At 42.0% G+C, this 69,983-nt stretch overlaps 1 protein-coding gene across 1 annotated transcript; it reads left to right on the top strand.

Annotated features, from left to right (window-relative positions):
- The first annotated feature begins 30,276 nt into the window (after positions 1-30,276).
- LOC120991576 (coiled-coil domain-containing protein 17-like) lies at positions 30,277-68,418 on the top strand. The gene is made up of 13 exons (XM_040420359.1): positions 30,277-30,585; positions 33,055-33,174; positions 35,396-35,528; positions 37,471-37,624; positions 40,875-40,994; positions 41,711-41,850; positions 46,223-46,360; positions 57,368-57,549; positions 57,652-57,737; positions 61,228-61,437; positions 66,018-66,240; positions 66,886-66,996; positions 68,176-68,418. The coding sequence occupies exons 1-13, from the start codon at positions 30,451-30,453 to the stop codon at positions 68,314-68,316; spliced, it is 1,893 nt and encodes a 630-aa protein (XP_040276293.1). The 5' UTR covers positions 30,277-30,450; the 3' UTR covers positions 68,317-68,418.
- The last annotated feature ends 1,565 nt before the right edge of the window (positions 68,419-69,983 follow it).

Here is a 69,983-nt window from a genome sequence, read left to right as displayed (position 1 = left end):
TTTATGTACCTCACTACCAAACTATTCATGAAACCTTGTTGCTACTCTGTAAAGCATTTCTAGAGATTGGTGAATAGGTTAAGTATAGTGATCGTCTTATGGTTGCTTAAGACTTCTCCTAACGCTGTTGTCTGCTTCCACAGCTTTATGTCCAAACTGATTTTTGTTATTGGTTAATGGCTTGTTGATTGTTAAGGGTATTAAGATTTAGGGTAAGGTGCCCGGAGCAGCAGTCGGGTGGCAGAGAACCATGAGAACATATGTTTAAATGGCTGTGTAGTTTTTCAAGATCACGTATTGTTAATGAACGCACTGATTTTTGGGTAAGGGTTCAGCTACATGGCAATACTTTTCACAGCCAGGATCACAGGGGCATCATAGTGTGGCGGTGATCCAATAGAAAAGAATGGGGTAGCACGTGTGCCGCTACTGCGACCCCTGAATTCCCCGTTCAGGGGTTGCAGTCACGGCACACATGCAACTCGCACTGCAACCTTGTTAATTTCTGTGGGATCACTGCTGCACTGTGATGTCCCTGCGAGCCTGGCTGCGACCTGTGTCGTCGTGTAGCCTTACCCTAAAAAAGCCATTTTGCTGCAAAACCGTGCCACCACTTAATTGGAAATCTGTGCTGTGTTGTCCTGCCCTAAAAGCTTATGATCTCTCATGATGCACCTGAATGTAATTTATAGAGGAGTTTGTCCATATAGCGTAAACCGCAATGACGTTTACAGGTACATTTTGGAAACTATCTATTCAGATGCAATATCAGAAGTGTATCGCAAAAATAATCTGCAAGATACATCTTGTAATGGTACTTTCACACTAGTGGCAGGACGGATCCGACAGGCTGTTCACCCTGTCGGATCCGTCCTGCCGCTATTTTGCCGTGCCGCCGGACTGCCGCTCCGTCCCCATTGACTATTATGGGGAAGGGGGTGGAGCTCCGGCACAGCACGGCAGTGTGCGGTGAGAGGCCGCCGGACTAAAAAGTCGGACATGTAGTACTTTTAGTCCAGCGGCCTCTCGCTGTGCACTGCCGGAGCTCCTCCCCCGTCCCCATTATAGCCAATGAGGACAGAGCTGCACGGCAAAATAGCAGCAGGACGGATCCGACGGTGAACAGCCTGTCTGATCCGTCCTGCCGCTAGTGTGAAAGTAGCCTAAGTTTCCAGTGTATATTTAGAAGATTATACAAATTGAGAAATAATCTGCAGTGTAGCCTGCAAAACTGCACTTTGTCTTCGTTGGTGACCATTTTTTTTCACCACTTCTTTTTTTTTTTTCTTTTTAAAGTTGTATTTCTGATATCTGTATCAAGAGTGAAGACATTAACTTTTTGATATAGGTGAATTTAAAGATAGAATTGTCCTGTTTTTGTACTACAACTTACATTAAAGTTACAAAAATAAACACAAACCATTGTCTGGTGTTTATTTAGGAGATTGCATTCCTAGCCCAAAAAATGTGTGGGTGGCATGGTTACCGTATTTTGTGCTTTATAATATGCACCTAGGTATTACAGGAGGAAACCTCACATCAGCTCCCAATCTGTATCAGACCTCAGATCAGACTCTCCAATCTTTATTAGACCTCAGATCAGACTCCCCAATCTTTATCAGACCTCAGATCAAACCCCCCTATCTTCATCAGAGCTCACATCAGGTCCCAATCTGTATCAGACCCTCAATCCACATCAGACTCCCAGTCCTGTCAGACTTCAGATCAAACCCCCAATCCTTATCAGACCTCAGATCAAGCCCCCAATCTTTATTAGACCTCAGATCAGAATCCTCAATCTGTATCAGACCTCAGATGAGACCCCATTCGTTATCAGACATACAATAAATGAACTTACCTCTCCTGCTCCAGACTGCGCGCTCTTCCTGCACTCACCGCTCCCTGGTCTTCCAGGCCCCACACTGCACTGTGACCTGACAACGTACAACTTCAGGTCATAGTGCACATCTACATGCACTACATTCCAACGTTGTAAGTAGTCAGGACTCAGTGCAGCACGCCACCTGGAAGAAGACCAGGGAGTGGTGAGTACAGCCAGTACTAGCAGCGCTTCACTTCCCGCACCTCCTACATAATAATGAGCTCTTCCATAATGGAAGCATTCACTAGTATTTGCTTTATAAGATACACTGGTATTTTCCCCCAAAAAAAGCGAAAAATTTCCTATAAAGCGAAAAATACGGTTAATGTTTTCTATTTGTGTTCGGGAAATATTTTACTAGCTGTCCATTGTACTTTAATGCCTAAACATTGAACTTGTGATTGTGTTTTTCTTTCAGTAATAATGGAAAAAAAAAAAAGTATAAAACATGTTGCAAAACAGTTTGCATGATCCGATCTAGCTTGTATGGTAGGTGCACTTTGACTAAAGCCTCATTCATTTCGTGGGGTTCCGTTCCATGCTTCCGTTGCGCAAAAAGATAGAACTTGTCGTATCTTTTTGTGGAACAGACGGATCGCAGACCCGATTCAAGTGAATGGGGTCGCGATCTGCATGCAGCTGGCCCACGGTCGGTGCCTGTTTGTTTGAAAGAGGCCTAAGGGAAAGATCTGCACCTCTTCTGTGTTTAGAGCCGCACCTGGATTTGGCTCACAATAAGCGCTCATGCACACAAACTTTTCTTTCTGTGTCCGTTCCGGTTTTTTTTTGTTCCGCATACGGTCCGCAAAAGAGAAAAAAAAACAAGTTATTCCGTCTGCATTCCGTTTCCGTAAGTCCGTATTTCCGTTCTGAAAAAAAATACATGTCCTATTATTGTCCGCATTACGGACAAGGATAGGACTGTTCTATTAGAGGCCAGCTGTTCCCTTCTGCAAAATATGGAATGCAAACAGACGTCATCCGTATTTTTTGCGGACCTCAAAATACATACGGTCATGTGCATGAGCCCTAACTGATGGAAAACACTGACTGAACACTGTTTGAATAAGGCTAGATGCACATGACCGTATGCGTTTTGCATCCGTATGGCTTCCTTTTTTATTTTTATTTTTTGTTGTGGATCCATTGTAACAATGCATATCCTTGTCCGCAAAACAGACAAGAATAGAACATGTCCTATGTTTATAGTAAATCTCTTCCATGCGTTGCAGAATTTTTATTTTTATTTTTTGTTGTGGATCCATTGTAACAATGCATATCCTTGTCCGCAAAACAGACAAGAATAGAACATGTCCTATGTTTATAGTAAATCTCTTCCATGCGTTGCAGAATTTTTCCATACACAGAAACCGACCTGTGGTGCAGATTTTAACATCCACAGCTTGTTACAGATTTTCACCTCTTTTTTTTCACCAGATTTTCACCGCCGATGACGTCAGCCTAAACCCAGAAAAGAGCATTGCTTCTTTTCTGGGTGTAGGCTGACGTCATCGGCGCAGGCACACTAAGGAAGGAGTGGGCAAGCGAGCGTCCTTCTCTCGGAGCGCCTGCGCCAAATGAGGACCGGTACGGCGCAGGCGCAGGATTTTATGGGCAGAGAGGGCCAGCGAGAGGAGGAGAACGCTCGCTGGCCCTGTCGATCTAGTGGAGGAGGGGGCGTGTTTATAGTCCTAGGATGCGGCGGCTACCGGCAAGTAACCGCCCAACTTGCTGGTAGTGAAGTAATTTGCATATTATAAAGCACAGAGACAGGTAACGGTGATATATATGGACTCATCTGACATTAGCAAATGGCTAATGTCCGATAATGAAAATTGCTAAATGGGGGGTGACAGAGAAGCCCTTTAATGCACGGCAAGTGAAAATGAAAGAGGTGAAAATCTGTAACAAGCTGTGGATGTTAAAATCTGCACCACAGGTCGGTTTCTGTGTATGGAAAAATTCTGCAACGCATGGAAGAGATTTACTCAGATCTCCTCCATATGGCTGGTTCTGTAATCCACTGTGGACATTTCATGTACAAATCTGCATGGAAAGCAACCTGATTGGCTCTTCTGCTTTTCACTTGCAAGATTTTTAATACCTTCCCTCCATTGTGCAAATTACCATTCAGAAATGCAGCTATAAATCTACCTAGAACAAACAGTCTTTAGAAAATGAGTGACGATACATGCAGTTAGGCTCTGTTCACACCATGCTTCTTGCAATTTCTGGAAAATTACCTGACCCAGATGTGAGTGGGAATGCCCTTGTAGTGGAAAGTCTATTCTGTTTCTCTTTGCAATACCATAAAAAGAAAAAAAAGTTTGCTGATGGGTACGTTTTCGAAGTAAAACCGAATATTTTCTGTGGATGCAGTGTCAACCTGAGGCCACCATCATACTGACGACCCTGAAGGAGGTACAGACTCCTCTAGCTATAATCAGAAATTCTGGGAGGTCTAGTGAGATGCTGTTTTACCAAACCCAGCCAAATTGTAAAGGCTAAAGGGACACAGACCTCAGTTTGCAACAAAATCCTGGTTTAGGCCTACTTCTAACTTTAGTGATTGTGAGGCAAAACCAGGTTCTGGTCCACAACACAGAGCAGATGCACATCATTTCATTATACATCATTATTGTTTAGGCACCACTTCTGGCTTTAGCTCAAAATGAGTGTTGAGCGAACTTGTGGTTTCAAGTTCGGCGTACAAGGTTCAGGTTCGGGATATCTAAGAATTCCGTTATGGATTCCGCTACCACGGACCATAGGTTTTTATGGTCCGTGGTAGCGGAATCCATAACGGAATTCTTAGATAACCCGAACCTTGTACGCCGAACTTGAAACCACAAGTTCGCTCAACACTACACACAATCACTGATGGAAATCACAGACCAAATCACTGAAGTGTGAACAAGGCCTTATTCACTCCGTGTCCATGTGACACTTCTGCTCAACAAAGAACCTTCTCTAAGCTTCACAAAGGCCCAGCGTTGAGCTGAAACATTGTGTGAACACTTGGTAAATAATAATATATTTTTTTTGTGCAAACTGAAGTCTGTGTGCTGTCGCCTTTACTTCTTTGCTTTAATGAGATTCATCCTGGTCAGTAACATCCATGATATTCTAAGTATAGGCTTGGTGGGGCTGTATTTTTGGGAAATTCATTATTCTCCCTACTCCTGTTTTAACGTACAAAAGTCACAATTCCACATGATTTACACAATTTACTAAAAGGCAGACTGCTAGAAGAGCCATCAAGACCAGCTTAGCAGAGGCTGGTCTTGATAAATCAGAGCCCATATGCCAAAACATGCTATGCCTCATGATTATTGTGAGGCATGCAAATCTTGATTTCTGTATCAATTAACGTAAGTCACGTAAGATGCCTGGAAACAAGCAGACGGTGATGCAAATTGCTAGCTTTTCTTGGTTACATGGATTCAGCCTAGCTCAAGTGGCAAGGAAATGTATGACTCACCGGAGATGTGAGGACATCTATGCGTTGTCACCAACTTTGAAGTTGGATATATGATAATATATAAATAATAAAATTCACAGTGTATGGAAAGCTACCTGATAACTTATGTGACCTGTCAAGCAGTCCAAGGATATTATGTGTACAAAGGAAAGAACAATAAGAGTATCTGTAAGGTAAGGAGATAGAAAATGTCAAGTTTATGGCATATTGCACATTTATATGCCCCAAGAAGGAGTTCTTGGAATGGAATGAAACTTTCTGTGTGTGAATGCAATGATATATGTAAGTGATTACAGTATTAGAGCAAAAGGATAAGTTTATCGGTGAAAAACTGTACAATTGACAGGAGGCTCTAGGACCCTGTTGGACCACCTCTAGCCTGGATACAAAATGAGATAAAAATGTGGGCATGGAGGCACACAGGGCCATATTGTATCCTGTGGCATATTTTCCCACAGATGTTTCAGCTAAGAACTCATGCACAGAAACGTATTTTCTTTTCTGTGTCCGTTCCATTTTGTTTGCGAACCATATGCGGAACCATTTGTTTCAATTGGTCCACAAAAAAAATGGAAGTTACTCCGTGTGCATTCCGTTTCCGTATGTCTGTACTGCCAAAAAATAGAACATGTCCTATTATTGTCCGCATTATGGACAAGGATAGGACTGTTCTATTAGGGGCCAGCTGTTCTGTTCCGCAAAATACGGAATGCATATGGATGTCATATGTATGTTTTGCAGACCGCAAAGTACATACGGTCGTGTGCATGAGCCCTAAGGCTGTAGATCCTACACATTTGTAGGTTGTCAAAGCTGGCGTCCCAGCTGCAGAACCAAATTCCACAGTGCAGCATAATATACTGCATCAGCAGAACCAGATACCATAGTGCAGCACAATATACTGCATCAGCAGAACCAGATACCATAGTGCAGCACAATATACTGCATCAGCAGAACCAGATACCACAGTGCAGCACAATATACTGCATCAGCAGAACCAGATACCATAGTGCAGCACAATATACTGCATCAGCAGAACCAGATACCACAGTGCAGCACAATATACTGCATCAGCAGAACCAGATACCACAGTGCAGCACAATATACTGCATCAGCAGAACCAGATACCACATTGCAGCACAATATACTGCATCAGCAGAACCAGATACCACATTGCAGCACAATATACTGCATCAGCAGAACCAGATACCACAGTGCAGCACAATATACTGCATCAGCAGAACCAGATACCACAGTGCAGCACAATATACTGCATCAGCAGAACCAGATACCACAGTGCAGCACAATATACTGCATCAGCAGAACCAGATACCACAGTGCAGCACAATATACTGCATCAGCAGAACCAGATACCACAGTGCAGCACAATATACTGCATCAGCAGAACCAAATACCACAGTGCAGCACAATATACTGCATCAGCAGAACCAGATACCACAGTGCAGCACAATATACTGCATCAGCAGAACCAGATACCACAGTGCAGCACAATATACTGCATCAGCAGAACCAGATACCACAGTGCAGCACCAAATACGGCTGTTCGCGCCACAGCATGAAACTGTATAATCGTCCTGAGGATGGCAATATAGTTGAATTCAGGAGGGCACGTGCAGCCACTGGCCAGGTGCATAAGTGCCTAATGCTCCTACATTTAATAATGCCGAGAGCATCAGATCTATATGTACCCAGCTGGCGGCCCTCTGTGCATCGGCCCATTGGGAAATTGGGCTATGGCCAGTCCACACATTCACAGCTGGTCCCATAAATGCTCAACTGGAGATAAATCTTGTGAATGGGCAGGTCAAGGAAGCCTCGCAAGCTGCCGGAGACATTCCTGGGAAACCTTGCTGTATGTGGATGAGCATTACCCTTCTGAAACATGCCAGTTGGGAGCCCTGCCATGTGAGGCAACACTTGTATCAGCAGGGTGTCCTGCACATATCGCTGAGCTGTTAGTGTCCCTCATATCACTACAAGGTTGACTATCGTATGAGATGGCTCCCCAGATCATCACACCAGCAGTTGGGGCAGTGTGTCAATACACAGAAAAGGAAGGACTGTAGTGCTCACCACAAGGCCTCCATATTTAAACCATACTATTGTCTGATTCCAAACAAAACCTGGATTTGTCACTACAGACAATACTGTTCCAGTCTGTAGCAGTCCAGGTTATTTCTTCATGACACCACTGCAAACAAAGGCTTTTAAAGGAAGCACAAGTAATGTGCACTGTGACACCAAATTTCCATCTACTAAGCTCCTGGAAATTGTATGGGCAGTGACATGGGTGTGTAATGAAGATGCCACCTATGTCTGGATGGTGAACAACAAAACTGTGGAAGCTGCTCGGGCTTGTCAGCAGATGAAACAGCCCTCTCTACTGGTGGTCTGTCTGAGCCATCAGGTCAGAACGGACTAGATATAGTTGAAACAACCATACTGCTTCTCGCAGTACAATGATGTGCCCCCTCCTAAAGTCTGTCAACCGGTAAAATGTCTTTGAGTGTGTCGTAGAGGAATGTCTAGCATTCAATGATCTCTCATCAGCAGGTACACTATCCAAAAGTAGCCTCCAGGAACATTTTTTTGGCAGCAGGGGTAGCACTTTTATGCCCTTTTGTGGCAAAACCCAATGTCTAATCGTTTACATGCCTGCTTGAGGCATAACTGTATGCCAAGTTTTCAAGCAATCTGACATTTCTATCTAGGTGCATTATTATTTTTTGGTCAATGGATATATTTACAGGGTGAAGCAAAAGTCTGGACACATCCTTTTAACTGGTACAATTTCTAGAAAATTGACTTTCAATGTGTGATTATTAATTGCATTATTTGGTGGTGGAAACGTTTTTTCGGACAACATTTTGAAATCTGCTGTATTGAATTCAGCTCAGCTTTTTCCATTGGGAAGGGGGTCATGTGATATATCAGTCTTGACTAGAATTGACTAACTAGAAATACACTGGAAGTGTCAGTTTTGACCTATCTGTACCTGTTTAGAAGTTAAGCAAGGTCAAAGTTTCCTAAACTTTACATGACGTGTTCGAAGTGTCCGCCATTCCACCTGATGGACATGTTTAAACCTTTAATCCAGTCTTCGAGAACATGCTGAACCACAGGTGATACTTTTTCAAAGCACTGTAGGATTTGCAATTTCAGGTGAGCCATATTGCGTATTGCCATCTTTTTCAGACTTCCCGTATAGTCCTTCCCTTGAGTACCACAAGATTCTATTGTTTCCCCCCAAGATAACGGCTACCAGAAGTGTGAGAATGTAATGTACCTGCAAGACAGTATGCATATTAATAAGCAGATTTACTATTAACAATTGCACATTACATTATAATATAAAAATAAATAAAATGCTATATTACGCTTTAGAAAAAGTCACTTTAAAAAAATGTTGAATCCCCACCTAGAGTTTACTGAATCTTTATTGCTATATGGACAGTGTGTATAAGTGGATATCAGAAACCTCCGCTACTGCTTATCTCCTGAGGAACGAAGGATGGGACATTTAAAGCTACTTTTACACTGGCGTTTGGTGCGGATCCGTCATGGATCTGATAATACAACCGTCTACATCCGTTCTGAACGGATCCGTTTGTATTATCTTTAACATAGCCAAGACGGATCCATCTTGAACACCATTAAAAGTCAATGGAGGACGGATCCGTTTTTTATTGTGCCGGATCCGTCCCTATTGACTTACATTGTGTGTCAGAACGGATCCGTTTGGCTCAGTTTCGTCAGACGGACATATCCGCCTCCAAAGCGGAATGGAGACTGATCGGAGTCAAACTGATGCATTCTGAGCGGATCCTTTTCCATTCAGAATGTATTAGGGCAAAACTGATCCGTTTTGGACCGCTTGTGAGAGCCCTGAACGGATCTCACAAAACGGAAAGCCAAAACGTCAGTGTAAAAGTAGCCTTAGATGGACATGTTTTACTCCCCATGTTGGGGGACAGTTGCACAGTTTATATTTACAAGGGGGCTTTAAGGTCCTAGTTTCACATAAAAGCTTATTTCCTCCTAAATAAACATGGTGTTCCAATTAAAATGAAAGACACCATGAGAGATTCCCCAATGGACCGTATTACAAGTCAATGGAGTTCATCGTGAGATGGATCCGGCACTTCATCGTGGTTTACGTCTTTAACAGAAGTAATGACACAGATGTGAACAGAGCCTTATACAGTTACACATAACATTTATAAATGCACTATTTTGTATAAAACCTAAAAATGTAGAATTACTATAATTTTTGAAAGGTGAAACCCTAGCATTAATTCTATGTAATACTATGATTATGTAATGTTTATAGGAAAATAAAGACAAGATGTAAGTAGGGTGCATGTGTGTGTACACCTTAAAGGATATGTGCAGGGTGAGGTCAGTGCCTACCACTTACTTATGCTGATCTTTAGCGCTATAGCGCTTTGTAGGTTCTTTCGCAGTCTATTCCCGCTTTTTTTGCCTCTCTTGCTGCATGCAACATGGGGGATCCAGAATCTCCAAAGGGCAGTGATGTTTCTGGCCACAGCACTCAACTCTCTCCAGTGCCTGTCTCGCCTCCACAAGAACCTCAGATTCAGGTGCAAACTTTTCAGAAGCATCAGATGGATGTTCTTGGAGGAATTAGCCTTAGCAGTTACCAAACTCTCTCTGCAGATTCAAGGGCTAAGCCAATGGGTGGCTGTTGTTGAATCTAAAACTAAGGGCTGTTTCACACGAGAGGTTCTCGTGCGTGTCATCCGCAGTGTGAATGAGTGACAAGCCGCTAATGCTCTGTGCCTCTATGTGATCTTTTTACTACAAAACCACAGTGACAATTTTATCTCACTGTGATTTTGTAGTAAAAAGATCACAGAGAGGCACAGAGCATTATCAATCATGTTAATGCTCCGTGTCTCTGCTGTCTATTGCGCGGCTTGGCACTCATTCACAGTGCGGATGACACGCACGGGATCCGCTCGTGTGAAACAGCCCTAAGAGTATATGTAGTGCCCTGGAGTAGGGAGTACTTTGATATTTGGACATTTTTGTACATTTGCCTATTTCCCCTATGCAAAGTTAAAACTTACGTTATTTCAAAGGGTTAACTTGCACTGTTTAATACTGTGTAACTGCATTTTATATACGGTATATATGTTGTGATATATATCCTGTTCATTATCACTGTATTTACATGGCTCTGTGGAAAAGGTTAATGAATACTGAGAGACTGTTAGGGCTTTGATTGAGAAGCTGGTAATTTTCCACAGCTGCCATAGGGTTTAAAGAAGACCATGTTTTGGAGGGAAAAACCCAGACTTATATACCACCATGTTTTGAAGGGAAAAACCCAGACTTGTTTACCACCAAAACAAGCCTGACCTTTTAAATGTCTAGTTTTAGCTATGTTGTTATGTCTGGAAACCTGTTTATGTCTGGAAAGCCTGCTGTGTCATTGCCATTGAGTAACATTGAAGCTTTAATGTAAGTCTATACCAGACGGGAGCTGAAACAATGTATCTGTTTGTGCTGAGTTTCTCCACTCCACCCCTCCCACTTGAAGGTTCTAATCTAGCAAAAACTGTATATAAGGAGAGCAGTCAGAGCCCCTAGTGTGCTGCAGTTATGGAACTAACGTGTGAACTCAGCCTGTCTTTACACAGTCAGGTATTCTGCATGGCATTGATGTGTTTGCTGTTTCATATTTTTCACAGTGACCAAAAGTCATCCCAGCTTAGGAAACATATGTTATATTATCTTTGGGGGCGTGAAGGGGTGGTTAAGGAATATATTGAGAGTGGGGGAACTGAGAGGGTTTCTATACTTTCATGTGCTTTATTACCAAATTAATATATTTCAGTATTCACTATGTGTGAGATAATCTCACATAATGTGAGGGATTTCCATTTCCCTCAAAACCCAGAAAAATATTCATTAATTATGTGAAACATGTCCCTGATATGCTCCTGATGAGGGTCCTATATCTTTTTTTCCATACTTTTGCTGCTATCAGTGACCCTTTGGTGTATCCACATCTGTTGGGGGTGCTGTGACTTTAATTTTGTGGTAAATACCACTCTAGACATATCTGATTGCTGTGCTGCAAATCATACTAATGAACAGAAAAGATTAATTGCTGGTACCAGGGATGAGCGAATTTCATATTTTGAAGTTCGTGTGCGGGTTCGTGTTGTGGTATTTACTGAATTGCGTTATGGATTCCGTTACCACGGACCATAACGCAATTCCATGATGGAATGCATAATGGAATGCCTTTGGAGGCGTTCCGTTATTCATTCCGTCATAATAGTCGGTGGCCTGTGTGGTGATGTGAACAGTAAAATGCATGGGGCAGTCCCGGAAGGGGGTATATCTCTCCCAGGTTCTTCAACTGGCTAAGGTGGGTGAAATACAAAATGGTGCTGTCTTCAGTAAATATAGTTGCTGGAGCTATTTTCTTAACTTATTCAGGGATGGATATTATTTGGATTGGGATGGTAGGTTTGGTAGTGGGACCTCCCAATCCACCCCCATTCCAGGGCAGGTTTTTCCCTAGCAGCAAGGGATCTCCTAGTGAAGCCTGCTCTAATCAGGCTGGGATAAAACACCTCCTAGAATATCTGTCAGGGAGAGAGCGTCATCCTAGAGCAGAGATCTGTGGAGGATCTGAGTGGTCTCAGCCGGGTAGGCTGAGAGGCCACAGGGCTGTGTGATAGCCTGAAGTTTGGGGGGACACAGCGACGCCTGCTGTAGCGAGGGTTGCACGGCCAGAGTCGGGAGGACTACTGGGCCACACTCCTCTATAAAGGTACTGGGCTTGTTACAGCCTGGAGGCTGCGGGACTGTTAGGCTGAGAAAGCCACATGTGATTACCGCGTGTGAACGGTGCTTTAGGTAAGTCAGGGATATGATTCTGTTTAGGTAGAGCCCAGACGGGCAAGGTGTTTATTTTGGATTTGTTTGTTTGTTTTGCTAACGTGCCACAATAAAGCACAGTTTGGCCCCTAAATCCTGGTGTCCTTAAGAAGTATGTGGTTGCGACCCCCTGAAAGAAAGGCGATCCCTTACACCTGCAAAATGGATCCGTCCAGTTTACGTTATGCTGGAGTCCTATCTGGTACCTTTCAGCTACTGTCTGTGGCAGATACTTGGCATATTCACATCTGCAGTGGAGGCTCCATTTGGGGTTTCTGTTACAGAGTTCATCAAAAATAGCAGAGAGAAAAGTTCTGCATGCAGGATTTTTTATCCACTTGAAAAACATTCTCCCAAACAAAAACTGAATGGATCCCATTATAGTCAATAGAATTTGTTAGGTTCCGTTCCTGCCAGTTATATGTCGAGTCCAGCACTTCCGTTACTTTTATTCTTCTGCTCGGAAGTAATAAGCAAATAATGATAAATAATAATAATAATAATAACCACTGAATGAAAGTATCCTTACAAGAGATAAACCTTTATTTCTTCTCAAAATCACCACCACAACAGAATTCATATGATCCTTTCCTCTGATTCCTCCTTACCTCAACTGTTACCTTAACTGTTATTCTCTAGACATATAGGCACAGATTTACTAATCCTAAATGACGTAAATTTAGACAGGCTGTCTGGAGCTAAACCAGATTTATTGCAGTGGCTGGATGATAAATCTGCATGGTGCAGGGATAGATACTTGTCTAAGGCCCCTTTCACAAGGGCGAGTGAGTTTAACGCATTGCACCCGCACTGAATCCGGACCTATTCATTTCTATGGGTCTGTGCACATAAGCAGTGATTTTCATGCATCACTTGTGCGTTGCGTGAAAATCGCAGCAAGCTCTATTTTGTGCGTTTTTCACGCAACGCAGGCCCCATAGAAGTGAATAGGGCTGCGTGAAAATCGCAAGCATCCGCAAGCAAGTGCGGATGCGGTGCGATTTTCACGCACGGTTGCTAGGAGACGATCGGGATGGGGACCCGATCATTATTATTTTCCCTTATAACATGGTTATAAGGGAAAATAGTAGCATTCTTAATACAGAATGCATAGTACAATAGGGCTGGAGGGGTTAAAAATTTTTTTTTTAACTCACCTTAGTCCACTTGTTCGCGCACCCGGCATCTCTTCTGTCTTCATCTGTGAGGAAAAGGACCTTTGATGACGTCACTGTGATCATCACATGGTCCGTCACATGATCAATCACCATGGTAAAAGATCATGTGATGGACCTTGTGATGAGCGCAGTGACATCATCAAAGGTCCTTTTCCTCACAGATAAAGACAGAAGAGATGGCGGCTGTGCGAACAAGTGGATTAAGGTGAGTTAAAAAAAAAAATTTTAACCACCTCAGCCCCCATAGCTTAAACACCCTTAATGACCAGGCCACTTTTACACTTCTGCACTACACTAATTTCACCGTTTATTGCTCGGTCATGCAACTTACCACCCAAATGAATTTTACCTCCTTTTCTTCTCACTAATAGAGCTTTCATTTGGTGGTATTTCATTGCTGCTGACATTTTAACTTTTTTTGTTATTAATCGAAATTTAACGATTTTTTTGCAAAAAAATGACATTTTTCACTTTCAGTTGTAAAATTTTGCAAAAAAAACGACATCCATATATAAATTTTTCTCTAAATTTATTGTTCTACATGTCTTTGATAAAAAAAAATGTTTGGGTAAAAAAAAATGGTTTGGGTAAAAGTTAGAGCGTTTACAAACTATGGTACAAAAATGTGAATTTCCGCTTTTTGAAGCAGCTCTGACTTTCTGAGCACCTGTTATGTTTCCTGAGGTTCTACAATGGCCAGACAGTACAAACACCCCACAAATGACCCCATCACGAAATACCTTAGGGTGTCTTCTTTCCAAAATGGGGTCACTTGTGGGGTAGTTATACTGCCCTGGCATTTTAGGGGCCCAAATGCGTGCGAAGTAGTTTGAAATCAAAATCTGTAAAAAATGGCCGGTGAAATCCGAAAGGTGCTCTTTGGAATGTGGGCCCCTTTGCCCACCTAGGCTGCAAAAAAGTGTCACACATCTGGTATTGCCGTACTCAGGAGAAGTTGGGCAATGTGTTTTGGGGTGTCATTTTACATATACCCATGCTGGGTGAGAGAAATATCTCGGCAAATGACTACTTTTCCCATTTTTTTATACAAAGTTGGCATTTGACCAAGATATTTCTCTCACCCAGCATGGGTATATGTAAAATGACACCCCAAAACACATTCCCCAACTTCTCCTGAGTACGGCGATACCACATGTGTGACACTTTTTTGCAGCCTAGGTGGGCAAAGGGGCGCACATTCTAAAGAGCACCTTTAGGATTTCACCGGCCATTTTTTACAGATTCTGATTTCAAACTACTTACCACACATTAGGGCCCCTAGAATGCCAGGGCAGTATAACTACCCCACAAGTGACCCCATTTTGGAAAGAAGACACCCCAAGGTATTTTGTGAGGGGCATGGCGAGTTCCTAGAATTTTTAATTTTTTGTCACAAGTTAGCGGAAAATTATTATTTTTTTTTTTTTCTTACAAAGTCTCATATTCCACTAACTTGTGACAAAAAATTAAAACTTCCATGAACTCACTATGCCCATCACGAAATACCTTGGGATGTCTTCTTTCCAAAATGGGGTCATTTGTGGGGTAGTTATACTGCCCTGGCATTCTAGGGGCCCTAATGCGTGGTAAGTAGTTTGAAATCAGAATCTGTAAAAAATGGCCTGTGAAATCCTAAAGGTGCTCTTTGGAATGTGGGCCCCTTTGCCCACCTAGGCTGCAAAAAAGTGTCACACATGTGGTATCGCTGTACTCAGAAGAAGTTGGGAAATGTGTTTTGGGGTGTCATTTTACATATACTCATGCTGGGTGAGAGAAATATCTTGGCAAAAGACAACTTTTCCCATTTTTTTATACAAAGTTGGCATTTGACCAAAATATTTCTCTCACCCAGCATGGGTATATGTAAAATGACACCCCAAAACACATTCCCCAACTTCTCCTGAGTACGGCGATACCACATGTGTGACACTTTTTTGCAGCCTAGATGCGCAAAGGTGCCCAAATTCCTTTTAGGAGGGCATTTTTAGACATTTGGATCCCAGACTTCTTCTCACGCTTTAGGGCCCCTAAAAAGCCAGGACAGTATAAATACCCCACATGTGACCCCATTTTGGAAAGAAGACACCCCAAGGTATTCAATGAGGGGCATGGCGAGTTCATAGAAAAAAAATTTTGAACTTGAGACAAAAATTTCAATCTTTCATGGACTCAATATGCCCCTCAGCGAATACCTTGGGGTGTCTTCTTTCCAAAATGGTGTTATTTGTGGGGTGTTTGTACTGCCCTGGCATTTGAGGGTCTCCGCAATCATTACATGTATGGCCAGCATTAGGAGTTTCTGCTATTCTCCTTATATTGAGCATACAGGTAATGTGATTTTTTTTTTTTTCGTTCAGCCTCTGGGCTGAAAGAAAAAATGAATGGCACAGATTTCTTCATTCGCATCGATCAATGTGGATGAAAAAATCTCTGCCAAAAAAGGGGAAAGGCGTCTGCCAGGACATAGGAGCTCCGCCCAACATCCATACCCACTTAGACGTATGCCCTGGCAAACCAGATTTCTCCATTCACATCAATCGATGTGGATGAATAAATCATTGCCGGGATTTTTTTATTTATTTTTTATATATACAAAGTGTTTGCCAAAGCATATGAACACCGCCGCCTCCTCAGCTCATATGCCTCGGCAAACGTATCTTTTACTGCAGAGGAGAAATCTCGTCTTGCAGCGCCGCATACACCGACTTGTGTGTAATCTGACAGCAGCGCAATGCTTCTGTCAGAATGCACATCAGTGCTGCAGCTAGTCGATCGGTTGGTCCACCTGGAAGGTAAAAAAAAAAAAAGAAAAAAACAGGCCGCAATGCAATAAATTTTATTAACTTTATAATAACTTTTGAACAGAACAAATAAACTTTTTTTTTAACTTTTTTAACTGAAAGTTAACTTTTTTGCTCACTGGTGTTTTTTTTTTTTTTTTTTTACCTTTTATAGGACAAACCTCTCCTTCCCCATGGGACAATGTGCAAAGCGCAAATCGCCCAAAGATGTGGTGAAGTACATTGTGCACTTTATCCCAGGTGAAAGGAGAGGTTTGCAGCAGCTGTGAGAGAAAGGGCCCTAATAGCCCTGTGTGCCTGTCCTGTGAGATGCAATCCCTATGCTAAGTGTACCTGTGTGTGGTACTTCCGGAAACACTCTCCAAAGCATAGGGCAGGGTGGTCAGGGCAGTCAGGACAGAAATAGCGGGTGTCACGCCTTATTCCACTCCTGCTACAGACACGACATCTTTTTCGGGGTGACGGTTGGGTTGAGGTATCGGCAACGACACTGGGGAAATGTCGCTCGTGTAGACGGCTAACTACACTGGTGGATGGGGCCACGGAACCTTCTGGATACAGGAGGTTCTCGATGATCTCTTCCTGAAATTTGAGGAAGGATCGTGTTCTCCCAGCCTTACTGTAGAGAACAAAACTATTATATGCAGCCAATTGAATTAAATATACAGACACCTTCTTATACCAGCGTCTGGTGCGTCGGGAAACTAAATACGGAGACAACATCTGGTCATTGAAGTCCACCCCTCCCATGAGCAAATTATAGTCGTGGACACAGAGGGGCTTTTCAATGACACGGGTTGCTCGCTCAATTTGTATTGTCGTGTCTGCGTGAATGGAGGAGAGCATGTAAACGTCACACTTGTCTCTCCATTTCACCGCGAGCAGTTCTTCGTTACACAAGGCAGCCCTCTCCCCCCTTGCAAGACGGGTGGTAACGAGCTGTTGGGGGAAGCCCACGCGACTAGTTCGCGCTGTGCCACAGCAGCCAATCTGTTCTAGGAACAAATGCCTGAAGAGGGGCACACTTGTGTAGAAATTGTCCACATAAAGATGGTACCCCTTGCCAAATAAGGGTGACACCAAGTCCCAGACTGTCTTCCCACTGCTCCCCAGGTAGTCAGGGCAACCGACCGGCTCCAGGGTCTGATCTTTTCCCTCATAGATCCGAAATTTGTGGGTATAGCCTGTGGCCCTTTCACAGAGCTTATACAATTTGACCCCATACCGCGCTTGCTTGGAATGTATTGTTTGAAGCCAAGGCGCCCGGTAAAATGTATTAGGGACTCGTCTACGCAGATGTTTTGCTCTGGGGTATACAAATCTGCAAATTTCTGGTTGAAGTGGTCTATGAGGGGCCGAATTTTGTGGAGCCGGTCAAAAGCTGGGTGGCCTCTGGGACAGGAGGTGGTGTTGTCGCTAAAGTGCAGGAAACGCAGGATGGCCTCAAATCGTGCCCTGGACATAGCAGCAGAGAACATTGGCATGTGATGAATCGGGTTCGTGGACCAATATGACCGCAATTCATGCTTTTTGGTTAGACCCATGTTGTGGAGAAGGCCCAGAAAAATTTTAATTTCGGAAACTTGGACTGGTTTCCACCGGAAAGGCTGGGCATAAAAGCTTCCCGGGTTGGCGGATATAAATTGAGTGGCATACCGATTTGTTTCTGCCACGACTAAGTCCAAGAGCTCCACAGTCAAGAACAGCTCAAAAAATCCCAGGGCCGAACCAATCTGAGCTGTCTCAACCCAAACTCCAGACTGGGCGGTGAAAGGGGGAACTAATGGTGCGGCTGAAGTTGGTGACTGCCAATCAGGATTTGCCAGCACCTCAGGGACTCTAGGGGGTCTACGGGCCTGTCTGTGCGGTGGCTGCGACGGGGTTACTACTGCACGTGCCACCGTACCAGCTTCAACTGCCCTTCTGGTGCTCGCCACTTCACCATGTTGTACGGCAGTGCTGGTACTAGGTCCAGGGAGGGCTGCACTGCTGGTGTATGCCTCACCACGTGATCCGACAGCGCCAGCCCCACTCTGCTGCTCTTGAAGCGGATCCTGCGCAACCTGTGGTCTAGCGACACGGGGCCGGGTACGCCTGGTGCTATCAGGGACCTCAACCTCCTCGTCTGAACTTTGGGTCAGACTGCCACTGCTTTCTACAGGTTCATATTCTGACCCGCTAGATTCATCAGATGAGGGTTCCCATTCCTCATCCGACTGGGTCAGAATCCTGTAGGCCTCTTCAGAAGAATACCCCCTGTTTGACATTTGGACTACTAAATTTAGGGGTATTCCCTGAGACTACCCAAGAAAAAAAGCAAGCCTGTCTTACAAAGGGGAGGCTAGTGAAGTACCGGAGGCCGCTGCGATTGATAAAAAATATCAAAACAGATTTTTTTATCGCCGCAGCGCTTGGAAAGTGATTGTGCAGTGATCAAAAAAATATATATTTTTTGTCACTGCGGCAGGGCGGGCGTGGGTGAACGCACGTGTGGGCGACCGATCAGGCCTGATCGGGCAAACACTGCGTTTTGGGTGGAGGGCGAGCGAAGGTGACACTAATACAATTATAGATCTGACTCTGATCAGTTTTGATCACTTACAGATACTATAAAAGTACAAATGCTGATTAGCGATATGCTAATCAGCGAATCAGTGACTGCGGTGGGCTGGGCGCTAACTGACGCTAAACTACCTAACCAAGGGGCCTAAACTATCCTAAAACCTATGAGTCAATACCAGTGGAAAAAAAAAGTGACCATTTACACTGATCACTTTTTTCCTTTCACTAGGTGATTGACAGGGGCGATCAAGGGGTGATCAAGGGGTTAATTGGGGTGATGAGGGGTGATCTGGGGCTAAGTGTAGTGTTTGGTGGCTACTCACTGTGATGTCTGCTCCTCTGCTGGAACCAACCGACGAAAAGGACCAGCAGAGGAGCAGACAAGCCATTTAACACATCATATTTACAAATATAATGTGTTATCTGGCTTGTGATTTGATTTTTTGAAAATCGCCAGCCTGTCAGCCACGATCACTGGCTGGCAGGCCGTTGACAAAATACTTCTTTAACTTTTGCCGGCCCGCGATGCGCATGCGCGGGCCGGCTTTGAGCGAAATCTCGCGTCTCGCGAGATGACGCATATATGCGTGACTGTGCGCAGGGCTGCCGCCTCCGGAACGCGATCCTGCGTTAGGCGGTCCGGAGGCGGTTAACCCCTCCAGCCCTATTGTACTATGCATTCTGTATTAAGAATGCTATTATTTTCCCTTATAACCATGTTATAACCATGTTATAAGGGGAAATAATACAATCTGCACAACCTTGAACCCAAACCTGAACTTCTGTGAAGAAGTTCGGGTCTGGGTACCACATTCAGTTTTTTATCACGCGTGTGCAAAACGCATTGCACCCGCATGATAAAAACTGAACAACGGAACGCAATCGCAGTCAAAACTGACTGCAATTGGGTACCTACTCGCGCGGGTTTGCCGGAATGCATCCGGACCTTATCCAGACACTCTCGTGTGAAAGAGGCCTAATTCTATACCAACTATTGGTTGACTTAGTTTGAGATGGAATTTTATGTCTGAATTGTGGTGCAATTATGGCGATAAAAGTCGCACCTTTTCTGGTAAGCCATGCCCCTTGTCGAGCAAGGTGCAGAGGATTTCTCAAGAACTAGATGAGCCAAATTGTTACAAATTTAGGTGCAGTTTACAACAGTATTTTGATGCATTGAGATAAGTAAATCTGGGCCACAGTATGTATGTGATCTGATCACAATATGGTACCATATGTTTAGAGATTAAATAAGGCACTTCTTATGGATCCTGTAATCCATGCTCAATTATGGAGCTCCTCAGAGAGCTGATTATCATGCATGAGAGGATTGTGAAATATAAGATCATTTACTTCGTTGTGGGGGAGGGAAAAAGTGGAAGGGGAGGGAAGACGGGGATATACCTCCTGGCATACTGTATCTTCTAAAAAGAAAAGGAAAAAGACAAAAACAAAAGCATAGGACTTACGTCCGAACATCAGCCCGAGTCAACCAATTGCGAAAGGCTTGTGAACCTTTAAATAGAATCCAAGGGGTCCAAGTTTTAAGGTATCTCTCATCTACTCCCTCATTTTCCGCTGATAGTTCCTCCACTCTGCAGATCATCTCAAATGTGTCTAGCCACTCTCTAAGGGGTGGTGTATCGGAGGATTTCCAATATCTAGGTACGACCAGGCGAGCGGCCTGCAAAAAGAATCTCAGGAGGCCATTTTTTAGGGTACAGATGGAACCCGGAGAATAGATAGCACAGCCTCCTCAAGGGTCCAGTGGAAGGCGCTGCCACTCATCTGGTTGTACAAACCATTCAAGGCCCTCCAGAAGGGTGCCACCCGATCACACTGCCACCAGATGTGGGTCATAGTACCCACCTCCCTGCCACAGAGCCAACACAGATCCAGACACGAGGGTTAGAATGAGTAAAGGAGCGCAGGATTCCTGTACCATCTGGATAGAATCTCTGAGGAGAAAGATCTCCCCAACTCTCTCTCCCATGCCGACACATAGGGAAGGGAAGATGGGGTTCCCCTGGAGCAATCTGTAGACCAGAGACACCTGACGCATAGGTGGAGTGGATTGAAGGCAGATAGATTCAAAAGGGGTGAGGTCTCTAGAGAGAGTCGAGAGGGGGCGAAGAGAAGAGAGAAAGCTTTTGAGTCTGGCATATTAATACCATGTCCCACTACTTCTCCCTCCAGGAAATGAGTCAAGGGGGCGCACAACTGAGTCACTGAGATTGTCCCCTTTCAGAAGATCGCCAGTTCACAAACACCGGAGTCATGGGTCCTGGACAGGTAGTAAGACCTAGAGACACCCCTTATCTATCCCAGACTTGCAATATTCCCGTTGTCAGCGAGGGGAGGTGTGGGGGTCTGTTTGACTTTTTAATCCAGAGAAGATCTTGAGCGGGCCGGCCCACTTCCTGCCTTTCAAACTGATCCATCTTTTAGATGATCCAAAATTGAACCAATCTAGGACATATGAAAAGATTGCGGCTTTGTGATCATATTGTAGTTTGGGAAGACCCACCCCTCCCCTAAGCTTAGAACGGGTCAGGAAATGTATACCTAGTCTAGGGGATGTGCCTGCCCATACAAAGTCAAGGAACATTGAGCGAAAGGCCCTAAAGAATTTAGTTGGTAAGAGGATGGGGATAGTTCTAAAGAAATATAATATCCTTAGCAGAATATTCATTTTTAGTGTATGAATCCTCCCAAACCAAGATAAAGATATTTCTTAATGTCCTCAATAAGGGGGGAAGAGTTGGTAGAGTAGAGATGCAGTTCCCCCAGCTTGACTACTCAGATAGATTCATTAGCCCTGAGGGCCCTAGCAAGAATACGGGTTACCATGCAGGGTCCCAAGCCAAAGGATCTCAGGGAGACCCAATCCACCCGGTCAAAGGCTTTTTTAGCATCGATCGAGAGAAGAAAAAGGGGGAAAACGGTCTTATGAGCTCGTGCAATAAGGGCCAGAAATCGTATTCTGTTGTCTCTTGTTTCCCGTCCTGGGACAAAGCCTACCTGGTCGCTATGTATTAAAGAAAGCATATAGATCTTCAGTCTATCGGGCAGAATTTTAGCATAGATCTTCACGTCTATGTTGATTAATGATATCGGACGGTAGTTACTACAGACCAGGGGATCCTTGCCCGGTTTAGGAATTACACATATATGTGCAGTCAACGCCTGAGGGGAAGACGGAACCATTAGTAAGAGAGTTGCACATTCTAGTAAAAGGGTTAGAGACATCATCCAGGAACATCTTGTAGAAGCGGGGTAATCCATAAGGGCCTGGGCACTTTCCAACTTCCTTATGACCCCCTGGACCTCCTGCAAGGTTATCTCCCTTTCCAGGGTATCCTTGTCAGCCATAGAGAGCTTGGGGTCTAGTAGGTTCGAGATATAGTATCTGATTTTCTGAGTCTTAAGGTCTGTGGAGAGATCTTCAAATTTCCCCCTCAGGTTATAGAGACCCTCGCAATAGGATTGGAATTCCTGTAGGATGTCCCTAGTGGCATGAATGCGACCTCCCTCCCTACAGTTAAGGGTGGGGATATAAGAGGTAGCTTGTCTGGGCCTCAACATCCTCACCAATAATCTACCGCTCTTGTTCTCCTGTCCATAAAAAAGCCTCTTGAGCTTGTCTCCAGTTCCTAGATATTTTTGGTCAATCAGTTTCCTAAGGGCCGTCCTCGTGTCACACAGCTCCTGGTAGTCTTCAGAAGATAGGAAACCTTTGTCGCCTCTCCAGTACAGATAGCTTCTGAAGGAGTGTTTGAATTTCTGCAGACCGCATGCAATAGAAGTCTACCCCGTACCACACATTTCAGGGCTTCCAATTGGTTTGTGGGACCAGAGGAATCTACTGCATGCACCTCCACAAATTCCAAGATAGTGGATCTAACATCTGCCACGCAGACAGAGTCTCTGAAAATGTTGTTATTAAGCTTCCATGAGCTTCCATGAGCTCCTGGGACGTGTAGGGTCCCCAAACCCCAGGGACATCCAGGTAAGGGGGTAGTCAGAGAAAAGAATTGGTATAATGTCTGCTGCAGGGGATAAGTCCAGAAGTGAATGTGAGAGAAAGAGATAGTCAAGGCGGTGGTGTAAATTGTGAGTGGTAGAGAAAAAGGTGAAATCTTTTGTGGTGGGAGAAAGAATGCGTCATATGTCCACCAATCTAAAGGACTGTAGGTGTCTTCTGAATCTACAGACCGCCCCAGCAGACATAGAGGACCTACCTATTGAGGTGTCTAATGCAGCATCTAAAGGGAAGTTGAGGTCACCACCTAGAATGATCGGGAGGCCATCTGCAAAGTCGTCCAAAGGAGAAAACACTGAGGAGGCGAATGAGATCTGCCTCGTATTAGGGAAGTAGACATTGGCTATCACAAGTGTCCTAGAAGAAAGGGACAGTTTAAGAAAGAGGTATCGGCCTGCTTCGTCCGATTTGGTGTCTAGTATCGTGCAAGGGACCGATTTGTGAATGGCTATGGAGACCCCTCTGGCCTTGGCATCAGCGAATGTGCTATGGGACCACACAGAGAAAAATCTATTCCTGCAAGAGGGAATGTGTCCCGATTTAAAATGCGTTTTCTGCAAGAGAGCTATAGCAACCTTCTGCTTATGAAGGTTATACAGGATTTGGTTCCTCTTGGTGGGCTCATTTAAGCCATTCACATCGTGGTTGTGAGTGTGCATGGCCTCCTGTGTCTTTTCTGAGGCTTCTACACAGTGGCCCAAATGCCGTATTTACCCCTTTAGTACCTCCATCTCCCCGCGGTATGTCTGCTCCAGCCAAACAGATTTCTCCAAGTCCTCTTTTGTAGGCAGAGCCTGAAGTTGGGCCCGAAGTTCCCATCCCGCAGCAGAAGCGCATGAGGAGGGGCTCCTCGGGTCTCTTTCGGGAGGTGAGGAGCGTGTGCTATTATCTGATGCCGGGGAAGACGCGCCGGCGGCTACTTTGGGTGAAGCCGGAGACCCTGTTGCAGGCATCTGGGATCCAAAGAACATCTGGATACCGGCATTGTCGGGCTGTTGGCCGGTGTCAGGGGGGCCCTTGGCCGTTTTGCGACGCATCTTGCTGGTGTACTGGTCAGTTCCACACATCCTACTCTGCCATGAGCAAGCCATGCCCCCCGTTTTGTTGTTTCTGACCTAGTTGTTAACATGACTTCTCTTTACCTTTTCCTTGCCTGCTACTGTGTTTGACCTCGAACATTTTAGTGACCATTCTCTTGCCTTTGCATCTCTGTATCTTTTAGCTCTCTTGGATTTTTTGCTCGTCTTGCTTCTGATATTGTTGTTGGATACTGTATTGGCTTTGACGCTTGACTGCTCTGTTTCTGACGCTGGCTAGTACAATAGCTTGACTTGTCTGGTTTACCTGCCAGCAGCTAGCCAGTGGATGCAAGATAAATTCCATTTTAACCGCAGGGACTGCTCAGGGTTATCTAGTTAGGGCCCAGATTTGAGTCTTACGGGGCATATTTGTCAACTCTTCTCGAACCGGGTGTCTAGTATGGCAGTGGATACATGGTTTGATGGATAGATAACTTGTGTCCCATCAGTCCCATCATGGGATAGTGAATCGCTTCCTCCGCATTCAACGGTTCAAGATGGAGTCACTCCGCTCATGGTAAGAATGAAGTAGACAGTGGTAGGATACAACTCACAACTTTTACTGATGTTGGTTCCAGTTGCGGCATATACATCCAGACAGAATACAGTCTTTTGCAATTTAGAGGAATTCTGTTGATCCACTGTTAATAGGTTTGTCTGGGTTTAGCTTAGCTTGAAGGTTCTGTATCAGTAGTTCTGGTAGGTGACTCTGCTTCAGGTCCCTAGTAAACCAGAGTTATTTGGTGAGGCTGCCTGTAATGCTTATTTGGTATGCTTAGTCCTTTTGTCTCTGTATCTTCCAAGCCCTCGAACAGGTAGCTAATCTGTATTCTTCAATGTATGGTGAGGCTGCCTGTAGCTAGATTGTCCTCCACCAAATGGAAAGGTGCCCATTAAGCCTTTAGTAATTGCTGTTATCACCAATGTCTCTCTTTAGCTTGGTTAACTTCTTCCAGGGACGAAAACGCTATCCTCTGGTTGTAGGTTCTGGGATCTAAGAAGGTCACAGAAGGAAAACGTTCTCCTGCGCCTCATACCTTGGCTCTACCTCATTTCTGCAGCTGGCTTCACCCACTGATCTGTGGTGTGTAGCCTCAGAGTAACCATTGACTCTGCTCTCTCATCTCTTCACTAGTCTCTACCTCAACTAAACTGCTCCACACTCCCACTAATCTGTCTCACTAGGCCTGACCTAAGTATTTATATGACCTAAGTACTATCCCCATCTAGTGGTGGGATGTATAAATTACACCAGACCAGCCAGTGGCGTAGCGTGGGTTGCCAGCACCCGGGGGAAGCCAAAAATTGCGCCCCCCTTCCCAGCCTGTGGGCACACCCCTTTTAACAGATAATGTAGTAGATCACTTGCAGTCCTATGTAACACCACAGATAACAGTGATAACTCTCCGTGTACAGATAATGTAGTAGATTCAACTGCAGTCTTATGTAACATCTCAGATAACACAGTGATAACTCTCTGAGTACAGCTAATGTAGTAGATGTAACCTGCAGTCCTATGTAACACCTCAGATAACACAGCGATAACTCTCTGAGTACAGATAATGTAGTGGATGTCACCTGCAGTCCTATGTAACACCTTAGATAACACAGTGATAACTCTCTGAGTACAGATACTGTAGTAGACTGTACTAGCAGTCCTATGTAACACCATAGATAACACAGTGTTAACTCTCTGAGTACAGATAATGTAGTAGATGGGTGTGAGCCCCAGATTTCAGAACACGTACCGTGTGACCTGAAGTCTGGGGCCGGGATGCAGCAGGGTGGGCCATATTCTCAATCTGCTCCCCCAACCCTACCGTAAAACAGATATGTGGATGGACATTATTATTACAGTAGAATACCGCACCATACCTGTTACATCCAGTGAAGTCACCTGTGATGTAGACTTTCCTCAACGTCTTCATTCAGAGATAAGACCACCATGACACCTTCTTTCAGCCGCTTCTTGTCTCTGCAGAGTTTCACAGAATTTTTTTAGGTTCCTCACTTTACTATCATCCTCTCCTTCCTGGTGTCTCAACAACTCATCCTGCTGCCCCCCAATACTGTGCTAGAGCCAGACAGATAGTCCCCCATTCCCCATAATATTATTCCCCCTGTATATTATAATGGCCCCCTCTGTATTATTAATATAATGGCCCCCTCTTTTTTTATTAATATAATGGCCCCCTCTTTGTTGTTAATGTATTGGCCCCCTCTTTATTATTAATGTATTATTAATGTAAATTGCCCTCTGAGATTCTCAGAGAGGCCTGGCTGGGGCATCGGGCCTAATGAGGACTAACAATGGATTAATACAAAGGATTATTACTGTGGGAGCCTAAGTGGAATCTGCTGCACAATAGGCCTATGGGAAAGAATATTACTAGTACTACTCACTGTGCATATTCCACCTAGGCCCCCACAATAATGATCCTCCATTATTAATACTGGTCCAGTATGACTCCTCCTGAGCCTGGGCTGAAACACATTTTCCCCACAAAAATGACCTCTCTGGGCAGCAAGCAATCGTTAAACTGAAGAAATACAACTACTGCTGACCTCACTCCATAACTGGTCTGAGTAGTGCAGCAGGCCAGGCACTGTTTACTTTATAAAATTGTGCCTCAGCTCAGTGTCTAAGGCTACTTTCACACTAGCGGCAGGACGGATCCAACAGGCTGTTCACCCTGTCGGATCCATCCTGCCGCTATTTCGCCGTGCCGCTGCTCCGTCCCCATTGACTATAATGGGGACTATAATGGGGACTATAATGTTTTGCACTCGCGCGGAAAAATCGCACATTTTCCCGCGACGCACCCGCATCTTATCCGGGCCAAAAACATGACGCCCGTGTAAAAGAGGCCTTAGGCCTAGTTCACACAGCTGATTTTGTCTGAGAATTTAGGTGTGCCTCCTCTAGTCCTGTGAGAGTGCTGCCTGAAGTGGCTCTGAACCTCACTGGCATTTCTCCATGTACACTGCGTGCAGAATTATTAGGCAAATGAGTATTTTGACCACATCATCCTCTTTATGCATGTTGTCTTACTCCAAGCTGTATAGGCTCGAAAGCCTACTACCAATTAAGCATATTAGGTGATGTGCATCTCTGTAATGAGAAGGGGTGTGGTCTAATGACATCAACACCCTATATTAGGTGTGCATAATTATTAGGCAACTTCCTTTCCTTTGGCAAAATGGGTCAAAAGAAGGACTTGACAGGCTCAGAAAAGTCAAAAATAGTGAGATATCTTGCAGAGGGATGCAGCACTCTTAAAATTGCAAAGCTTCTGAAGCGTGATCATCGAACAATCAAGCGTTTCATTCAAAATAGTCAACAGGGTCACAAGAAGCGTGTGGAAAAACCAAGGCGCAAAATAACTGCCCATGAACTGAGAAAAGTCAAGCGTGCAGCTGCTAAGATGCCACTTGCCACCAGTTTGGCCATATTTCAGAGCTGCAACATCACTGGAGTGCCCAAAAGCACAAGGTGTGCAATACTCAGAGACATGGCCAAGGTAAGAAAGGCTGAAAGACGACCACCACTGAACAAGACACACAAGCTGAAACGTCAAGTCTGGGCCAAGAAATATCTCAAGACTGATTTTTCTAAGGTTTTATGGACTGATGAAATGAGAGTGAGTCTTGATGGGCCAGATGGATGGGCCCGTGGCTGGATTGGTAAAGGGCAGAGAGCTCCAGTCCGACTCAGACGCCAGCAAGGTGGAGGTGGAGTACTGGTTTGGGCTGGTATCATCAAAGATGAGCTTGTGGGGCCTTTTCGGGTTGAGGATGGAGTCAAGCTCAACTCCCAGTCCTACTGCCAGTTTCTGGAAGACACCTTCTTCAAGCAGTGGTACAGGAAGAAGTCTGCATCCTTCAAGAAAAGCATGATTTTCATGCAGGACAATGCTCCATCACACGCGTCCAAGTACTCCACAGCGTGGCTGGCAAGAAAGGGTATAAAAGAAGAAAATCTAATGACATGGCCTCCTTGTTCACCTGATCTGAACCCCATTGAGAACCTGTGGTCCATCATCAAATGTGAGATTTACAAGGAGGGAAAACAGTACACCTCTCTGAACAGTGTCTGAGAGGCTGTGGTTGCTGCTGCATGCAATGTTGATGGTGAACAGATCAAAACACTGACAGAATCCATGGATGGCAGGCTTTTGAGTGTCCTTGCAAAGAAAGGTGGCTATATTGGTCACTGATTTGTTTTTGTTTTGTTTTTGAATGTCAGAAATGTATATTTGTGAATGTTGAGATGTTATATTGGTTTCACTGGTAAAAATAAATGATTGAAATGGGTATATATTTGTTTTTTGTTAAGTTGCCTAATAATTATGCACAGTAATAGTCACCTGCACACACAGATATCCCCCTAAAATAGCTAAAACTAAAAACAAACTAAAAACTACTTCCAAAAATATTCAGCTTTGATATTAATGAGTTTTTTGGGTTCATTGGGAACATGGTTGTTGTTCAATAATAAAATTAATCCTCAAAAATACAACTTGCCTAATAATTCTGCACTCCCTGTATAGTGAATGTTTAACCCATTCCTGATGCAGAACATGCAAAGTTGCCTGTACTGCACATATATCGATGATGCAGTGATGAGGCCCTTTCATTCCACGTGGAGTTTAGCATCATCACGCATGTGGAGTACAAGCAGTTTCGGCCCTGGTGAGAATCAGGGGAGCACTGTGTATGTGCCGATAGGCCAGACAAGGCCAGGCGAGATGGATGGCTTCAAGAGAATTTTCATAGAGAAAAGCATTTAGGGGAAGGATGGGGGGAGAAAACAGCTGATAACCGGAGAACTCTGCATTTCTCTCTGATAAGATATATTGCAAAGTTTTTTATGGTTGCTTGTACTATTGATTTATGCAAAGTTGTGTGAAAAGTTGGTGATCATGTAAACTTTCACTGTTCTTCTCTATGAACTGCTCTAATATTTACTAATACAACAGTCCTCATCTCCTCATATTGGCAGTTCTGTTTTACATCACTAGTCTCGTTTACCACCCTGTTCCTATGTCCTTCAGTGTACAGTACAGACCAAAAGTTTGGACACACCTTCTCATTCAAAGAGTTTTCTTTATTTTCATGACTATGAAAATTGTAGATTCACACTGAGGACATCAAAACTATGAATTAACACATGTGGCATTATATACATAACAAACAAGTGTGAAACAACTGAAAATATGTCATATTCTAGGTTCTTCAAAGTAGCCACCTTTTGCTTTGATTACTGCTTTGCACACTCTTGGCATTCTCTTGATGAGCTTCAAGAGGTAGACCCCTGAAATGGTTTTCACTTCACAGGTGTGCCCTGTCAGGTTTAATAAGTGGGATTTCTTGCCTTATAAATGGGGTTGGGACCATCAGTTGCGTTGAGAAGAAGTCAGGTGGATACACAGCTGATAGTCCTACTGAATAGACTGTTAGAATTTGTATTATGGCAAGAAAAAAGCAGCTAAGTAAAGAAAAACGAGTGGCCATCATTACTTTAAGAAATGAAGGTCAGTCAGTCGGCCGAAAAATTGGGAAAACTTTGAAAGTAAGGGCTATTTGACCATGAAGGAGAGTGATGGGGTGCTGCGCCAGATGACCTGGCCTCCACAGTCACCGGACCTGAACCCAATCGAGATGGTTTGGGGTGAGCTGGACTGCAGAGTGAAGGCAAAAGGGCCAACAAGTGCTAAGCATCTCTGGGAACTCCTTCAAGACTGTTGGAAGACCATTTCAGGGGACTACCTCTTGAAGCTCATCAAGAGAATGCCAAGAGTGTGCAAAGCAGTAATCAAAGCAAAAGGTGGCTACTTTGAAGAACCTAGAATATGACATATTTTCAGTTATTTCACACTTGTTTGTTATGTATATAATTCCACGTGTTAATTCATAGTTTTGATGCCTTCATAGTCATGAAAATAAAGAAAACTCTTTGAATGAGAAGGTGTGTCCAAACTTTTGGTCTGTACTGTATAAATATGTGAAATCTGATATTGTGTTATGCCATGCCTGTTGAAGAGACCTCAGTAGTTTAAGAGCTTGCTATATGTTATAATCTTTTCAGTTAGTCATTAGAAGGTATCAAGAACTGAGACCTTTCAAGTTATCTGTTCCTCCTAAGGTGTTCCACTATGCAATTTCCAATCCTGCCTCTAGGTGCTGCTCTCAAGCCTTTCAGGTCTGTAGCTGTGGTGTGGTGATGAGATGTGAGAGGTTATACACAAACACAGGTTGCCATCCAGCTCTCATTGTTACAACAGTGGGGAGTGGTCAGCAAAGCCCAGGAGCTGGGGAACGACAGCAAGCAAACAATATGATCTAATTGAGTCCTAATTTCTATAGGGATATATTTCAAGTGTTTTCAGTTGATATTATTTAATACAAACATGCAGTACTTCAACATATGAGAGCATAAGGGGAATGCCATATTTAACCTTAAAAAATACTTTTAACTGAATTACCAGGATGACAGACATGTTTCGGTGCCCAAGTTGCAATATGACTTTCAAGTCTTTGTTATTGCAACAAAAGCACAGAGAAAAGTTCTGTATTGGCGGAGACATTGGCAGAGTGAGAGAAACACGGACACCGCAGGACATGGTAAGTTTTCAGCCTGTACTTTGTGTTCCTTCTATTAGTGATAGATCTTTAGAATACATACTGTAGAAAATCCTAAGTACCTGCGCTTGTTACTAGTCTGGTAAAGTACATGTTCATCAAGGAAATTAAGACAACAGCACTGTACACTTCTTACTGGTGTTACTGTACACTTCCTACTGGTGTTACTGTATTTTTCTTACTGGTATTACTGTATACCTTTTACTGGTGTTACTGTATACTTCTTACTGGTATTAATGTATACCTTTTACTTATGTTACTGTACACTTCTTACTGGTATTACTGTACACTTCCTACTGGTATTACTGTACACTTCCTACTGGTGTTACTGTATACTTCTTACTGGTATTACTGTATACCTTTTACTGGTGTTACTGTATACTTCTTACTGGTGTTACTATACACTTCCTACTGGTGTTACTGTATACTTCTTACTGGTGTTACTGTATACTTCTTACTGGTGTTACTGTGCACTTCCTACAAGTGTTACTGTACACTTCTTACTGGTGTTACTGTATACTTCTTACTGGTGTTACTGTATACTTCTTACTGGTATTACTGTATACTTCTTACTGGTGTTACTGTATACCTCTTACAGGTGTTACTGTATGCTTCTTACTGGTATTACTGTATACCTCTTACCGGTGTTACTGTATACTTCCTACTGGTGTTACTGTATACTTCTTACTGGTGTTACTGTATACTTCTTACTGGTATTACTATATACCTCTTACTGGTGTTACTGTATACTTCTTAAAGTTGAGTTGTTTGGAAGAAACACACAACACTATGTATGGAGAAAAAGAGGCACAGCACACCAACATCAAAACCTCATCCCAACTGTGAAGTATGGTGGTGGAGGCATCATGGTTTGGGGCTGCTTTGCTGTGTCAGGGCCTGGACGGATTGCCATCATTGAAGGAAAAATGAATTCTCAAGTTTATCAAGACATTTTTCAGGAAAACTTAAGGCCATCTGTCCACCATCTGAAGCTCAACAGAAGATGGGTGTTGCAACAGGACAACGACCCAAAGCATAGAAGTAAATCAACAACAGACTGGCTTAAACAGAAGAAAATACGCCTTCTGGATTGGCCCAGTCAGAGTCCTGACCTCAACCCGATTGAGATGCTGCGGCATGACCTCAAGAAAGCGATTCACACCAGACATCCCAAGAATATTGCTGAACTGAAAGGCCTCGTTCACACTTCAGTGTTTGGTCAGTGATTTCCATCAGTGATTTGTGAGCCAAAACCAGGTGCAACTCTAAACACAGCACAGGAGCAGATCTTTCCCTTCTACCTCATGTCTGTGGAGGCTCCACTACTAGTTTTGGCTCACAAATCACTGATGAAAATCACTGACCAAACACTGAAGTGTGAACGAGGCCAAACAGTTCTGAAAAGAGGAATGGTCAAGAATTACTCCTGACCGTTGTGCACGTCTGATCTGCAACTACAGGGAATGTTTGGTTGAAGTTATTGCTGCCAAAGGAGATTCAACCAGTTATTAAATCCAAGGGTTCACATACTTTTTCTGCCTGCATTGTGAATGTTTACATGGTGTGTTCAATAAAAACATGGTAACATTTAATTCTTTGTGTGTTATTAGTTTAAGCAGACTGTGATTGTCTATTGTTGTGACTTAGATGAAGATCAGATCACATTTTATGACCAATTTGTGCAGAAATCCATATCATTCCAAAGGGTTCCCATACTTTTTCTTGCAACTGTATGTTGAGTCTAGTTTCAACTTATGATAGGTCAGAAAAGGCCATTGTATGTTGAAAAGTATCCTGAGACCACTGTATCTTGAGGGATCACTGTACATGTATGCCCAGAATTTTGTAATGACAGTGTGGTGTTTCTGCAGGAGTCCTACAGAGGCAAAATTTTAATGGTGAACTCAAAGTAGATACATTAACAATTATCTACCAAGTAAATTACCTGTTTGGATTTGCCGCTTGGCACTGCTGATTTTAGAGGTTGGAGCTATCCCTTTTCCATATGTGATACTATGTAACAGTTTGCTGCTAAAGCAAAAAGAATTTAGGGCATTTTTTCATGTTCTGATGCACAGGACAATGATCGAGAACAAACTATTCATCCCGGAACATTGCCCAATTGTTGAGACGCAATCTAACTGCATTTATATACAGCAAGTATACTCTCTGTATGGGGATGAGCGATTGTTACTGCGATTATTCATCCCCATACATATTCATTGTTTCTGGGCAGCACATCACTGTGTACACAGCGCAAAGTGCCTCATGATTTTATGTGTCCAATGAGCATTTGTTAGTTTGTATCATTCTCTATTGGAATATGAGAGATACCTGTGAATGGGATTTACCTGTTCTTCAAGCATCCTTCACCTATCACATTTTCATGGCAGGTGTAATTAATGCTGTATAAATATTATATTTTCACATGTTTATGTCTCTGTAAATTAGGTCGCCCGTCTGAAAAACTCTAGGCGTAATAAAGATGACCAATTGGAGCATCATCAAGCCAAGAAGATAAATGATCATAATGACATGTACTCTACTGGGGAGAAGACTGATTTAGTAAAGGTATGGACAGACGAACCCAGTACTAAACCAAATAATCCAAAGACAATATTTTCAAACTTTCTTCTTTGCAGAATCATATGCTGTATTGCTCTAGACTTGACCTTGACTTGCATTTTCAATGCGTTTTTAATGCGTTTTCTATGTATTTTTTCAAAAATACACAGATTCTTAGTTTTTTGCTGTTCTTTTTTTGTTTCCATAAATGCTATGGAAACAAAAAAAAGAACAGCGATCTCAAACAAGGAGTTATATGTGTTCTATTATAGTAAGAAAGAAAAGCATGTAAGAAAAAAAAGAAATAAAAACAATGATATATCCTCTTAAGAACAATGTGTGAATAAAAAACATCTACCCACATGTCCCTGAGATCAAAAATGAATGATTATAGGTCTCCAAGGTCAAAAAACAAAGAATCTGTGTATTTTTGAAAAAATACATAGAAATTGCATTGAAAACGCAAGTGCGTTTTTTGTAGCATACTTAGTTCTATGTTATTTAAATATGGGTTCTAGTGTTGATCACGAATATTCTAATTTCGAATTTTTATCGCAAATATAGGTACTTCGAAAATTCGAGAATATTTCCAATATAGTGATATATATTCGTAATTTTGAATATTCAATTTTTTTTTTAATCAGTACACATGATCCCTCCCTGCTTCTAGCTTGTAGGCCAATGAGAAGGCTGCAGTATATTTGACTTTAGGAGTAGTGTTGTTTGCGAATTTTCGTAATGCGAATTTTTCAACTTACAACTATTAGACAAAGAAGATTATAACACTATATTAGCTAAATTGCTCTATATTCGTTTTTTTTTTTGAATATTCGCTATATTGCTATAACTTAGTTTTTTCGAATGTTCGTAATATTCTAAAACAAGAATATATAGCAATATAGCGAATATTCGGAAAAAAAAAAAGAATATAGAGCAATTTAGCTAATATAGTGCTCTCTGTGATCTTTTTACTACAAAATCAAGATGACAACTTTATCTCGCTGTGATTTTGTAGCAAAAAGATCACAGAGAGGCACGGAGCATTATCAATCATATTAATGCTCCATGTCTCTGCTGTCCGGAGTGGGGTTTGGCATTCTTTCGCGCAGCGGATTCCACGCACGGCATCCACTCATGTAAAAGAGCCCTAAGGGTACTTTCACACTAGCGGTTTTCTTTTCCGGCACTGAGTTCCGTCAAAAGGGCTCAATGCCGGAAAAGAACTGATCAAGCATGTCCCCATGCATTCTGAATGTAGAGTAATGTCTTCAGTTCAGTCATTTTGACTGATCAGGCAAAATAGAAAACTGAAGACTTGCCTGAAAGCCGGATCCGTCATTTTTTTCTATAGGAATGTATTAGTGCCAGCTCCGTCCTTCCGGTCTGCGCAAAGGTGAAAAAAATAAATGCCGGATCCGTTTTGCCGGATGACACCGGAAAGACGGATCCGGCATTTCAATGCATTTTTTTTGACTGATCAGGCATTTTTAAGACTGATCAGTATCCTGATCAGTCTTACTAATGCCATCAGTTGGCATACGTTTTGCCGGATCCGGCAGGCAGTTCCGGCGATGGAACTGCTTGCCGGATCACTCTGCCACAAGTGTGAAAGTAGCCTAAGTTATACACACTGATCATTGGATATACCAAAGACATTTGAAACATTTATTGGAGGAATTAAGAACATTTTGATTAATTTGATAATTTTTTGGAACAAGCAATATTATTCATCACTTTCTGGATATTTTTTATTATTTTTTTATTTTTTGAGATATCTACTTTACTTATGTACATATTTCATAAAAAAGGAATCATGTTTTTACTTACCTGATTAAGGATCATATTTACAACTAATAAGTGACTAACCACCTTATGAGCTTCTGATGCGAACATGTTTATTGCATTTTTTAACATTTCTATTTTTTATTATTTATTTTTATTTTTTGTTGAATATTCTTAGTATTTTGTAGTGTATATTTCATTTAATTATTTATTTATGTCTGATATAATTGATGTATTAAAGAATGAATCTTCAATGCAGCCCTAGGTGACTGAGTGCCTGTTAATACCTTGTAATATAGACCATTAATACTAAAAGGCCGAGGGGTGGGCATATAACAGTGCACCTAATACCAGAGATTGAGACGGGTGAGCCAGTATATCTTTTCTCTGTATTTAATAATTGGCCATGTTTTTTAATGATAGTTTCAAAATCTACTATTTTTAGATGAATGGAATTGGCACACCAGAATCCAGGACAAAGAATAATGAAACACAACTGCGCTACCTCGCTGAGGCTCACAGCAAGCAAATCAGTGAAATTATGTCTCAGAACAGACTATTGGAAAAACAAAGAGATGGTAAAGTCACTGCACATCCAGTTTAAAAGGGTTGTCCAAGGCATACTTAGAAACATACCTGTTAAAAAGGAGTTATCTGGTGAATAAAAAGTCCTTTTAATGCCCCTTTAATAGGAAATCTAAATTGAGTGGACTTACTAATATGTACATTGTGTATAATAGATGCACATTGATTGCAGTGGGAACTCCTTAAAGGGGTTCTCCAGGAATGAGTTTAAAATGGTCACCAGTCTTAGAATGAGAGGACTGATTGCCTCCACTTGTACAGCTGTCTACGAGGGTGAGATGACTTGCTCTCCCTACACACTATGCTCTAGCATATACTACACATTGGTCAGTGTTCCTGTCAGGCTGCTCAGCCATGATGGCATATCATAGCAGGATCACAACATTACCATCCAGTGTAGTGAGGCCCCGCCCTTATTCCGCTAGGCAGCTCTACAAGTGGTGGCAACCAGCCCTGCTCACATTCTTGGACAGATTGCTGGCAGCCATTTTCCAAGCATTCCTGGAGAACCACTTTAATGCTGTACTTTTCCTGTGATGGCACGGCAGAAAATTTAACTCGTTTTCAATAAGCATCAGCAATTAACTGAAAAGGACAAAAATTACAAAATATGACTTGAAAACAGTCATACTTATTTAACATTGAAACACTAGATCACTGCAAGACACAGCCAGGCCCCAATGGTACATGATAAAGGAAGCACAAGTGAAAAACACTAAAGAACAGCCATTTACATACCTCCCATCTGTGAAAGAAGGGGATGCTTAGTACTCTAAGTGCACATAGATAGGGTTTTTATGGTTATGTGTAGTATACCAGGCCAAAATCAGGTGTGGATCATAACAGGAGACAAAGTATTAGGGTAAATACTACTTCTCCACTTTTTTCAATCCACTCCTGGTTTTAGCTTCAAAAACTGCATCAAAAAACCTAAATGTGCATCAGCACCCTAACAGCCTATTGGTCACGCCCATTCTATTTGATTCAGCTGCAGATTCCAGCAACAATGTAAGTAAACTGCACATATACTGACACCCCGTTGTCTCCCGATATCACTACAACTGGCTGCATCTTGCCAAAAAGTTAGTCGATATTTTGGCCAAAATATGCAATCTTGCAACTGACATCATCTGCCTTTTTCTGTGATATGTATTGATCACATTAAATGAAATAACATACTGTATAGTGGTATATGGTTAGCCAGGGGCGTAGCTATATAGGGGGTGCAAAGGTAGCAGTCGCTACTGGGCCCAGGAGCCTAAGGGGACCCAAAGACCCTTGGGCCGCATAAAAATACACCAGTATTATGGAAAGTTAATTCTGGTCCAGTTACACCTCTGGCGGTAGGGAAGGGGTTAGGTCAAGAATTTGGTAAGGAGGGGGTGCTGTTTCAATTTTTGACTCAGGCAGCACGAAGGCAATGTGCTTCCCTGCCCCTGGCTACAAAGCACTGAGGAAAGAGGGCCAAGCTGAACTCTTGCACCAGGGCCCATGATCCTTTAGCTACCCCCCTGTGGTTAGCGCTGTTGCCTTGCAGCTCTAAGGTCATAGGTTTGAACATCTGCATGGAGTTTGTATGCATGGGTACGCCGGGCCGGTTTCTTCCCATAAAAAAAAGCACTGTTATGTTAATTTGACATTTAGAATATGAGCCCTAATGGTGGTACAGACCGCTGTGTGGAGACCTTTTGTTAGATGTATTGATATCCATGTGTCCACTTACATTGGATAATCTGACATACCCCAATTTGGAAGAACCTGATGGTAGCAGATCCCTTTGAAATGTGTTTTCCACTATTATTTTTCATTACTTTTAATATAATTAGTAATCAACATTTTTGCCTGTTCTCTTTGTAATTTGTGAGTGCTAGAGTGCCATAAACTAGATCCTGTGCTGCTGAATCATGCATGTAATCTCATCTAACACAATCACAGATATCGTGCAAAGACTGAACGAGATAACAGCTCGAAGCCGTAATACTGGCTACTTGGAAAACATGATAAGACATTTGACTGCTCAAGAGCAAAAGAATGAACAGCTTTTAGCTACTATGAAGCAACAAATAGACCTGCTGCAGACTGAAGCCATGTAAGACCAATGTTTTTTAGTATTGCTTATTTTTTTAATTTATTGTATTTTTACAAAGGACAACCCATAATACCTAACTATACTTTACATTTATAGTCTTTTTGATCAGGTACTTCTAAGTTTCAGATGAATGACTGCATTGATTACTGTGAGAAACAAATGATAATTTTATTATTAGCAAATAAAATTTAGTAAAATTAGAGATACCCCTCTTCTCCTACAGCATAACACTTTTCCGGCAGGCTGTTCCGGTGGGGGAACAACCTGCCGGATCCATGCTACCGCAGGTCCACCGTGCCGCTGGAGGTCTGGCTGCAGCACGGCAAACATGCCGTGAGATGGCCAGACAAAAACCGCAGCGTGCTGTAGTTTTTGTCTGGCCACCTCTCGGCATGTTTGCTGTGCTGCGGCCGGACCTCCTGCCTGCCCCCGTTATAGTGAATTGGGCCGAAGCGGACCTCCGGCGGCACGGTGGACTTGCGGTAGCATGGATCTGGTCCCCACCGGAACAGCCTGCCGGAAAAAGCTACCACAAGTGTGAAAGTAGCCTAAGGCCTATTTACAAAAAAAGATCAACGATATATGACATGACTATTGTCTACTGTTGATCTTAAGTGATCGATCGTGCATGAAAGAGAAGTTCCTCTCTTGACATGTCTGTTTTAGTAACTATGTGTCAGACTGTGCAGGGACAAACCCTCAACTGGTAACACCCATCTGGACCATCATTGCAGACTGCTAGTAATTCATTTATAACGTCTAGCAGGAATAATAAAGTTAAAGAATAGATGCTCCAGAATGAAGCTATTGAAACCGGCAGGCTATGAGAGGTTACTGGTCATCTTCAAAAACCTTAGTTTTTGGCACCAAAGACTTTCACCAGCTTTCAGGAGAGCCATCACTGTATGTGAGTCCAAGATTGGATTATATTTATTGCATCTATAAATGGAGCCATAGCCATGAAAGTGATTGTGGATAAGGCCCTGTTGGTGTCTGATGTTCGTATTTCCAAGCTTGGAAACATTTCTACCAATGAAATAAAATCCTTTTGGTGCTAAAATGTGCATAGAATACTGTATAACTCATGGGGTAGAATTTTATTCTTATTTTTTTAATGAAATTTTTCTTTAGTTTCTGTTAGTTTGAATGGCTAATATGTGAGCTAAGTTATCTTTTTACTTGACAGTTTTTAGTTCATGCAGTATTTTCTTTCAACGTTAAACAGCATGCAGAAAGAATACATTGTTGTCATGAAAACTTTAAAGAGGACCTGTAACCTCTCCCAGTGGCGTAGTGTGGGTTGCCAGCACCCGGGGCTAGCCAAGTATTGCGCCCCCCCCCCCTCCAACCTGTGGCCATGCCCCCTTTTTTTTTACAGATAATGTAGTAGATGTCACCTGCAGTCCTATGTAACACCACAGATAACACGGTGATAACTCTCGGTGTACAGATAATGTAGTAGATGGGTGTGAGCCCCCAGAATTCAGAACACGCACAGTGTGACCTGAAGTCTGGGGCCAGGCTGCTACAGTGTGGGCCATATTCTATATCCACCCTCCCATCACTACACAACATACAGGGTAATACAGCGCCCCGTACCTCTTACATCCAGTGATGTCTCCTTTGTTGTAGATGTTCCTTCCCTCTTTCCTCATCTTCTCCTTTCAGACCTTCAGACCAGAACACCATTTTTCAGCCATTTCTCTGCAGTTTGACAAAAAAAAATCTTTGTTTACTACTTTTCCATCATCCTCCCATTTTCTGGACAAATCATCCTACCACCTCCAATACTGTGCCGCTGTGGTCCCCAATACTATACTGCAGAAACAGATAAACCCCCTGATAATAGTAGTCCCATGCAGATAGTGCCCTTTAATAATTATTGGCACACAGTGCCCTAAAATAACTGCGCCCAACAAATAGTGCCCCTGACACTAATAGTGTAATATAACATCCACCAAAAATAATTGTGGTAAGCTGATACTGTGCCAAGGTGCCCCCACAGTAATAGTGCTCCCAAAAGTCCCACCAATAGGAATAATTCTCTGCTAGAGCACACATGATAGTAATAGTGCTCCTACAGTGCCACCAACATGTCCCCACTGTGCCCCAGAGGTAATAGTGCTCCCGTAGTGCTCATACTAGTAATCATGTTCCCCCTAGACCCCCAGTAGTAATAAAGCCTACCATAATGCCCCCAGTAGTAATAATTCTCCTTATAATGTGCAAAAAAATACCCCCTTTTAATGACCCCAGTTGAGCTAATTTCCCCATAGTGCCCCCATAATGTGCTAGTATAAAATACCCCCATAGTGCTCCTCTCCCCCTTCCTCCTAGTGCCCCTCATAATGTACCAGTATAAAATGCCCCATATTTAGTGCCCCAGTAGATGCCCTCAGTTTCCCCCATAATTTGCAAGTATAAAATACCCCTTCTTAGTGCCCCCGTAGATGACCCCATAGTACTCCTCTCTCCCCTTCCCCATAGTACCCACCATAATGTGCCCCAGTATAAAATGCCCCTATACAGAGCCCCCCATATAAAATAGCACTGATTGGATAGTGTCAGACTGTGCAGAGACACCCCCCCCCCCCCAAACTGGTAACTCTCATCTGTACCTTTATCAACAAACTTCTACCAAGAAGAATGGCACAACATAGTCATGTCACAACACTGTTATTACATGTGGAATGCAACAGCTACTAAAACAGTCATGTCAGGAACAGTGATGGGTCCTCTTTCAGACAAACTTTCATTAGAGTTTGAATATTATTTAGGAATATGGTTATAGACTGGGATGATATCTAATTTTGTGTCATCACTGATGGTAATAGCATCAGGTCAAAAGAGTCTGAACTGTAAAGCACTGAGGAATATGTTGACGCTATATAAATAAAAATTATTATTCTTATTATAAAGAGTTGCCTGTGAGCTTTAAAATATTGTAAAAGAGAACCTTTTAGGTCATGAATATGAATTTGATCTCCTAATATTTTAAGTGTCAAATTTAGAGTGGTTCTCACGTGCCATTTTGATGCAATTTTTGAAGCCAAACCTAGCAGTATATTTAAAAACAGAGAAGTAGGATCTTTCCTACATATTTCCTTTCCGTTTAGTATCCACTCTGGAATTGGCTTCAAAAACTACATTAAAAACAGCATCAAAACATTTGAAAGCATAAAAAACTTCTATAAGGATTTGTATTTTCTTTATTATTTGAGAATATTTATATTTAATCTTTATATTCTAGAAAAAAAGGAATTGCAACAAAACACAGTGAATCCCCATTCTCTCGGAAAATAGAAAGAGCTCCAATTCAACAACCAGTTGTTTCAATTTTTGGAGGTGGAAGCTTGACCTCTGACATCAGGTAAAAACTTTTTATCCTGGAGTCTACAGTAAATAAAGGGTGCAAAAACATACAAATCACCTAATGTTTATACGTAAAGTAGGAAGTTACTCATGGTGTAGTCCCTTGTAATATATGATCATTCTTTCAGTGCTATATAGAAATGACTGATCATGAGGAATCAGAGAGGAGGTAGATTTTAGACTCTACTAGGGTCCAGAGGACAATATCAGTAGACTTGAATCAAGGATCATAGCTCTTGCCTCATGAGGCACAGCCTCAGTGAACGTCCCAGCAATTGAACTTCCAATGGTCAAAGTTTTATGGTATATCTAATTCATGTACCATGGGCAGCATAGTGGTACTGTTGTCTTGCAACTTCAGGGTCTAGAGTTTGAGTCCAACCATGGGACACATTTACATGGAGTTTGTATGTTCTCCCGGTGTTTGCGTCAGTTTTCACCACTTTCCTCCCACACAGCAAAAACATACTGATAAGTTAATTTGGAATTTAGATTGTCAGGCCTAATGGGGACAGGGACCCATGTGAGAGATGCCAATCTCTGTGCACTGCTGTGGACAATTTTGGTGCTAAAGAATACAATTAAAAAAAGCTTAAAGTGTGATACCCCATCAAGAAAGCATGAAGCGAGAGTCCCTAGGTTCATCGCAACGTTTAGGGAGCAATTTTTGTTTTAGAAAACCTTGAACCATCTCTCATTTACTCCTTTACATAGTGCTTTACGCATGGCCTATCTACAGAATGGCGGAAATGATCAAATGATATTGGCGAATTTACAGGATCTTCTTACTGAGGCACAGCTCATGGAACAAAGAGAGAAACGTGCACACTTCATTCGGAAAAAGAAAAGCAAAAGTAAGTTGCACACTTAATCTTTTAATCATGACAGCTTTTACAATATCTTTTAAATAAGGTATTATGTATGAACTTAAGACTCATTCTTTGGGTAGCACGCTTTTGATTATTAACTATCCATGGCATCAGTCAGGTCAGCACCCATTACTGTAGTTTCCATAACCTACTAGACAGCTTTGTGGATAAACCTTCATTTGTTCTGCTATAATTATCTGTGTATACAATTCACTCCCAATTAATGGACATGTGATAGTTCTGATTATTTTATATTTCAGATAGATTCGTTACCTATTGTGTGCGGTTCATTACTCCATCCAATGGAAATAATCGTAGTTCATTAAAGTGTTTACTGTGATGTATTTAATCCCTTGTGCCTCGGACAGATTTGTGAAATCCAATACGTTTGGAGGCAAAACACCTAAAAGAGGGTTTTGGGACTCCATCAAGCTCTTTTACCATTTTGTTCTTCTGATTGATAGGAGACATTGGTTTAAGGCCTCCCACATCACAAATTCATGGCCTATCCCTAGGATAAACCATAAGTGTTGCTAACTTGAAAACAAATTAAGGCAGCCGCTGTGCATATGACCTATTAGAGCCTATAGATGTCATAGGAGGTAATCTCTCCTTAGGATCTCTCCTTATGAACCAGAGCAGAAAGCTGCACGGACAGGTTTAGTGGTTTTAAGCCATCCATGTATTTCAATGGATGGCCAGTCGTCTGAAAGGCTACCATATGGAACATTTGCACTTGCTTTATCCCCTCATATACTGTATATCAGCTGCCATAAGAAAACCCTTTTCCATTGAGACAGTTCATCAATGGGAAGATAGTCGAGGAATAAACGTCTATAGTTGAAATACTTTTTTAACTGCTTGATAGTATATGATTTGTATGCTTGTCATGATCTGTATCAATGCAAGCATTGACACATACAGTTGAAACTCGAAAAATTAGAATATCGTGCAAAAAAAAGCTTAAAATTAGAATTTTGTGAAAAGGTTCAATATTCTAGGCTCAAAGTGTCACGCTCTAGTCAGCTAATTAATCCATACCCCCTGAGCAAAGGGTACCTCAAAATAGTGACTTTGGGGTTTCATAAGCTGTAAGCCATAATCATCCAAATTATAACAAATAAAGGCTTGAAATATCTCGCTTTGCATGTAATGAGCCTATCACATATGTTAGTTTCACCTTTTAAGTTGCATTACTGAAATAAATGAACATTGCACGATATTCAAATTTTTCGAGTTTCACCTGTATATGGTAATCCCCTATGGGTGCCTGATAAACCTAGCACAATGTCTTGTAGGTTGTTAGCCCAGCGGTCCATGCCGGCGCTGCTGCCCCTACCCGCAGGCACAGGCTCCCTCTTTCCCTCCTGCTGCCATGTGCCGTGCTGACAAGCGTGGGCAGCAGGTAGCTTAACTGTTGCATCTGTGCTCCATGCCAGAGCTTACTTCTTACTGGAGACCTGAACTGTTTGTTAGGGCTTGCATGGATGTGTCTCTCCTCACTTGTGAGGCAGAACGTACACCCTTCTGTCTCACCAGCCTGTGGCTGGACTGCAGGAAGTATTTAAAGGCGCTTTCTACCCCAGAAATATGCCTGAGCAACTCATGGTCACTAGCTTGTCTAGTTCCCTGTGTGACGGTGTTTTTGTAGTTCCGCTTTGCTGTGTACCGGACCCTGCTTTGGAATTATCGGATTTTGCTTGTTTGCCACCTGCCTCTGACCTTGGACTTCATTTAAAGACCCTGCTTGATCGCTGCCTGCCCTGACCTTAGACTTCCTGACCATGTCCTTCCCCACAATGCTTGCATCGGTATCTCTGACCCCCTTGTCATCTGCCACTGACTCGGGGACTGCTCTGGAGTGGCACCTGGCAACTACCCTACCGGCCCAAGCCTATCCTTACCATCAGAGGCTCTAGTGAAGACCAGGTAGTTCCATAGTCACGCCCCTCCAGAGTATAGCCAGTCAGTGGCGCAGTGGGTCCACACCCGCTTGCATAACATAGGTCTAGCTCAGCTGAACATAATGAGACCTTTCACTTAGTGATCAGTTGCTCCATATGCAGTGGCGTAGCTGAAGGCTCGTGGATCCTGTTGCAAGAGTTCAGCTTGGGCCCCCTTCCCTCAGTGCTTTGTGATCAGGGATAGGGAAGCACATAGCCTTCGTGCTGCCTGAGGCAAAAATTTTAACGGCACCTCCCCCCATGCCAAATTCTTGACCTAACCCCTTCCCTCCAGCCAGAGGTGTAACTTGACCAGCATGTACTTTCTATAATACCGGTGTCTTTGGGCCCCCTCAGGCTCCTGGGCCCAGTAGCGACTGCAACCTCTGCAACCCCTATAGCTATGCCCCTGTATATATGAAAATAAGCAGTTATGTAAATAAGTCAGCCCGAGCAACTCTGTGCACCCTTATTCCTCCTGTTTCTCTGCCAGACCCTCCCTCATCTACTTAATTAACAGGGCCAGGTGAGATGACTCAGGAACATGGTCCTGTCAATCAGGAATGAGAGGAGGGGACTGGAAGAGGAACACACACTACAATAAAACACACAAATATACAGTACAGACCAAAAGTTTGGACACACCTTCTCATTCAAAGAGTTTTCTTTATTTTCATGACTATGAAGGCATCAAAACTATGAATTAACACATGTGGAATTATATACATAACAAACAATTGTGAAATAACTGAAAATATGTAATATTCTAGGTTCTTCAAAGTAGCCACCTTTTGCTTTGATTACTGCTTTGCACACTCTTGGCATTCTCTTGATGAGCTTCAAGAGGTAGTCCCCTGAAATGGTCTTCCAACAGTCTTGAAGGAGTTCCCAGAGATGCTTAGCACTTGTTGGCCCTTTTGCCTTCACTCTGCGGTCCAGCTCACCCCAAACCATCTCGATTGGGTTCAGGTCCGGTGACTGTGGAGGCCAGGTCATCTGGCGCAGCACCCCATCACTCTCCTTCATGGTCAAATAGCCCTTACTTTCAAAGTTTTCCCAATTTTTCGGCTGACTGACTGACCTTCATTTCCTAAAGTAATGATGGCCACTCGCTTTTCTTTACTTAGCTGCTTTTTTCTTGCCATAATACAAATTCTAACAGTCTATTCAGTAGGACTATCAGCTGTGTATCCATCTGACTTCTCCTCAATGCAACTGATGGTCCCAACCCCATTTATAAGGCAAGAAATCCCACTTATTAAACCTGACAGGGCACACCTGTGAAGTGAAAACCATTTCAGGGGACTACCTCTTGAAGCTCATCAAGAGAATGCCAAGAGTGTGCAAAGCAGTAATCAAAGCAAAAGGTGGCTACTTTGAAGAACCTAGAATATGACATATTTTCAGTTGTTTCACACTTGTTTGTTATGTATATAATTCCACATGTGTTAATTCACAGTTTTGATCTACAATTTTCATAGTCATGAAAATAAAGAAAACTCTTTGAATGAGAAGGTGTGTCCAAACTTTTGGTCTGTACTGTATATATATATATATATATATATATATATATAAAAAAGATAATATAGACATGATAGTATAAAAAGCCTCACAACTGTAACAATCTGTACATTATATTGTAACAACTGTAATACCTTGTGTCAATTATGAAGTTCAGTATATGGCATCATAAAGTTGAATAGTATCTATAGGAGATGACTGTAGAAAAGTGATCTGTACATACCAAGAAGTGGAACCTATTATTAGGCTTTGTGGCCAGTGTGAAAACTGCAGGATTTTATTGTATTTGTAAATATAGCTAGTGATATGGAACGTTGAAAAAAATTATTAATAATATAAACAACAGGATGTTTTCTGGTGACATATTAACCATTTTCTGATGATACATTCCCTTTAATATCACAGTAGTCCCCAAAGGTTGTTAGTACTATTACTACTAACTTGCTCATTTTTACAATTAAAGTACTGAAGGTGAATGATACTATAGGTAATATAGGTAATATCCTTTATAAAACAGAAGAACGCAAGAAAACAGTAATGTGGGTGAGTTCTTAGGGTCCAGTCACACGTCCGCAAAATGGGTCTGCATCCATTACGCAATTTTGCGGAACGGGTGCGGACCCATTCATTTTCAGTGTGCTGTGCGCATCTGCACTTCTGTTCCGTGGCCCCGCAAAAAATTAGAACATGCCCTATTCTTGTCCGCATTTCTATTATAGTGTCGGCCATGTGTGGTCCGCAAAATGCGGAACGCACATGGCCAGTGTCTGTGTTTTGCGGATCCGCAATTTGCGGACCGCAAAACACTTGCGGACATGTGAATGGACCCTTACTCTCAAGACACGTGCCAATTGACATACAATTTGTCTTTGTGTTTACTTTTGCCATGGTAGGATACACAACTACAAAATTGGACATGAATGAGAAATTAGTTACTTTAGAAATTGAAAATCAGCAATTAGAAGATGAACTCTTCAAACTTCAGCTTCAAAGGCAAAGAAACACCAGGATTCCCAGAACAACTAATGGAGGTATGGTGTGGATTCTCTCCACAGTTACAGTAAATTACTATAATTTATAATGTACAACTATTCAGAGAACTATATACAGAAGCATTGTGTTGCTTTTGACATATTTTGTTCTAACCATAATATCACTTAAAGGGGTTGTCCCACTAAAAATATTTAGCATTTTTCAAACCAGCACGAGGAGTCCGCAGAACTGACTGCAGTGCATCTCACACCTACTGGAGGGTGCATAGGGGAAGAGCCATAGAGCAAAAATGATTATCAAGGTGATCCCACATATGCTCAATTGGGTTCAAGTCTGGAGAATCAGGGGGCCAGGGAAGTGCTTGGAAGTCTTGGTCATGCTCTTCCAACCAATATCGGACATTTTTAGCCATGTGACATGTCACACTGTCTTGCTGGAAAATCTCAACCTCCCCAGAAAAAACAGCATTCATCTGTGTATGTGATCTGCAAGGATGGATTCATACCCAAATAGGTTGAGAGTGCCATCCACATGGATGAGAGGACCCAGAAAATGCCATGAAAACATTCCCCAGATCATAACACGGCCACTACCAACTTGTGTTCTTCCAGCAATGGTTACAGGGTGTTTGTTCTCAGATGTTTGTTGCCTGACATGCCAGTGTTCATCCATTTGATGAAGCAGAAAATGTGATTCATCGGAGAAGGCAACCCTTTGCCAATCAGTGGAGATCCAATTCCAATACTGTCCGTAAAATTTAAGCCTTTTCTCCCAATGCAACTTCATTAGCAGATGTGCAGTTACCATCCGTCTGCTTTGGAGCCCCATAGTAGGGTTTGGTGATCTGTTGGTTTAGACACACATCTGGTAGCCGCTGAGTTAATTTTGGTGTTGAGCTTCTCCTCTGTAGTGTGACAGTCCGCCGTCATGTACCTTTGTAGCTGACATTCACCTCTCACATCATTGGCACGTGGTGCTCTGCAGTTCCACATGGCTTATTCATAGTGGTGCCATTTGTCCACTCACGATACTCTCTCACCACAGTAGCACGCAAACTCTGTTAAATCACAACCCTGATAAATGTACTGGTTTCATAGTCGCTATTCATAAGTTTTACAATATTTAGTCAGAAATCCACCTGCCTAATATTATGTAATGTAGGTCCCCATTGTGCCTCCAAAACTGGTCTGAGATGTCAAGGCACACATTCCAATAGACCTATCAAAAGGAATCTGGCCCTGTGGAATCAGAGACTGGCAGCAAATCTTTTAAGTCCCCGAGGTAGTATCTCCATAGTTTGGACTTATATTTCCAGCAAATCCACAGATGCTTGATTGTATGTAGATCTGGGAAATTAGGAGTCCAACTCCTTGATCTCTTTTTTATCATAGTCCTCAAACCTTGCCTAGACAATTGTAACAGTGTGGGAGGCAGTGTTAGACAGAGTTGCCTAAGGACCCACCAGTAAAGTTAATTTTGGGGACTCTCTACACTACTACATGTAAATATTGCCTGACCCTAACTTTGCATATCCCTAGCCTATGCCTCAGACTGTTCTATAGATATATGTGTATAGGTAATACAGTCCTGATCAAACGTTTAAGACCACTTGAAAAATGGCAAAAAATCATATTTTACATTGTTGGATCTTAACAAGGTTCCAAGTAGAGCTTCAACATGCAACAAGAAGAAATGAGAGTGAGACAAACATTTTTTGAGCATTCAATTAATTGAAAATAATGATTAAACTGAAACAGGCTGTTTTTCAGCTGATCAAAATTTTAGGACCACATGCCCTTAAAAGGCCAAATCTGTGCAAAGATGTGGATTCATTGTCATTTTCTGTCAGGTAGTCACACATTGTGATGGCAAAGGCAAAAAAACTCTCCCTTTTTGAACGTGGTCGGGTTGTTGAACTGCATAAGCAGGGTCTCTCACAGCTCGCCATCGCTGCTGAGGTGGGACGCAGTAAGACAGTCATTTGGAATTTCTTAAATGATCCTGAGGGTTATGGAACAAAAAAGTCAAGTGGAAGATCCAAAAAAAATTTCATCAGCACTGAGCCAGAGGATCCAATTGTCTGTCCGTCAAGACACTGGACGATCCTCGACCCAAATTAAGGCCCTTACTGGTGCTGACTGCAGCCCCATAACCATCAGACGGCATCTGAGACTGAAGGGCTTCAAAAACAAAAAACGTCTTCAAAGACCTTGCCTCTTTGAACGCCACAGAACTGCTTGTTTGGACTTTGCAAGAGAGCACCAAACATGGGACATTCAAAGGTAGAAGAAAGTTTTATTCTCTGATGAGAAAACATGTAACCTTGATGATCCTGATGGTTTCCAACATTACTGGCATGACAAGCAGATCCCACCTGAGATGTTTTCTACGCGCCACAGTGGAGGGGGCACCATAATGGTCTGGGGTGCTTTTTTCTTCAGTGGAACAATGGAGCTTCAGGAAGTGCAGGGGCGTCAAACGGCCGGTGGCTATGTCCAGATGTTGCAGAGAGCATTCCTCATGACTGAGGGCCCTCGTCTGTGTGGTAACGACTGGGTTTTTCAACAGGACAACGCTACAGTACACAATGCTCGCAGGACAAGGGACTTCTTCCAGGAGAATAACATCACTCTTTTGGCCCATCCTGTGTGTTCCCCTGATCTAAATCCAATTGAGAACCTTTGGGGATGGATGGCAAGGGAAGTTTACAAAAATGGACAACAGTTCCAGACAGTAGATGGCCTTCGTGCAGCCGTCTTCACCACTTGGAGAAATGTTCCCACTCACCTCATGGAAACGCTTGCATCAAGCATGCTGAAACGAATTTTGGAAGTGATAAACAATAACGGCGGAGCTACTCAATACTGAGTTCATGTTTGGAAGTTGGATTTCTGTTTTGGGGGGGTTTAGGTTTTTTTGGGAGGCGTGGTCCTAAACTTTTGATCAGCTGAAAAACAGCCTGTTTCAGTTTATTCGTTGTTTTCATTAAATTGAATGCTCAAAAAATGTTTTGTCTCACTCCCATTTCTTCTTGTTGCATGTTGAAGCTCTACTTCGAACCTTGTTAAGATCCAACAATGTAAAATATGATTTTTTGCCATTTTTCAAGTGGTCTTAAACTTTTGATCAGGACTGTATATGTCATTCTAATTCTGCCTGTAATGAAAAGATGTTGGCAGATAAGCAAAAAGGTGATCTGTACAGACCAAGAAGTGGTACCTATTAGTAAGCTTAATTGCCAGTGTGAAAACTGCAGGATTTTGGGATATAATTGGAAAATTAAAAATAACAAAAATTATTACAAAATGTAAACATAAAAGCCTGATTTAAAGATAGGCCATTTTCTGATGAAACAATCTCTTTAACCCCTTCAACCACTGTGATGTACCCATACATCACAGTGTCTGAGGGCTTGTATGGAGCGAGCTGCTCTGGTGAGCCTGCTCATATGCGGTAGATGCCGGCTGTATAATACAGCAAGCACCCAGTTGCAATGACGGGAAACAGTGATCACGCCGAACCCTGTCATTTAACCCTCAGATGCCATGTTCAACAGCAATCGTGGCATCTGTGAGGTAAGACAGAGGAATACGGCTCCCTCTGCCTTCCTATTGGGGACCCAGCAGTGAAATTGCGGGGCTTCAATCGGTTACCATGACAGCCTGGGAGCTGCTGGGGGTTCCTCGGCCTGTAATGGTAAGCTTCCAGCTAAGCTGTGCACGAGGCACTGCTCAGCAGGGAGCACATCAGAGTCCCATTAACCCTAATAGATCTCTATTAGGGTGAATGGGACCAGGTTCTAGCCCCCTAAGCGAGGTAAAATAAAAAATTATTAAAATTTCGCAATTTTACGTATAAAAATATATAAACAATAGAAAAAAAAGTCATAACAGGTATCACTGCGTATGAAAATACACCGTAATCTAAAAGTGTACACCGTAAAGGAAAAAAATATATAAAAACACACGATTCACCATTTTTTGTCACCTTATCTCCCCAAACAATTAAATAACAGTGGTCAAAAAGTTGTATGCACCCCAAAAATGGTACTAATAAAAACTACAGTTCGTCCCGCAAAAAGAAGCCCCATCGAACTCTGTAGATTGAAATATAAAAAAGTTATGGCTGTCAGACAGTGGCAATGCAAAGAAAATTTTGATTCTTCCAAAGGTTTTAATTTTTTTTAAAGTTGGAAAACAAAAAAAAAAATATACGTTTGGTATCACCATAATCGTATTGAGAATAAGGATGTCATGTAATTTTTTGCGTGCAATGAACCCTGTAATATCAAAAACAAAAAATCCTTTTGTGATTTTTTTTCAATTTAACCCCACAAAAAAAATGTCCCCCATTTTCCAATACAAGACATGGTAAGTTAAATCATGCCAATAAAAATACAACTTATCCCTAAAAAATAAGCCCTCATATGGCTACATGAACAGAAAATCTAAAAAGTTATGGCTATTAGAATGTGGGGAGGAAAAAAAACTGAAATACAAAAACAATAATGGGCCAGGTACTTAAGGGGTTAAAGAGACCACTGCCATTGCCATGAAATGGCATACTTGGTTTACAACTTTGTTTAAAGGGATTCTGTCCCCTCGTTTTAGCCTATAGAGATGCGGACATGCACGGCTAGATCGCCGCTAGCAAGTCCGCAATATACCTGTCCCATAGCGCTGTGTCCTTTTATTGTGTTTAAAAAATGATTTTATAGATATGTAAATGAGCCTGGTAAGGAGCCCAAGGGGCTGTACTAACCTTGTTGGATCCCAGCCACGCCCCCCCTGTGAAGGAGCCCAGCACCGCCAGCGTCCACAATAAAAGGACACAGCGCTATGGGACAGGTATATTGCGGCCATGCTAGCGGCGAGCTAGCCGTGCATGTCCGCATCTCTATAACCGAAAACGAGGTGACAGAATCCCTTTAAGAAGGTGGTAGGTACATACAAACCAGCAACACATGAAACATTTTGCACACACCAAAAACAATAATAAGTAATAATTTTACTGCAGTATTTGTCCAGCTGGCCCTCAGAATGTTTGCTGTGCTGCGGCCGCATCTCCCGCCCATCCCCATTATAGTGAATATGGCCGGACTTCCAGCAGCACACATGTGTAAGCTTTAGTACAGATCTGGCAGGCTGTTCCGGCAAGGGAACAGACTGCCAGACAAACCCTAACGCTGGTGTGAAAGAAGCCTTAGAAATTCAACATCAGTATGGGCATGTATAAGTTTAATACAGGGCAGAAGATGAAATGAGAGTTAGTGAGGCTGCGCATAACCAATATCCAGACAGAGACTAGGTATTACAATCTTGTTAAAGCATGTAAGAAATCACTGTAGATTTACATGACCAATATGAGCTATAATGAAATATAATCTTGCTACGTCACATGCCCCAATAACATTATAACTTCTACACAGAAACAAAATAACAAAATACCAAACCAGCATATAAATTATAAAAGCAAAAATATTTACTTGGTACAAACTACAAACCCTTTACATGGCGTACAAACATTAAGCAATACATAGAAAAGCTCTCTGGAAATAATAACACTAAACAAAGGAGACTTAAAGGGGTTGTCTGAGTTATTTTTTTGTTCTTTGTATGTTTCTAACTAGGCAAATGTAAGGACTTTACAATTCACTTACTTTATCTTCAGTTGCTGCTTTCTTAGATTTCACTGAGGGTCACATGACCAGTGATGTCAGCTTCTCTCCCTGCGCTGATGATGTTTCGTGCACAAGCCTGAGAGAGCAGATATGTGCCTGTACACGAGACGTCACTGTGCTGGCCACGGCCCCCAGCACTGCCGGCTGCTTCTTATTGCTCCCTCCCTGTATTCTTAACCCCTTCAGCTGCACAGACTCAGGGTTGAATGCTTTACTGAGTAGCTGCAGGGCGTGAGGAGACAAATGCTGGGAACAGATGCTGACAGAGGAGTTCTGCAGAGCATTGCACAAGAACAGGTAGGGAGAAGATTCTGTGTGTATCTGCAGTGTCATTGTATAGCTGGGAATTGTAGTCCTACAAATACAACATACTGCTGAGTCTCCCAGCAGGCAGATATGTCACTCAGGGCAGCACTTGTACTCACTCCCTTTGCAGAGCCGGTGGAGGGGCAGAAATTGTCGTTATTGCAGGTAAACAAAGGGCCAGAAGAGAACCAGGGAAATGAGGAAATATATATTTTTGGCCTAAAACTTGCTTAGCTTAGTTCTATATTGCTGCCCATAAGATTTACAGTGCTATATATTTCTTTTTCATAACTTGGACAACCCCTTTAACTAAGTAGTAGTGCTGTAATATAGTAGTATTGATTAAAGGGAATCTGTCACCATGAAAATGCAATTAAATCTACTGGGATCATTTTGTAGAGCAGAAGGAGCTGAGCAGATTGGTATATAATTTCATGTACAAATGTTCAGGTAACCTATATCTTATTGCAGGGGCTCCATCAGGACAGTACTGGTGGTACTGCAGTCAGGGGCCCAGAGCAGCTGGGGGTTGCGGCCGGATCTCTGCCGGTTCCTATTATAGTGAATGCAGATATGAAACAGGCCTTACTGAAAAAACAACTGGGCAAAAGCCATTACAATAAATGTGTTTTAGTAACATACTTAAGGGCTGTTTCACATTTGCATTTAGCTTTCCGTTCTTTGGTCCGGTTATTGAAAAATAACTGACCCCTCTTATTTTGAGCATCAGTTGTGATCAGTTTGCTTCGGTTTGCGACAGTTCTGTCAAGACATCAGTTTTTTTTTTACTGGAGTCCTGCACTTATATCTCTCATATTCATCCTTTTGCCATCTCTTCCCCATGTAAGCTACACACACATCTGCCCATCTACATAATGTGAGAAAATTAGATTCATCAGACCAGGCTATGTACCTTCCGTCATTACTCCATGGACCGTTTCTGATGCTCACTTAGTCATTGTACTGCAGACACTTTTGATGGTGGATCTGGGTTACCATGGGCATTCTAAGTTGTCTCCAGCTACACACAGTCCCATATGCAGTGAGTTGTCATGCACTGTGCGTTTGTACACCTTTCTGGTAAGTACTAACTAAGTACTAGCCACTCCATTCTGGGAACACTCCACGAGACCTGCCATTCTGGAGATGCCCTGTCATCTAGCCATCACAGTTGGTCCCTGTCAAAGTGGCTTAGATTTACATTTGGCTATTGACCAATATATTTGTAGTGTAAATGAAAAAGATTATGAAAACTTCTAATGTTGCTACCACAATATAATATTTGCACACAGTGAGTAATGCAGATTAATGCACTTTAATGTGAATGTAAATTACGAGTGGTGCAATAAGTGAAAAGGTTGTTATAGTACGTACAAACATGGGTGAGGCATCTCCTAGCTACAAGAGAATATGGGTTGCATGTTTAATTCAACTTTAGGTTCTCCTAAGTGACAAAAAAATAAAACAAAGGTGCAAAAGATACATTTTGCAGGCCAAGAAATATATTAGATTGTATAACTGACAATACTAGCTTGATATGTTACATACATTAGCACTAGCCAACATATCATTTACACATATATTGTTCAAAGACCTTATGTTCAATGGCTCACTTGTTATAAAGCTATAAAGCCTCTACTCCTTTTCAAGCTTTTACTTTGGACTTAAATCCTGACACTTCTGGATTAGTAATTAATTGTATTTCCCATAATATAACAATTTTTGAGCCGTTTGTTATTCCTACTAGAAATGTATGAATAAATTAAAAACTAGTTGACGTTGTGTCCCTACATAGTCAGATTCTGTCCAAACAGTCCTGCCAGTGTCGTGTCAGGCTGTGCATGGGCACACTTCTTGGACAAGGGGAATATTAACAGCCAGTTGACAATTTATTCATACATTTTTAGGAAAGAATAATAGAGGAATTTTACAAGACAGATCTAGAAAAATAGATGCCCCAGAATTGTTATTTTATTGTAAATGCAAGTGTTTACTTAACCGACATGTCATAAGAGGTGACGGGTTCTCTTTAAAGGAGTTTCTAGGGTTTAACAGTCATGGCCTATCCTTAAAGGGGTTGTCCCACAAAAAATATTCTACAGTTTTCAAACCAGCACTTGGATATGAATTCTTTTGTAATTGTATATAATTTAAAATTTGCCATAGCCACTGAGATATTCAATAAAATGCATCTGTATAGCACCACCTGCTGTTTGTTTTTTTCTTATTTCTTTGTCCGGCTCACTGAGAAGGTCGCACATGCTTAGTCATCCTTCAACTGCCTCCTGAGCTGTAATAGGGAGAACTGAGACACGCCTCCTGAGCTGTGATAGGGAGAGCATGGATACGCCTCCTTAGCTGCAGCAGAAAAGACACTCCCCTTGAGCTTTCAGCTTGATATACAGTGGGATGCGAAAGTTTGGGCAACCTTGTTAATCGTCATGATTTTCCTGTATAAATCGTTGATTGTTACGATAAAAAATGTCAGTTAAGTATATCATATAGGAGACACACACAGTGATATTTGAGAAGGGAAATGAAGTTTATTGGATTTACAGAAAGTGTGCTATAATTGTTTAAACAAAATTAGGCAGGTGCATAAATTTGGGCACTGTTGTCATTTTATTGATTCCAAAACCTTTAGAACTAATTATTGGAACTCAAATTGGCTTGGTAAGCTCAGTGACCCCTGACCTACATACACAGGTGAATCCAATTATGAGAAAGAGTATTTAAGGGGGTCAATTGTAAGTTTCCCTCCTCTTTTAATTTTCTCTGAAGAGTAGCAACATGGGGGTCTCAAAACAACTCTCAAATGACCTGAAGACAAAGATTGTTCACCATCATGGTTTAGGGGAAGGATACAGAAAGCTGTCTCAGAGATTTCAGCTTCTGTTTCCACAGTTAGGAACATATTGAGGAAATGGAAGACCACAGGCTCAGTTCAAGTTAAGGCTCGAAGTGGCAGACCAAGAAAAATCTCGGATAGACAGAAGCGACGAATGGTGAGAACAGTCAGAGTCAACCCACAGACCAGCACCAAAGACCTACAACATCATCTTGCTGCAGATGGAGTCACTGTGCATCGTTCAACCATTCGGCGCACTTTACACAAGGAGATGCTGTATGCGAGAGTGATGCAGAGGAAGCCTTTTCTCCACCCACAGCACAAAAAGTGCCGCTTGAGGTGGGCTAAAGTACATTTGGACAAGCCAGCTTCATTTTGGAATAAGGTGCTGTGGACTGATGAAACTAAAATTTTGTTATTTGGCCATAACAAGGGGCGTTATGCATGGAGGAAAAAGAACACAGCATTCCAAGAAAAACACCTGCTACCTACAGTAAAATATGGTGGTGGTTCCATCATGCTGTGGGGCTATGTGGCCAGTGCAGGGATTGGGAATCTTGTCAAAGTTGAGGGACGCATGGATTCCACTCAGTATCAGCAGATTCTGGAGACCAATGTCCAGGAATCAGTGACAAAGCTGAAGCTGCGCCGGGGCTGGATCTTTCAACAAGACAACGACCCTAAACACTACTCAAAATCCACTAAGGCATTTATGCAGAGGAACAAGTACAACGTTCTGGATTGGCCATCTCAGTCCCCAGACCTGAATATAATTTAAAATCTGTGGTGTGACTTAAAGAGAGCTGTCCATGCTCGGAAGCCATCAAACCTGAATGAACTAAAGATGTTTTGTAAAGAGGAATGGTCCAAAATACCTTCAACCAGAATCCAGACTCTCATTGGAACCTACAGGAAGCGTTTAGAGGCTGTAATTTCTGCAAAAGGAGGATCTACTAAATATTGATTTCATTTCTTTTTTGTGGTGCCCAAATTTATGCACCTGCCTAATTTTGTTTAAACAATTATAGCACACTTTCTGTAAATCCAATAAACTTCATTTCACTTCTCAAATATCCCTGTGTGTGTCTCCTATATGATATATTTAACTGACATTTTTTTATCGTAACAACCAACGATTTATACAGGAAAATCATGACGATTAACAAGGTTGCCCAAACTTTTGCATCCCACTGTACCATAAATCTATCAGAGCAATGAATGGGGAAATCCCTAGATCCATGTAAGGTACAGGGCTGGTTCTAGCTTTGTTAGAAAGAGATTGCCATGTACTATATGATGCCTGATTTTCATTTTTTACATTACTCATAGGACAACCCCTTTAAGCCTATTTTACTTGAACTGGCCTGAGCTGCAGTGCCATACACAGATAGTGTTGCTCTGTGGAGAGCAGTAAAATGGATCATGACACCTCAGCAAGCTTACAATACTTCTTTCCGCTGTTTACTTGTGGTACAGGGGATCGGGCCTCCAACAGTAGGTAATCAATGCTAGGCCCTGGAAAACTCCTATAACCCTTTCATGACCGGGCTCAAAAAAGGCCTGAATGTCCAGGCAACTTTTTGTGATTTTGTGCATGTGGTGGTTTAGTGACTGTAGCTTTTTAGTGCTGTCCTCATCACTATGTCCGTTCCGTAGCCCCGCAAAAAAAATTTTATGTCCTATTCTTGTCCGTTTTAGGCATTGTTACAATGGATCCGCAAAAAAAACAAACGGATTGCATACGTATGTCATCCATTTTTGTTTTTTTTGCAGATCTGCAATTTGCGAACCGCAAAACACATACGGTTGTGTGCAGGTAGCTTAATAGTGTAGTAAAATGGCACAAAGATATTGAGAGAGTAGACAATGTGACATGGTCTAAAGTCCTTAAGAACATACATAAAGTAACTAGAAATGGAAACTATAGACTAGTACAACTTAATATTGTTCATCATCTATATTATTCTCCGCTTTTGTTGTGTTGGTTGGGGTTATATAATTATGTTTGCATATAATTGTTTAATGAAGATATTGATATGGATTTGGATATTATTTATTTTGATATTTATGTACTAACAGTGGAAATTTAATAAAATATATTGGAAAAAAAGAGTAAGGCAAGATAAAATATTTTAGTGTACATATGGGAAGTATGTTTTGATTTTACTTTGACCATTTACATTTTGATGTACCATGATTTTCCAAAAACAGAAATTGAGAGGACCGTCCGTTTCCCCAAGTTTGTAAAAGAACAAACCCAACAAAATATAAAGACTCTAAATGCAGAATTGGAAGTGTTAAAGCAAGAACTAGAAATTCAAAAACTAAAACGTCGTATTAAAACGTCTGTTACTCAGCGAGCCAAACCTCAGCTGGATATACTTCATCCAATGGTAATTTTCATTGTTTTGTTAAAAATTTGTTGATTGAAAATAGTTTTAATTAGAAAGCTGTAAACAGGCCAATAATCAATTAATTATTAAAACTGCCTACAGGAAATAAACAAACCTGACTCTCCAAATCTTGGACGAAATTTTTTACATCTCAGTCATGGATTAGAGCCTGCTCCATATGATCCAATGTAAGTATTCCAAGTACCGTAATTACCAGCACTTAGCATTTGAGAACCGTTGTGACTTTCTACTTGAGACAAAAAGCTAAAACAAATGTTGTTATTACGATTAAACTACTTATGCGCCAGTCCACAATAGAGCATAAAATATGATTGTGTCATTAAAGGGAGTCTATTACATAAATTTCACTAATATAACTACCAGCAATGGCCGTCAGAACGTTGTAATAACATCTGTCATCTGGGTGTTTATTCCATGTCCAGGTAAAGCACTTTTATTCCTATAAAGTGTCCACAGCCCTTCCCCACTGTCTGCTCTACTAACTTGGGAGATTAGCGGAGGAGCAGAAAATGGGAAGGGCGGTGGGCTTGGACATGTTGAAAAGGTAAAGATTATCAAAAAATGATGCCAGATTTTATACACACAGTGCTATTAGTAGAAGCAATGGCTTGTTTTTAATAAGCGGTCCAAAGATAATCCGTTTTTGGGGAGTAGCAACAGGTTTGATGTTATTTAAAAAAATATATATATATCATTCTGGAAAGTGATAAGCAATCACTTTTTACAAAAGCCATCAAAAAAATTATCCCTAGTTCCTAATAATAGTAGCAACAGCACTGTATGGGACATGATAGACAAGTTAGGAGATGCGCCTCTGTGTAAGGGTAGTAGTAGCGGCAGCAACACAGTATGGGACATGATGGACAAGTCAGAAGATGTGCGGCTGTATAGTGGTAGTAGTAGTGGCAGCAGCAAAGTATGGGACATGGTCAGTTGGAAAGAGTCCATTACGATATACATCAGTAACTGTGATACTCACCGGTGCATCAGGCGGCACACTATTAGTTCCAGGATTAATATAATAAAAGATTGTGATTTATTTGATAAAGATTGGGGTGATTCTCATTCATAATAAATTGAGGTGTATAGCTTTATACATTAACTAACATCATGGCTGTAACAGACTCCCTGAGGCAGCCCGTATCTTTAAATTCTGCAGCTCTCAATAAAATTGCTGCCAATGTGCCTGATGCAGCCGAAGATAAGCAATGACACACTGACACCTGTCATGTCTCTAAAACCTATCTCTATGTTAAATAATTCTAAATCTAACTAGCTGAGAGGGTGTATACAGAGCTCATAGGACCCTCATAGCAAAACTTAGTATGTGCCACTCTGCACCACTAGTTTCCCAGGACATGTGCGTCAAACACTCTAAGGCCCCTTTCACACGATCGAGTATTCCGCGCGGATGCGATGCGGGAGGTGAATGCATTGCACCCGCACTGAATACTGACCCATTCATTTCTATGGGGCTGTTCACATGAGCGGTGATTTTCACGCATCACTTGTGCGTTGCGTGAAAATCGCAGCATGCTCCTCTTTGTGCGTTTTTCACGCAACGCAGGCCCCATAGAAGTGAATGGGGTTGCGTGAAAATCGCAAGCATCCGCAAGCAAGTGCGGATGCGGTGCGATTTTCACACACGGTTGCTAGGTGACGATCGGGGTGGGGACCCGATCATTATTATTTTCCCTTATAACATGGTTATAAGTGAAAATAATAACATTCTGAATACAGAATGCATAGTAAAATAGCGCTGGAGGGGTTAAAAAAAATTTTAAAAAATTTAACTCACGTTAGTCCACTTGATCGAGTAGCCGGCATCTTCTTCTGTCTACTTTGTTGAATAGGACCTGTGGTGAGCATTAAATACAGTTACAGGACCTTTGATGACGTCACTCCGGTTATCACATGGTACGTCACATGATCTTTTACCATGGTGATGGATCATGTGATGACCGGAATGACGTCACCAAAGGTCCTGTTGCTGCACAGAGATCAGATGAAGCCAGAAGGAGATGCCGGGCCGCGAACAAATGGACTAAGGTGAGTTTAAAAAAAAAAATCTTTTTTTTAACCCCTCCAGCGATGTTTTACTATGCATTCTGTATTCAGAATGCTATTATTTTCCCTTATAACCATGTTATAAGGGAAAATAATACTATCTACAGAACACCGATCCCAAGCCCGAACTTCTGTGAAGAAGTTCGGGTTTGGGTACCAAACACGCGCGATTTTTCTCAAGCAAGTGCAAAACGCATTACAATGTTTTGCACTCGTGCGGAAAAATCGCGGGTGTTCCCGTAACGCACCCGCACATTTTCCCGCAACGCCCGTGTGAAAGAGGCCTAAGGCATGTGGTATGTAGACATGCATGAGTTAATATGCAATGTCCCTTCCTCACTCGAGAATTGAGTCTCAACATAGTGGGACATGTTTACTAATGACAGTTTATATGGACGTACCCACATTTCATTGGGCCCCATTGCAAAACTTAGTATGGTCAAATACTCTCAGTCAACATGGAGCATCAAGCACAACCAGATTGCTGATGAATTGAGAATGTTTATAATTTAGAATTTTTATTATTAAGATGAAGCAATATTTAATTTAAAAAAAAAAAGGCACACTCAGCCTCACCCACTTTATCCGACTTCCATGTCAAATAAAGTGGAACAGGTGCTTCATAAATATGGCGTTCATTGTGAACAGACTAGTTCTCAGTGTATACACTGTCTGTACACTAGACAACTGAGATAAGTATATTATTACAGGATAAATCTCCTGCTTCCCTTTACACAATACATTATAAAACTGGCCGCTGGCAGTCCCCACTAGGGGGAGCTCAGTGAATAGGAATTTATAAAGTTACTATTGAAATTAAAGAAAGCTGTAGAATCTCTATGCAATCTCTATGCTACCACTGGTGGTGACTGGTGGAAAGGGCAGTGAATCAACAGTATGTTGGGAACGGGATAAGTAGATCATTGCAGGGCTCTCCCCCTCTGGGTCCCATAGCAGTTATGTGGTCTGCCTCTATGGTAGCTACACCACTGGCAGTGCAGTGCCAAGTAGTACACCAGTATGTAACCTGAATGCAGTGTGTCAAATTTCTCAATGTCTGAGGAATTCAGTTCAGCTCCTTCTGCAGTTGCATTGATAAATGTCTTAAAGGGCATCTGTCAGCAGATTTGTACCTATGAAAATGACTGACCTGTTGCATGTGCGCTTGGCAGCTGAAGCCATCTGTGTTGGTCCCATGTTCATATGTGCCCGCATTGCTGAGAAAAATGAAGTTGTAATATATGCAAATGAGCCTTTAGAAGTTATGGCCTCAGCTCTCTGCAATGGAGATGCCCCCATTGCTCTTAGAGGCTCATTTGCATGTATCAAAACATCATTTTTCTTAGCAATGTGGGCACATATGAAAATGGGACCAACACAGATGCTTTCATCTGCCAAGTACACATGCAACAGGTCAGCCATTTTCATATGTGCAAATCTGCTGACAGATGCCCTTTAATGTGTATTACATATTTACTTAAGGAACTAATGTGCAAATATTCATATGCTGTTTTAGTTCAAAATTGTGTGTGTTTTTAGGATTCCTGCTACTTTGTTCCTTGCCTGATTTTTTTTCCCCTTGACTTCCAGTTCTGGCTTTGTAATATTTTATGACTATCTTCTTGGACTTGACCCATCTTACCGAGTATGCAGATTAGCTGTCAGTCTGTGCAGTGGGGGGCAGGAGATGGGAAATCCTTCTACCCTTCCACCAGTGTATTGTGATGCTGGCCTATCCAAGTTCTATGATGGAAAAAAACTGAATTTAGCAATTCTGTCTACAAAGCAAGCTGTTCCAAGGTATTTATTTTTATATTATTTTTTTCTGTAATGTACAGAATAAATAAGCAGCTAAACAATTTTTGTCCCCTTCACTTTCAAAAAGTGAGTTTCAACACAATGGGCCATATATCATGCAAAATTACCTAGAAGGGAATCTGTCATCTGACAGACCCTGTCATGTATCCACTTCCCCAGCACATGATATGAGTGGGGACTGAAAGGGATTGATCTGTTTTTGCACACTAAATTTTGAACTCACCTTCCACTCAGGCTGCAAATTAAGCATAAATTAAACCCCAACACAGTCCACACACCCCAGATACACAACTTGCTGCCACCAACTACTCAGTTTCCAGGCTGATAGGTATCCCAACACACACACTTCTCTCCGGCAATCAGAGGGTTAAACCACCTATGAAAGGCTATAGATTCTTTGGACCGTACAAGGACCAAATGTATTAAAGTTATAAAGTGTGCCTAAACTTTCACATAAACTTTATTAAAACCAATTCTAAATGTGATAAAGAATTTTGTAATATACATTAATTTATTTTTTAATTTTAGTTTCCTTGTGAAATTCGCATTTGAAGTTCAGGTATATATATCTCTTTGGAATCTGTACACTCATAACACCGCTGACATGGCTGCTGTGTACTGGTGTACGGATTCCACTAGGAAGTATCCTACCCTGAACCTTATACATGTTCTTTCTTGTTCCATGACACAATCACTTTAATTTCAGATATTTCTCAGTTCAGTTAACTCAAGAACTACACTGACGACAAGCAAAAGGGTTTCAATGCTTTGAACATTTGACTTTCAGACTCCATATCTCACCATCCACTACAGCTTCGAAAGTGAGACTACCATCATATTATAGACAATCATCTTGGCTATCTCATACATAAATTGGACTTGCAACTATTTAGCATATGATTAGTTATGCATATTCTTGTCATGTAACTGCATTGTTACTTTTTTGCTCCTGGTGGTGGAGCACATTCCCTAATAGCTCAGTGTGTTTTTAGGTTGATTTCCAAGCGATAGATCACTGGTTCAAATCCAGGAGCAGCCATGAAAAAGATTTTCTAAGAAAAGTGAAACAGCATCATCGATAGCAGTATCTCAGCCAAGAAAATTTCCAAACTATATCATGTGAGTGTCATGACAGTTGGAAGAATATGAAATGAAGTCCGTCCATCCATTTCAAAGCTAAGAGGTGGACGTCCAGACAAAATATCAGAGTCAACAAGATGGCTCATCAAAAGGTCTATCAGTTCTGGCACAACAAACACAGCAGTTAATAGTTAACATAGCAGTTAATAGTTAAATCACAGATGTCCATGCAAGCACAGTGTGATGTGCATTACACGAGTCTGGAATGGTGGCCCAAAAAAAGGTAAAGAAACCTCGACTTCAATATCTTCATAAGAAGCGTTGGCTCAACTTTGCAAAAAAGTACGAACAGAGGACAGTAGAAGATTGGAAACGGGTGATTTGGAGTGATGAAACGAAAGTCAATAGACTGATTGGTGTAAATGGGTCTGGAAGAAACAAGGGAAATGGGGGCTAATGGATCGAGAAATTGAAGGAACTGTCAAGTTTGGTGGAGAAAGCCTGATGGTATGGGGTTGTGTCACAGCAAAAGGCTTTGGATACCTGAACCGGATCAATGGTGCTCTGAATGCTGAGCTATAAGTGAGTATCTGTTGTCGCAATTCATGCGCTTCTCCTTCTTCTTTGTGTGGTGCCAAATCAATTAGAAGAATAAGTATGTGTACACCATACTGCTTTCATGAAACCACCTAGTGTGCCTGGTCTCATTATAAAGCAGTATGGTGTACACATACTTATTCTTCTAATTGATTTGGCACCACACAAAGAAGGAGAAGCACATGAATTGCGACAACAAAATGGCGCCGAGCGTGGGGAAGACAGCTTGCGTAACTTCCGATTCAAACGCCACGAGAGCGACTTAAACGGAACCATCAGACGCGATCACATGCCGGCAAGGTAAGAAAGCTTTATTTCTTACGAATCTCCTCTGTAACTTCCGCTTTTGTGGGTTCTCAAGAGTTGAATTGGTGTTATCGCGATAGAAGGGTTCAAATTATAGCTGATCTGTCTGTTAGAAAGAACCTGTTGAAATATTCCTTCTTTGTGTGGTAGAACATGCTGGAACTAAACGGAAGTTGTTAGACGGCTGAGTCGGATATCCTGTGACGTAGAATTGGATCCCAGGCCAAGATTCTGACGAGAATCTGGAGAAAAGGGTTAACACCAATTGTCATAGGCAATTGGAAGTTATTAAGATTTTGTATCCCGGTGAATTGACTAGGGGTCTTCACTTTGAGAGATTGTGGGTTCAATACTATTATATCATTTGAGCTTTGTGCAACTGCGCTTAAGTTTGTGGGTTCGGTGGCGATTACTTATAGTAATCGGATACCGTTTGATCTTTCTGCAACTACGCTTAAGTTTGCGGGTTTGATAAGTAGCAATTGTTTGATCTTCGTGTAACTACAATAATGGGAAATTCTAATGTTACAGGACAGAGTGAAAAGAGATATTACCAGCGACTCAGTTGATGCGAGAAAAAGAAAGGAAAAGTTTCAGTTAGGAATAAAAGTTGAAAGCATTCTGTCATACTAAGTAGCAGCGATTTCCGGTATTATCCGTAAATATGCAGTTTTGTGTAAAAATTCCCCCTAGAGATTGCAAATGCAGTAGGAGATAGATTAAACTAAAGTTTGTGGATAAGTGTGTAGATGGAAAGTAGAAAGAAATTGAGAAGAATGGACAATATTGATATAGTAAGATGGAGGATTTGGGTGTGGTAGGGAACAGAGAACAAAGAGTTTGCCATGTGGTATTCCCTTCCCCCCCCCCACCACATCTGTTGTAACTTTAAAAAAAAGTAATCCTGGGTCTTGTGGTCCATCAAAGACTACCTATTGCTTTTTCTGTCAGCCCCTCCTCTACACCATGTACTGGAATGTGCTAATCAGCACCACCCACTGTGCCTTCTGCTCCCTCTAGCCCTCCCCCACCCTCCAAAACTCTTTCAACATCAACCCCCCTCCTTATGGGGGATGGGAGTGTGTGTGCGAGTAACATGTTGTTTGTTTGTGGATCTCAAAGACAAGACACAATCCTATCATAGTTTCCAACACTGGATTATATCCAGTGATGTCTGAAAATAACCCTTCCCAATTGTATGTCCCATCAGTTTAAAAGGTATCTGCAGTAATTGCCCCTATGATGCCTACTAGAAATATTCCAGACCAGTCTACTCAATCTAGATTGCACCCATTCTAAGTCCTTATTCAGGTATGAGTGAAATTGTAGGGATATCTGCATCATTATATGATGTATGACATATATTGCACCCAGTAGTAACATCAATTTTGCCATGATGAATAGAATTCCCAATTCAGAGAACTTACTTATGCTGCTTTATAGAAAAGTAGTTAAAATATGGAGAGTTTTCTCATATTATTTATGAGATTTGGAAAATTTAGTCCAATGTAGAGCTGAGGATTTAATGCATAGTGAAGATAAGTGAGTCTAGGAGGAAGTATTTAGATCATCAGTCAGTCACATTGTCATCAGGACAGAGAGTGTGGAGAAAGTTTTCACTAGACTCCAGGAAAGTTGGGTGGATTTGGATTTTTGAGATTACCTTAGATATGCATGAGAAAATCCTAAGTACTGCCTTTGTGTATGATCTTGAGAATCATCTAGAAAGGTCTAGTGTTGGCTAGGCTTGAGAGAAGTTCATTTTGTCCCTATTTTGTCATATTGTTAAAGTTAAATCAAACAAAGACCTAAGGCGGGCGTGGCTGCCTATCAGTCCTCCCCACAAGGGGGGGAGGAAGACTTTGTATGTACTTGCCCACTTCCTCGCCCGTGGGAGGAAGACAAATGGACGACTTACTTCGTACACTCGAGTACTATGTGTATGAAAAGGATGACATATTGTTCCAGCAAGACTACGACCCGAAGCATATATGTTGGGATTGGCAAAGAAATGGTTCAATGACAAGAAAGTAGCGGTGCTGAATTGACCCCCACAGTCCCCAGACCTCAACCCAATTAAACACTTGTGGGTAGAGTTGAAGAAAAAGCTTTATTCGTACCCAAGTGAGTTGAAGAGTATGCACCAACATTGGGAATGTGTAGAAAAGACCTGGGAACAGATTTCAGTCGACACATGCTTGAATCTGATCGAGAGCATGCCCAGAAGGATTCAGGTAGTGTTGAAAGCCAAAGGTGGATTTGCAAAATAATAAAATTTAGAATTTTAGGAGCAACACAGTAACAATGCAGTTACATGACAAGAATATGCATAAGTAATCATATGCTAAATAGTTGCAAGTCCAATTTATGTATGAGATAGCCAAGATGATTGTCTATAAAATGATGGTAGTCTCACGTTCGAGGCTGTAGTGGATGATGAGATATTGAGCCTAAAAGTCAAAAGTTTGAAACATTGTTACCTTTTGTTCATCAGTGTATACTATGCCACATAAATATTTCAAACGTGCATTACATAGATCCAGAATAAATAGTAAGATGAGCTAAATATTTCATTTAAGGGTACGGCCTTCTCCAAACATATCGCTAATAGTTGAATTGCAAGCATCTGGTGGATATGATCCGTATGGACATGAAGTCAGTCGCTTAATTCCTCGAGGATGGGTGAAGGTGGACATTTTTGACTATCAAAACCGAGTCATAAGCGGACAGTGGAAAGTTCCTGTTCGGAGCCTTCCTGTTAAGCCTTCACTGACAACAGGAGCTTTAAATGGAGTGCCTCAGGTACATACAACATAACATACCATTATAATGTATACGCTTTCAATGTGTAAAGTCATAATCTGAAATGCAACCAGAGAGCAGGAATGCATATACTATATGGATAATATAGTGAGAAACAGTGAATTAAGGCAACTCTCTCATTTCAGCAAATGGCATTTATCATGTAGACTAAGTTAATAGAAGGTAGTTACTAATGTATTGTGATTATCCATATTGCCTCCTTTGATGGCTGGATTCATTTTTCCATCACATGATACACAGCTCGTTTCAAGGGGTTATGACCACCCTATAATCCAGCATTGATGGTTGTGCTTGAACACTATAGGACCATGGGAGTGCACATAGGCACACATATGAAACAGCTCCCATCCTGGCCACCTTGTATCTGCCCCGCAGTAGTGGCCATAACCCCTGCATACGAGCAGTGTATAATGTGATGGAAAAATGAATCCAGCCTGCAAAGGAGACAATATGGAGAATCACAATACATTAGTGAGTGCCTTGTATTAACTTTTTCTACATGATAAATGCCATTTGCTGGAGTGTCACAACCCCTTTAATGATGATAATGAGCTCTTCAATCTATTTTCTATTTACATCAATAGAGCTATATACTGCTTTTTTACTTTGGTTTTCTCTTTTTAGTTAGAAAATGCAGAACTGTTCATTCGACTTGTGAATGCGAGGGATGCGGATATACAGAGCACTTACCCCATTGACATTAATAACTCTGTGTACTATAAATATCCTCCTTTGGTAAGTCCTATTTACAGGTGCATGCATCTGCCATTATTTTCCATTGTATAAAATGCTTTATCGCTCTCATTCCGAAAAACAAAATAAGAGTCTTGCAGGTATGAAACCATTTAATAGCTAACAAAAATAAAAGCAATGATGTTATATAGGAAGTTTTCGAGACAACTTGCAAGACAATTGTATAAAAATGATCTATAATGTATACATGCTGTTCCGCAATCTTAAATATAATATCAATCTATCATCTATATACAAAAATATCCAGATGTCTGCTTCCTAACCACTTCTACTGATTGTTGAGAAATTCTGGAAAAATTGAAGATAAGTGTAGAGTTCTTGCAAACTATGTTTTCACAATTTATATGTAATAATGAATAGCTTGCCTGTGACGGTAAACATATAATAGCTTGCATAATGATGACTAATACATGATATATTAAGGGGGTTTTCCAAGATTTTTTAACTGATGATCTATCCCCTGACTAGGTCATCAGTATCTGATTGGTGGGACTCCGACACCCGGGACCCCTGCAGATCAGCTGTTTGAGAAGGCAGCAGTGCTTGCAGTAGCCCTGTGACCTTCTCTCTGCTCACCAAGCACAGAGCCGTACATTGTGGTATCGCAGCTCAGCCCCATTCACTTCAATAGGGCTGAGCTACATCTAGGCTACATGAGCAATGATAAGTCATCAACTAAAAAATCTCGGAAAACCCCTTTAGTCAAGTTTGGTATTGATGTTAAACCCAGTTGATTCCTATGTGCTAATATTGTCATCAGTATGTGGCAATTAAAATGCATTTAGGATATGTTCGCATGGAGGATCTTGCCACCAGAATTTTGGCGTGCGTTCCAGCTGCATGGTGTCTGCCTCCCATTATTTTCCATGGGAGGCCACTCTGCTGGCAGTTAAAAGTTGCAACCGTGCTAAGGTAAGATACGTCTCTGTCTGGAAGGACGCCATGGCAGGTGTCCATGGTTTAACTCCATTCAATGGGTTAATCCAACAGCAGGTCTGTGGGTGAAAAACTACAGCTGTTTCAACAGTGGAATAAAATCTTTCAGTTGACCATACCCTCAGAGTTATAGTGAAAAAATGAGAAACATGTAACAAATATAAACTATGTACTTTCATTTATTGTTTCTAAAATTGACATCATAAATGTTGTTTTATTCCACAGACAGCAGCATATTTCCAACCAGAGGAGCTTGTCCTTCCATCTCCCTACTATTCATCCCAGTACCCTTTCCCAAATGTGCAGCCTATGTACGGAGACAATGTGGATTCTCCCCCTTCGCGAAATAATATAATGACGCAGTGACTGAATTCAGAATTTATGATAATCAGAGACCTCAAAGAATGATTTCCTGTCCAATAAATTGTATTTTTTTGTATTAAATTTAATTTGTTATTTTGTGTAAAGACCCACATCAACTAAATGGAAGTTTTTACTCTCTAATACTTTGCTGTAAGATAAGAAGTAAAGACTTGTCGCTTAAAAAATTCATCCTGTGCTCGGTGTAAGAGGGGAACGAATATAATCATAGCAATTTTATACTTCAACTAGCAGAAGGACCCGGCTTCGCACGGGTATATTTCATCTATTTTATTTAATGTTTGTGTGTGTCGTTAAAAGATATCGACAGTATCCCCCATAGCAGTGACCTCTATAACACCCCGCCCCTTTAACAGTGACTGCTATAGCACCCCGCCCCTTTAACAGTGACCTCCACAGTGCCCGCCCCTTTAACAGTGACCTCCACAGTGCCCGCCCCTTTAACAGTGACCTCCACAGTGCCCGCCCCTTTAACAGTGACCTCCACAGCGCCCTGCCCCTTTATTGCTAGGGCTACACGACGACAACATTTTGTCTCAACAATTTTTATAATGATAGTCTATGGTGTCGCACTGCGACATGTGACATGCTGCAACTGTGACACGACAGTTGCATAAAATCCATCCAAGATCACATGTCGCAGTGCAACACCATAGACTATCATTATAAAAATTGTCGCGTGACATTGGTGTGACATCAATGTTGCGCAACACATGTAGCAGTGTAGTTGTGCCCTTTGTGTCGTGCGACTTATTGTCGTGCGACACATGTCGTTGTGTAGCCCTAGCCTAAAGATGACCTACAGCAGTGAAGAAAAATGGCTGGGTTGTTATGGAAACCTAGAGTAAAACTGTGTGTATGTGGAGACTAAGGGCCTGCGAGCTTCTATTGGCTGATAAGGGTCATGTGACCGTGTGTATGGCAGTTGGGATAGGAAGAGATAGAATTGCAGGCTTGTATTGGCTAATGCAGGTCATATTTTGGGAATATCTCAGGAATGGTACATCCTAGAGAGCTGTAACCCAGGGCCGTCTTTTCGAATGGGCACGCTGGGCAGTTGCCCGGGGGCCCCACTTGCCTGGGGGCCCGCCTGCCCAGTGAACCCACCAGCCCACCCCCCAGTTGAATACTAATGAGCGCTTCCATTATGGAAGCGCTCATTAGAACCGAGAGACCAGGAAGTGGTGAACGCTCTGTACTCACCACTTCCTGGTCCTCGGCTGTCGGCTGTGCAGGGCTGCGCACAGCGTGAGGGCGCTCTGTGACCTCACGCTGTGCGCGCCAGTTCAGAGCACAGAGTCGACTGAGGAGAGGCAGGCAGCGTCCAGGAGCAGGAGAGGTAAGTGATTTTTTATTTTATAAGAAAATGTGGCTGCTGGGGGCATAAGGGGGCTAATGGAGAGGCATATGGGGGCTAATGGAGAGGCATATGGGGGGCTAATGGAGAGGCATATGGGGGGCTAATGGAGAGAGGCATATGGGGGGCTAATGGAGAGAGGCATATGGGGGGCTAATGGAGAGGCATATGGGGGCTAATGGAGAGGCATATGGGGGCTAATGAGGCATATGGGGGCTAATGGAGAGGCATATGGGGGCTAATGAGGCATATGGGGGCTATTGGAGAGGCATATGGGGGCTAATGGAGAGGCATA

This window comes from Bufo bufo, chromosome 2 (assembly GCF_905171765.1).
Source record: "Bufo bufo chromosome 2, aBufBuf1.1, whole genome shotgun sequence".
NCBI classification, from domain to species: Eukaryota; Metazoa; Chordata; class Amphibia; order Anura; family Bufonidae; genus Bufo; species Bufo bufo.
The sequence above is the reverse complement of the archived record's forward strand: the minus strand, read 5'-3'. Positions and strand labels throughout refer to the sequence as shown.

Coding starts and splice junctions, on each gene's coding strand:
- LOC120991576 (XM_040420359.1), top strand. CDS start 30,451: ATGACAGACATGTTTCGGTGCCCAAGTTGCAATATGACTTTCAAGTCT. Junction 35,529..37,470: donor ATTGGAAAAACAAAGAGATG/GTAAAGTCACTG, acceptor ACACAATCACAG/ATATCGTGCAAAGACTGAAC. Junction 41,851..46,222: donor TCGGAAAAAGAAAAGCAAAA/GTAAGTTGCACA, acceptor TTGCCATGGTAG/GATACACAACTACAAAATTG.